At 32.2% G+C, this 72,089-nt stretch overlaps 4 protein-coding genes and 1 long non-coding RNA gene across 6 annotated transcripts; 1 reads left to right on the forward strand and 4 right to left on the reverse strand.

Annotated features, from left to right (window-relative positions):
- Positions 1-1,792: 1,792 nt before the first annotated feature.
- LOC105629465 (tyrosine-protein phosphatase RLPH2) lies at positions 1,793-4,613 on the reverse strand. Its single transcript, XM_089717418.1, has 4 exons — positions 3,977-4,613; positions 3,410-3,477; positions 2,546-2,725; positions 1,793-2,158 (listed from the first exon to the last, which is right to left on the reverse strand). Exons 1-4 carry the CDS (start codon positions 4,518-4,520, stop codon positions 1,988-1,990), a joined length of 963 nt encoding a protein of 320 aa, XP_089573544.1. The 5' UTR covers positions 4,521-4,613; the 3' UTR covers positions 1,793-1,987.
- Positions 4,614-5,200: 587 nt separating this feature from the next.
- Positions 5,201-13,260, reverse strand: LOC105629466 (ABC transporter G family member 34). The gene is made up of 20 exons (XM_012211063.4): positions 12,688-13,260; positions 12,461-12,581; positions 12,209-12,297; positions 11,912-11,996; positions 11,547-11,837; positions 11,371-11,461; positions 10,363-11,263; positions 10,015-10,175; positions 9,743-9,846; positions 9,450-9,615; positions 9,266-9,343; positions 8,724-8,851; positions 8,185-8,517; positions 7,790-8,080; positions 7,621-7,704; positions 7,270-7,403; positions 6,940-7,167; positions 6,593-6,764; positions 6,179-6,433; positions 5,201-5,664 (listed from the first exon to the last, which is right to left on the reverse strand). The coding sequence occupies exons 1-20, from the start codon at positions 13,032-13,034 to the stop codon at positions 5,395-5,397; spliced, it is 4,329 nt and encodes a 1,442-aa protein (XP_012066453.1). The 5' UTR covers positions 13,035-13,260; the 3' UTR covers positions 5,201-5,394.
- On the forward strand, positions 5,553-6,574 carry LOC149498180 (uncharacterized). Its single transcript, XR_016319415.1, has 2 exons — positions 5,553-5,683; positions 6,101-6,574. It is a non-coding gene; the product is annotated as an uncharacterized LOC149498180 (long non-coding RNA).
- A 29,540-nt stretch (positions 13,261-42,800) lies between the features above and the next one.
- LOC105629467 (protein BUD31 homolog 2) lies at positions 42,801-47,720 on the reverse strand. Its single transcript, XM_012211065.4, has 4 exons — positions 47,465-47,720; positions 45,848-45,962; positions 43,392-43,579; positions 42,801-43,158 (listed from the first exon to the last, which is right to left on the reverse strand). Exons 2-4 carry the CDS (start codon positions 45,939-45,941, stop codon positions 43,003-43,005), a joined length of 438 nt encoding a protein of 145 aa, XP_012066455.1. The 5' UTR covers positions 45,942-45,962; positions 47,465-47,720; the 3' UTR covers positions 42,801-43,002.
- Positions 47,721-50,314: 2,594 nt separating this feature from the next.
- On the reverse strand, positions 50,315-63,244 carry LOC105629468 (ubiquitin-protein ligase). 2 transcript variants are annotated; one of them, XM_020677523.3, is made up of 20 exons: positions 62,934-63,244; positions 62,792-62,842; positions 62,133-62,253; positions 61,351-61,492; positions 61,172-61,221; positions 60,562-60,650; positions 60,373-60,478; positions 57,838-57,874; positions 57,602-57,753; positions 56,433-56,994; positions 55,706-55,981; positions 55,186-55,331; positions 54,187-54,534; positions 53,335-53,578; positions 53,069-53,124; positions 52,164-52,244; positions 51,605-51,649; positions 51,445-51,513; positions 50,803-51,055; positions 50,315-50,703 (listed from the first exon to the last, which is right to left on the reverse strand). In XM_020677523.3, the coding sequence occupies exons 1-19, from the start codon at positions 63,116-63,118 to the stop codon at positions 50,882-50,884; spliced, it is 2,934 nt and encodes a 977-aa protein (XP_020533182.1). In that variant the 5' UTR covers positions 63,119-63,244; the 3' UTR covers positions 50,315-50,703; positions 50,803-50,881. The 2 variants fall into 2 exon arrangements, with proteins under 2 accessions (XP_020533182.1, XP_089574177.1); XM_089718051.1 differs by lacking the exons at positions 61,172-61,221; positions 62,133-62,253 and having other exon boundaries at positions 62,934-63,242.
- Positions 63,245-72,089: the final 8,845 nt, after the last annotated feature.

Raw genomic sequence — 72,089 nt, forward strand, 5'->3', positions numbered from 1 at the left:
TTTATTTTAAATTATTATGCATCTTTTTATTGATTTTTAAGCATTTTAAAAAAATTTTACTATTTTAAATTATTTGTATAAGTCTGTAGGTAACTTTATACATTTGCATGTGATTCTAATTATTATAGGGGAACAAATTGGGTAAAAATAAAAGAAAAAAAATTAAAAGGCCAAAAAAGTCAAAATCCGAGTTTAACTGGTTCAATTCAATTTTTTAATTTTTTCAGTTCAAACCGGTTTTATTCAGTTTTTACACCCTATGGGCTCTACATATCAAATTAGATCAGACCGACTTTCAGTTCACGTTGAACCGGTTCAACCGGTAGGTCCAGTGTTAAAAACACTGACTTTTCCATTGACGGATTTAGGGGCCACGGAGGGCCTCCCCCTTAACTAATTTTTTTTGAAAAAAATTATCTCATAAAATTTTGAAATTTTTTATTTTACTCGTTAAAATAGTAAATTTTTCCAATTTACCCTCTTGACTCTTTGAAATTTTTTTTTTTATCTTCACTGAACTTTAATTTCTGGCTCTATCGGTAGGCTTATTTATCAATGGGAGGTTATTGCAAGTAGATTTCTCTATAATTGAAGATAGTTATTGGAAATGTGAATACCTGACCGGGAATGTTGCCGCCGAATTGGTTCATGCTCAAGTGCACATACTCTAGTCGGTTCAGTAACCGATCCACGAGTTTACTGTATCTTTATGAAAGAGAAAAGTATTGAGTCGGAGGGAGAGAAGATGGTGCAAGCAAATTGGAGAGAGCTTTGTGTTGCAAATCGAGTCGAGTTGGTAGTTGGTTGTTGGAAATTTCTTCTCCTCGATCTGTAGTGGCTTAGTGGAGGAGGGCAGAGATAAAATGGTGGTGATGTGAAGGCGAGAGAGAAAGAGGAGACAACTAATCCTCACCTTACCAAAACAAAACAAAAACAATCCAGTCCATAATAAAAGTAAAAAGGGCAAAAGGATATACTCGATTGTAAAGAAAAGAAAAACCTCAAATATCCACTGTTAGGGTCTATTTCTCTGTGAAATAACTTATAAAAAAATATTTTTTATAATTTTCCGTTATTTTAAAATGTTCAGAAAAATAAGTCAACCGAAAATATTTTTTTATTTAAAAGAAAATTAAATCACTTTTTAAGAAAAGTAACTTTTTATTTTTGAGAGAGTAAAATATTTTTCTGACATTAGCAAATCTTATAAATCTATATTTTTTAATTTACTAATCATCACAGTCGCTATCACCGGTTACCATTTACCACCGACTACTACCACCAACCACCATTGACTTTCATAATTTATATATTTGTTTTTTTCATTCTTTTCATATTTAACAATAAAATTTTTATTTTTATTATTAATATTTTTTATAGTATTATGATATAAATACTTTAATATTTTTAACTAATTTTTAATATTACGGCTAAACAATAAAAAATAAGTCATTTAAAAAATATTTTTCAGCAAGTTATTTTCTTGTAAGCTATTTTACGGAAGCAAGTTATTTTCTTTTAAGCTATTTTACGAAAACAAACGGATGCTTAGTTTATAGTTATAGGAGACATGAAATAAATGTTTATCCCACTCAATAGCAGTGAAAGAAAGAAAAAGGGTTTCATAAAACTCAGTTTCCCAATTTCTAAAACAAAAGAAAAAAAATTTAAAAAAAATATAAAAAACTAGAGAAAAAGAAAAATTACTCCATCTTATCTTATTATTTTCTCAGGAACCAAACATAGGCTAAAAAGCAAATCCATCGTGGAAAACACAAGAATGAAGAGAATGTAAGAAAGAACCAGTGACATATCTCATAGAGAAGAACAATGAGTCATACACAGAATTCCAACATATCTTATCTTATTTTATGCAACAAAGCTCGTATGGATCAAATTCTATGAATGGGTAGATAACTACGTACGCTTAGATAAATTTTCTAAAACTACAAGACAGTTATTATATAATATACCACAATTTTTTAAGTTAATTTGTCAAATTGTCAGTATTACGAACAATCTTCATTGATGGAAGCACAATTGCAGCCACCGGATTATTCTCTAGCCCGCCGCTTTCATCAATAATCAATCTAAGATCTTCAATATGCAGTTTCCCATGATGACCACTAACAACAATGGTTGGCTTCTCAGTTAATTCCTGTGAGGCATCAGGAATCAAAGATCTATATTTCAGTTGAATTTCTTTCCATACCAGAAAGACTGCTATAGTATGTAAAAGACATGTAATCCATCACTAGATCTGTTTGAGAAAACATCATTGTTGAAAATGTTGACAAAAGGGCAGTAAAAATTGTTTTGAAGATGAATTGGAATGTTTTAGTCATAAAGGCTCCAAAAAAACTATTTCTTTTCCCAAGAAATATAAAATGGAATGTTTTCAAAAAGCAAGTTTCAAACTCAATACCGAACAGGTTCTGAGTCATTTTCTAGGCAACTAAAGTAAGTATTCAAGCCACAATTCTCAAAAAAAGAACATTGTTTCACCAAGTAGAAGATAATTTAACAGGAAGTAACAGTGCATCACCTTCGGGATATCCCAGACGTTTTTCCTCCCACTAAGAGGCTCTATCTTGGGCACCCTGGTGTCCTTGGCTTTCAAAGATTTTAGCTGTTCCTCAACGTTTTTCCCTTTCTCCAAACCGGCATGAACAGCAATCAATTTACAGTGCTTCATTCCTTCTTCGTTCTCTATACAAACATCTTCCTGTAAAAAAATTGCAAATTATGAACAGCCACTAACCTGAAGCATTTCATCTTAAAAAGAAAAATCTATCTTCATCAACACCATAGCAGACAAGACAATTTTTTTGACAGGATTCTTGAAAAGTAACCATCATTCATCAACAATTAGTATCTTTAGTTCATGTACATGTACAACAGAACATTCAAGGCCCTAAAATTTATCAGTTGTCACTTTGTAGGAACCTCTGACCACAAATACTATTCAGGAGAATGTATTTGAAATTTTTAATTGTTTAGTTTGGTGCATATGTTCAAAACAGAAAGAGTATCTTTAGTTCATTACAGTGTTGACTTAGGTAATGTAAGTCTTGCATTTGATCAGCAGAAACATGATGAAAGAAGTACATGGAGGACGCAACAATTATTAGAAAAGTTGATGCAAAACTGAAATGCACGCTTCCATGTATTTTTTTTAATTACATGATTGCCACCTAACTGTTACAGTAATATCTTGAAATTGAAGAGAGCAAGTGGACATTGCTATGGTTCAAATGCAAAATAAAGTCACAGAAAAAAACTTAACAGGGGAAAAAAGAACAGCGACAAAATCTATTTTACTTTTCCATCTTATTTCTGCAGCTGATATGATATCATACTCAATTAACCAGAGTTCTAAAATGACAACATCAAAGAAAACAAGCCTTGCCTCTTCATGGACCCAAACCATATCAGCCAGAAACTTCTTGTGTTCATTTGGAACCGCCTTCATCAAGTCTGTATGGAACAATTACTCAATTCAACAAAATATTTAAACAATAAAATCACAGTACTAAATATTAAACAATGCCATCTCAATTTCAGGAAGGCAAGTGAAAAAGAAAAATCCAACTTTAGAAACGCAATTTAATTGATCATCAAAATAATTAAGAAAGGTAAATTGCAAACACAATTTACTAGCATCAAAATTGATAAACTCATCTCTAAATCAATACCTTCAACACCCCAAATGAGATAATAAAAGCACTAAAAAGTGGAAACTACAACTCCAAATACAAGAACCCAATTCACATAAAAAGCAAATACAATTACTAAGTAATTGTGGAAGTCGCATTTGACATTAAGCAACAGAAATGATAACACAATGTAATCATCATTACAATCTTAGTAATTTCTTTTCTTTTCCGGAAAAGAATAACCAAGAACGAAATGCGGATATAATAACTAAAGGACTTAATGTACCATAATATATCAACAAAGAAAAGCAGTCACATACCAGCAGATCCATGAGGGACTCCATAGGACTCAAAAGTGGGTGCAGCATCATAAATAGAGCCCTTGTATTCAATCCCTTTAGCATCAAATCGAACCTTAACAGACCCAGCCCATCTCCTCCCTTGCAAATACATGTTTTCATACCCATCTCCTTTATACCATCCTTCTCTTTCCTCATTCGATTCGTACTCCTTCCATCCCTCCTTAAACGACACGCCGTTTGCGGGTTCTGGCAAAACCCCAACAAAAGCAGCAAAAGCAAGGTCGTGATTACCAGAGAGAAACACATGCTTTTGATTTGGATAAGCTGAGGGTAAATTTATCAAGAAATCTATGACTTTCTTGGTATCTGGACCACGGTCGCAGTAATCGCCTAAAAAAATTATAGTGGCAGAGCTAAATTCTTGTGGGCTGATTACGGATTGAAGATTGGACCAGAGATTTTGGAGCTTCACAAAGTAGCCATGTATATCGCCTACGCAAATGACCACTCTTGGTTTGACGGTGTCGCCCGTGGTGGTGGTGGGGTAGTTCGGACTGGCCATTTTTTAAGCTTTTTTAATTTTTAGTTTTCTGCTGAAAAAGATGACCGGCTGATAACTCAAAAATTTTATTTTGTTGTTGTTAGACATGGGCTAACCAGCTAATTTCTTTTTTATGTTCATCTGGGCTTAATTTTACACTGCAGTTAAAATGCCTTTTATTTAAAAAACCATTTTAAATATTACTGAAAAATGATTTTAGAATGTTGTTTTATTAATTTATAATTTTTATAAAATTATTTATAAAAAATAGTTTCTTATGATCTTTAATAATATTTTCAATAAAATTTTTTTAATAGCAGCTTACATTAAAAATGCCAATTACAATTGAAAAGTGTTACTTGATTTCAACGATAATTTAAAACTTTACGGACGATTTATTTTATTAAATGTTAAAATTTTTGATATATTATCTTTACGGACGATTTATTTTATTAAATGTTAAAATTTTTGATATAAGTTTATTGAGTTAAATGGTTTATAAGTGATATTTTTTTAATGACAGCTCATACAAACACTTTAATAGTGTTATTTAATTTGAACAATCATTTGTCAAGTGATTAAGATACCTTTACATGCTATTAATTTTATCTGAATGCTGATCTTCACGAGAAAATAATCCGAATTTACATAATTTTTCTCAGTAAAAAATCGATGAATACAATTAAAACATGGAATGATCATATCAATAAAGATAATTACGTCAACTAATGTAATATTACAATTATAACTTTACAAGTGGATAATGTACATTTGACTGATAGTGGAGAATGAACAAACGACAGCTATTGTTGAGTAGAGGTAAGATGCAAAAATAAAATATAAATAAATAAAAAAAAAAAAAAAGAAAAAGAAAGAGGAAGAATGGTTCAACTGGTTATCTCCTCTGGAAGTTCAGGAACCTGATGCCATATGCAAAGACAAAGAAGAAGATGAAAACCCAGGCAAGATGGGCGACAGCAACAACTGGAAGGAAATTATGATCAAATCCCATGTTTTCTTTAAGAAACATCTTCAATGGTACTTTACCAACTCCAGGTACCTGAAGATCAACATTCTTGTCACCTACTTGAGATGCCACAAGGCCATAGATTGTCCATGCCACAGGTGAAAGCCAGTAGTACCACCTCCACCATATTGGAATTTGCTGCAAGAAATTTCCAAATGTGAGTTTCATGTCTTTACTGGACTAAGATTAGAAAAAACAAACATGTTGTGGAATAAGAACTTGAAAAAAATATAGAGGAAAAATAAAACATCCTTGGAGTTCTGCAACTTGTTATGTTCTATTTTTTATTGCTTCACACTATGACAGTAAGCTCACAAAACTTGTATTTTTTTTCTCACATTGGAGAGATTTTCACAGCAAAATATGTGAAATTTGTGACCGGTAGTTTAAAATTATTGTTAAAAAATTATTCTAGTTTTTCACAAGAGAAATTATGAAACTCCATAAAAGGAAAAAACTTTTTTGTGTGGATAACCTTTGAAGTTCTCCGTATGAAGCAAAACTTTTAGTAACTATTGAACTACTGCAACAAATTTCTCATGAATTTTCCATCCAAAATATCCTCAATGTACAGAAATAAAAGTGAAAAAGATGAGTTTAGAGACTGCAAAAGGCAATGATTAAATGTGCTATTGAGCTTAAGCTTACTTACAGATCTGGGAACGAGGAAACCAGAGAACAAGTTCCAAAAGGATAGGAAGAAGGACATGACAATGGCTGCAATTTGGTGGCCAGGAGTCAATGCAACAAGCATCATCCCATATAATGTGAAGTATATGAAGCTCGTAATTATGAAGTACAAGAACCATAAGAACTTTCCAGTGTCCCACTCGAAGCCAATCATGCTGTAAAGGACAAGAGTGTAGCAAATAGATTGAACTGTAACATAAATTGCCTCTATTGCCACCTGCAGAAATAGGAGTTTTTTAATTATTCAAATGTTCAATAGTTAATTATTTTGTATGTTTCAATTATGGCATGCTTGTTTATACAATTATGTGAACAAGCCAGCAAAAACATTTTCAATATGAACTCTTTTTATGAACTATATTTCTGACAATTTTACCTGAGCAAATGCGTAAGGCAGTGGGGAATACATTCCAGCTGCTTTTTCACGATAGAAAACTGTTCTTTCAATCGCAACAATGGGTTGCACAGAAGAAGTATTTGTTGCACCAAGGAAAAATATTGCAGAATACATGGCTCCAAGAAGATTCAGTAGATCTTGCTGTTTACCTCTGTTAACAGAAAATATTTAAACCACTCAGTGCAAATGCAGAATTATCTAGCAGGAAAAGAATTATATATAGCTCCAAAATATGTGCAGCTTTCATGACATTCTTGTACGGGGAAATCATTTTCAAAATATGTAGGGAATGAATATTCTGAAATTAGAGAGAATTTGAGGCTTACGTCTTTTGCCCTGTGTTCCAAAAGATAAGACCGAACAGAACTCCAATGATTAATGTCAGGAAGAAACGAATGGCATTATACTGAGGATTTCTCCAGTAAGACCGTTGTTGTTTCCAAAAGCATGCCTTGCATTGAACAAGGAAAGATTGTGAGTATTTGGATGGGAAGTAGAGATCCTTAGTGCCTGCAGCTGGAGTGCTAAGCTCTTTGATAAGTTCTTGATTCCTCCTGGAAGTATTTCAGGAATAGAGAATAAGTAAATGGAACTCAACTAAACTTAACTTTTTTGGGCATTTACTCTCAAAAGCATGGTGTTATATTCAGACTTACTGATAGAGTGAAGAGTTCATATAAATTTGTGCAAAATCAACATTTAGTTGTGCCTCCATTGAAGAAGTACTGATATCAAGCATCCATGTAGCAGGGTTGTATCCATCCTTGATTTTGGGAACCCCGGGGACAGCCTGTTTTAAGTTATAAATACCAGCCAACAGTGAAAATCTTTGACAGATAACTACTAGTCTTATGAGCATCGGTTTCAAATTCAGGAATTCATCAAGAATCCACAAATGAGGAGGTGATGATTACTCATAGAGAAATGATTCATCACAATTAATAATTCCATTCCTTGATGCTAACCAAAAACTAAAGGTGAAAGCACAAGAAGTAAAAAGTTCTAACCTCAAAATATTCTATAAGCTTGTGAGAATGGTGACCAAGGGGTCCAGCATAAATGACCTGACCACCTATTTTCATCAAAAATAGCTGCAAGAAACAAAACATAAATATACACGAAAACATAAAAATATGAAAATAAAGAAAATCTCAGAAGTTTGATTTTATAATATACCTCATCAAAAGCCTCAAATATATCTATGCTTGGCTGGTGAATTGTGCATACAACAGTTCTACCTGTATCCACGGTATTTCTCACAGTACGCATAACAATAGCAGCAGCTCTGGCATCAAGGCCAGAAGTTGGCTCATCCATGAAAATGATGGAGGGATTAGCAACTAACTCTACAGCTATTGTCAACCTTTTTCTTTGTTCTGTCGATAGACCATCTAGTCCTGGAAGTCCAACTAGGGCATATCTTATTGGATTTAGCTCAACCAATTCCATAACTTCTTCAACGAACATCTATATAAATCATATTGGAACCAGTAAATATCAATAAGGGAGAAAAAGAGAGTTTTTTTTCCCTGAAGAAAACCTTTAAGATTTTAGAATTGTTGAGTACATGCCTGCCTTGTTTTTGAATCTACATCTTTAGAAAGACGGAGCCAAGCAGAATAGAGGAGAGATTCGTGAACAGTAACATGTGGTGAGTGAATGTCATTCTGTTCACAATAACCACTGACACGAGCAAATGTTGCTTGGTTCTTTGGGAAACCAGAGACGCTAATATTTCCTTCTATGTATCCACTGGTCTTTCTTCCAGCTAGGACATCCATCAATGTAGTCTTCCCAGCACCACTTACACCTACCAGTGCTGTTAATATCCCTGGTCTAAAAGAACCGCTAACATCTCGTAGCAGTTGAAGATGCTTTTCTTGAATTCCTTCACGCTTCATTTGCTGTCGTAGAAAACAAATCTTAAATCTCAATGTTTGCTCATAAGAATTCGAAACCTTTTAGCAGATAATGTAAAATAAACTTTGATTTGTTTTGCAATAAATATCTAAATCAAAAAAAAAAAAAAAAAACTATTCATTAAGAAAAAGAAAATATTTTGGATTAAAAAAATTATTATGTAAACGTCAGAGAAAAAGGAGCGACTCACAGCTGGCATATCCACATAGTAGTTCACATGGTTGAATGCAAGTGAGAGGGGTTGGAAGGGCAAAACCATTCCTTTTCTACTTGGTGCAGCAACAGTTTCTGAAGAATTTCTAACTACCTTATCTGTATCTGCAATTGTTCATAAAAAAAATTTCAGGCATATCCATAGATTACTTTCTAATTTTAACATGTGTGCTTGTTCATTGGAATCTGCTAATTAATAATTTTAAGATTTACTTCACATATACACCAACATGTTTATATCTTTTCCTTCTTTCATTATGTTCTAAAGAAAGTTTATAAGTAGGATGTCTGCTTGTTTGCTTATTCATTTTGCATAGTCTTATTCAAGCCAAAGATAATGGACATATGGCTAGAAAAATTTGATTATAACTCATCGATGCCTACACTCTGTTATAACTTATACCAAGTACCCATATATTAAGCCTTATTGAATCATGCAGCAAAGTGTGGATAAACTCAATTAGAAAAGCTAGCTGGAGCTTTCCACAAAATAAAAGAAGTTTAGGTACAGACTGGAACCTTTTTTTTTCAATTTTCCAGAGTGTGACTTTTCCTTCTCATCTTCATCCGCGATGACAGCTTTTGAATCACCCAAAGCTGAAATCAGATTGAATTTTCAATTAAAAGCTTTCTCAACCTTTAACCATTCCCACACACACACACACAATGTTGAATAGAGTAGGCATGAAATGAGGTGACTTACGATTCAAGTAAGTCAATGCGAGAATAAAACAAATGTTGAATAGAAGAGAAAATGCAATTAGTGCTCCAATACAAATCCAAAACCAATACTCCTTGACAAAAAAGCCTCTGGATTTCAAAAGGACTTCTCCGACTGTACGTGCATCTATCCTGGGGTCTGGATTAGGCTGTGCATTAGCCAATGGTTAGCAGGATATAATAATAGGAATAACTTATTAGTCACCTAATTAGAATTTATATAGAATAATAGAATGAGAATCTATATCGAAGACAGCAAGTATAAAGTAGTCTTACTGCGCTCCATCTTTGATCTAGGAATTCGTTCATGACAACAGCATTCTGTCCATACATCATAGGAGAAGCATAGTAGCCCCAAAGCATCCAGGGGGCAATGTCATCTGTAGTAATAATGAAAAGAGTGATACTAAGCAATGTATTTATAAAGAATCTGAAGGATCCTTATCCAATACTAGGTATTTGATTTCAGATTTTTAAGCTAGTGCCTTGTTTAACTACAAAATTGAATAGCGAGGAACAGAAGCAATGTGCCTTGTTTAACTACTTACTTTTGGCAACAATGAATCCTCCAAGCACGAAAACCAGAAGCAATGTGAAGGTACCAAGTGTGTTTGCAACAACTTGAGTTCTTCCAAGAGCAGCAATAAAACGAAAGAGGGACAGAGCCATCTGATGTATACAAAAAAATGCCAGAAACTGTCTGAAAAACCTGAAAAGAAATGAAGCTAAATGTTTTGTGCCAGAAGTTACACTGATAGTCATAGACTCATCAACTTTCAGTTATCTTTTAATCAAGAATACTAAAATATAACTCAAGATTCCAACATCTAATCAAGTTGCCTATATTGTAACCGCAAATTTTTTTTTTTTTTTTTTAAAAAATTAAGACCATTTACCTGCTAGCAGAAGGAGCAAATCCAATTGTGTAGTATGTCAGAAGAATCCATATCCCTGACTCCAGGAATGATATCGGAATCCTAAGAACCCATATAGGTAAGCTAAAAGCCCACGCAGGGAAGAACAACATATCTCTCTGTTTGAAGAAGACAGGAAGCCTAAAAACTGTCATTGCAAGTTCTGCCATTCCATTAAACATCACATTAATTAGACTGAAAAACAATGCTCCAAAGAATTTTTGTCCATCTACAACCGTCCCCGCTTTCATTTGTGACCTCCAGAACACCGTGAAAGCAATTACAGACATGATTGTTATCTGTGTTGTCTTGAATATATATATAAAGGAGTTTCGCTTCATTAGCAACACCTCTCTTGAGAAGCATGCCTTGAAAAGTTCCCAATTTGAAATGCCATACCTGTCTCTCACCAATGCAGCAGGGTGCATTTTTGATTTATCATAAGGAACACTAAGATCTGATGCAAGCTGTTGCCCAATGTGAAAAGAGCTAAAGCCTTGCACAAATTCAGGAACTGAGGTATATTTGTAGGCTTCATCCTTGTTGTACCAATATTGTTCTTGGTCCTTCTTTGAAGTTACTTCTTGCAGAAAATCAGCAATTCCTTTTCTTTCTGGACATTTGAAACCCATATGTTCAAAGTACTCGAGGACTTTTTCTCGTGGACCTTGATACACAATCTGACCTTCTGAAAGTAGGATAATGTCATCAAATAGTTCAAATGTCTCCGGCGCTGGCTGAAGGAGAGAAATGATCATGGTTACATCCATAATATGAACCATTTGCCTCATGAACTGACATATCTGAAAAGTGGTGGAGCTGTCCAATCCTGTCGATATTTCATCCATTAAAAGAACCTTTGCGGGCCCCACTAGCATTTCTCCTGTATTCAGTATAGGTAGCAACTATTAGATTGGTTTTTCTAGCTGTCAAAACTTCTGAAACTGCTGGTAAGAAGAAATGTTATTTTCCATGTCTGATAAAACAAACCAGTGGTTACACGCTTCTTCTGTCCTCCAGAAATACCCCTACGCATATCATCACCAACCATAGTATCCGCGCAAATGTCCAATCCAAGTATCTATTGAAGATTGAAGAAAAATAAGTCCTTCAAGTTCAAATAAAGGGGATAAGATAAGAACAAGAGACAGATGCAGAAACCATACCTTTATAACATAATCTGTAACCAAACTAGTTTTTTGACCTGACATTGCTGTGGCTTTCATGAATGCATCAAGCATAGGATCTGGCTTAATTCCTGCTTCCTTCTCGCGTCTTGAAAGTTCTGCTAGCATTTCATATCTTGTGCCCACCCCTAAGCAGCGTCCAGAGAAATCAAATGTCTCTCTTACTGTCATCTCTCCATGATGAAGATCATGTTGACTGATATAAGCACAAGTTCTTTGAGGAATAAACTCATGTAGTTCATGACCACAGTAAGTGATTTTTCCAGTTTTCTGTTAATAAATTATCTGAGATTAAATCATTTACCATGTAAATAAAAGGATCGAGTTACCAAATAGAGATATACCCTTAGATCCTGATCAAGTTTCCCTGCAAGTGCAAGCAAAAATGTCGTTTTCCCTGAAGCTGGTGGACCAAGTAGCAGTGTCATCCTGAAATTACCATATTGAGCAATAATTAATTCAAAGAATATGGTAAATTTAAAAAAAAAAATCCAAACAAACAAACAAACAAAATTAAGTGTCTGTTACATCAAATCAAAAAGAAAAATCAACTTTTTTTTTTCTATCAATTATTAGATAAACATGATAAACATTCAATAATGGTAATTTATTCAAATATAAACCGAAAATATCCAAGATACCTAGATGGTCTAAAAATTCCACTGATATTTTGAAGAATCTGGATTTTTCTTTTCTTTGATGGCGCAAGCCGAACCAACCCAAGAAGAATCTATTGATAAATAAACAGAATAAATTGCTGTCAGAACATATCAACATGCATCCAAACCAAAATCTTAATTTTTCTAACTTTTTTTTTTTTTGAAATTCCTCCAATTCTAATATTCTAATTACCAAACAAACGATTTAAGAGAAAACAAAAATGAATTAAGCACCTCTATTGAGTTTAAAGTAGCATTAATCAGAGTAGGAAGAGCTCTGCTTCCTACATGCACATATCCTTCCACCGATAAATTCTCGTACCTGACTTCAATCTTTGGAATCTCAATTCCCACTCTGAAACAACCATTAAAGAAAATTAAGAAAGAAAAAAAAATCAGAATTACTCAAATTCACAGTTCTAAAACTTTTTTTTTTTTAGAAAAAAAATATTAAAACGTACCTATCAGTTCTCTCTCTGAGTCTCTTAAGAAACTCCTCATTATCCTCTTGAACATCCTTGAGTATACTGTCCATCAACTTTTTCTTATCCTGCATTCCAAGCTTCCTTACATCGACTTCACCCTGCACACTTTTACCATCAACAATCTGATTCAGCATCCCCTTCCTCATCCTATCATACGTCGGTAACCGCTGGATTGCGGCCCACAGGAGATCCTCCTCATCCTGTTCCCGCCTTTCACTTCGGTCAAAAACCTCCGGCGGAGCAAAACTCAGTTGGCTTGCAGACGCAAAGCTCCGCCTACTTCCTGTCCTAGCCAAATCATCTCCGACTATAGCCGACGCCATTTCCGGTGGTTCAGCCGAAACTTTACGAAGGAATCTGGAAAGCCAAAGCTAATTACATATCCAGTGAGTATTGTAGTCGGTATAGGAGAGAAATTTGAGTTGTGAACGTGGAAAAGATTGCGCGACTGATAATTTAAAAGTTGTAATTTATAAGATTCATGGAGGAGAAAATGTAGCCAGATTAAGATTTCACAGTAAAAATGCGGTAGTTAACCGTGGTAACAAATATTGCACAGCTTTTAACAGTCAATAGCGGAACTATAAGTAACTGAATTCCTGGCGTCTAGTCACTTACGGAACTTTAGGGCCAATCGCTACTAGTTGAATACGGAGAGAGTACCGGAATCTAGACTAGAAAAGCAATTCTGTAAATTTATATTCTTGAAGTCTACCGAATAGCTCTTATCTAATATAAATTATCTAGAAATTAGGTGAATAAATTTATAAAAATATATTATGAATATTAATAAAATTAGTAAATAATAATATATTTTTAAATATTTAAATTTTTTGATATACTAAAATTAATTTATTAAAATAATTAATTCTACATAATCTTAATTACATAAATTCTTTCATAAATTCTTTTATCCAATGTCACATTGATTAGTATAGTTTCTATTAGAGGTCTCAAATTCAATTTTTTATATTATAACATCTAATTCTTTCTCTTTATAGTGGATTGTTTTGTCCGAAATGAATTTTATAATTGATTATATTGTCGTACCGCCCTGAATAGGCATTGTAAAGGATTATACTATCCTGCGTAAGAAGAAGAAAAAGAATACAATACGGAACCACTTATTGCACGGCCCCACTTTCTCTCTCCTTTCGGGCTTCTAGAATGTCAATCGAGATAAGCAATTATGCTAACTAACTTATGTCAGGTCTTTATAAGCCTAAAAAGAACACAATGTTACAATTACAATTCCACCATCCTTTTTTTTTTTTTTTTTTTTTGACAAATAAACCTTAAAATGAATTTGTGGATTAATTGCAACTTATAATTGAAATAGGATGTAACTGTAAAAAAAAAAAAATGTGAAGTTCGGGCTAATTTTTTCACCCTAAAAAGAAAAAAAAAAAATCAATTTATAGTTTTATTTTTTAAGGCAATTATTGGAAAGCTGTAAAAGCTTTAGAATTTGCCGATATAGCCCTCCTTTAAGTAAAAAAAAAAACTATAATATAGTAATTCTGCGGTGGCCTTTTAAAAGTTGTGTTCGGTAACAACTTTTCAGGTAGCTTTTAGCATTTTGAGTGGTTAAAATGCTAAACGCAATTTAAAAATTTATTTTGTAACATAATGTTTGAATTAGCTTTTAATTATTGTAGTAACGTTTTGTGAAAAGTTAACTCATATAATGCTATTTAAAAATATTATGGTAGTGTTTGAAAAGTTAATCTCTAAAAATTTATTCAAACGTTATGTTACCGAACACTATAAGAAATAACGTCAAAAAGCTAAAAATTATTTAAATCTATTGCCGAACACAACTTTTAGCGTTTTATGAAAAGCTACTCAAATAACAAACAACTAAATGCTATTAAAATAACTAGCAACTACCAAAATAGTTAATTTTATCAAACAGATTCAAAATTTTAATTTTTTAAATTGATTTAACTTTTGTAAAGGTCCATTTCCATTATCAAATAATGCGGTGGAGTTTATACCTGCGCAATTAGAAAATAAAGGATTAAGTAAATAAGATCGTTAGATATCTTCCATTTCCTTAGAGACTTGTTTTTTTTTTTTTTTTTTTTTCTTTTTTCCCCTCTCATCTATGATTGCTTCAATTAAGAATTCCATAGGGCTGAATACATAAATTCATCGTTAAACTTTATAAATTTAATTTTATAATATCTTAAATTTTGCGGATGACTTATTATGCACTTGAATTTATAAATTTTAATAATATTACACACCTTTTGACACTAATATCGATAATTTTTAGAATTTTAGCTTTTATCTGTAATATATTGACTTAACATATAGTTAGCCATACTCTTGGAACAATTATTTTCATAATTTTTAATTTTTTAATGAGTGTTTAATTGATCTAATTTTATAAGTTCAAGTGTTCAATAAAATAATTTTAAAAAATTGAAGTGTTTATAGGTATAGTAGTATAAGTTGAAATGTTTGATGAGTCAAAATGAAAGTTGAGGGTGCCACAAAATTAAAATAACAAATTTGAGGGGTGAATTTATGTATTCTGTCAATTGCAGCAGTTTCAACAAATTATAGGCAATTACTTGCTTCTTTCTGTAAATTCAGAATGGAGAAAGAATATTTTTTATATTTGATTAATGTTTTTTCCATGAAGTATCGTGGCTATTAAATAGCCAATTACAAAGGATTACAGCAGCTACAAATTAGGAGGATTATATTCAAAAACAAATCACAGGACTAGCAGAAATCAAGGAAATAACAAATTACAAAAATAGAAAATATTTACAGCATTTGAACAAGTGTATGGTGATCATTGAGAGCTGACTAGTTCTCAAATATCTTAACAGCCCCTCTCAAGCTGAAGACGGTACAGACATAAGTCGAAGCTTGTCTTGATGACGTAGGAACAAAGGAGAACTCAATGGTTTTGTCATAATGTCTGCAATTTGATCTTGATCAGAAATAAACTTGACTTGAACCCGTTTCTGTTGAACCAGATCTCTTACAAAGTGAAAATCGAGTTCAATGTGCTTGGTTCGAGCATGAAATACCGGATTAGAAGTCAAGTAGATTGCACCAATGTTATCGCACCATAGAGTTGCCGACGAAACATGATATCCAAGTTCAGAAAATAAGGATAAAAGCCACATAATTTCAGAAGTGGCATGCGCAATGGAACGGTACTCGCTTTCAGTTGAAGAGCGGGCAACAGTAGATTGCTTCTTCGAAGACCAGGAAATTAAATTAGTGCCCATGTAAATTGCATATTCAAAAGTGGATTTCCGGTCATCCGGGCAGCCAGCCCAATCACTATTGGTAAAACATTGTAGTGAAATTGGTGATGAGTGAGAAAAGAAAAGAACCATATTAGCAGTACCCTTGAGATAACGCAGCAAACGTTTAGTAGTAGCCCAATGAGTTTGAGTCGGCTGATGCATAAATTGAGCAAGCTTGTTGACTGTGAAGGAGATGTCGAGCCTAGTAAGTGTCACATATTGAAGGGAACCAACAAGTTGTCGAAACTTCTCTCCATCAACCATTAGTTCACCATCATGTTTCGATAATGATGAATTAGAAGGCATAAGGGCCGAGGTAGCTTTGCTGTCAAACATATTAAACCTCTGCAGTAGATCATTTATATATTTTTGTTGTGACAACAAAATACCCGAAGACTGGGAAAGTACGTCAATGCCTAAGAAGTAGTGCAACTGACCAAGATCACGCACCGGGAAAGCAGATTGTAAAGCTTGCAAAAAAACTTCCAGTTTGCTAGAATCTGAACATGTAATCAAGATATCATTGACATATATCAAGACGAAGCATTGAGTATTACCCTCTTTGTAAATGAATAAGGACGTGTCAGCTTTGGAAGCCTGAAAACCAAGTTGTAACAGAAATGTACTTAACCGATGAAACCATGCTCTTGGTGCTTGTCGAAGGCCATATAGAGACTTTTGCAGTTTACAAACATAATTTGGATGAGCCAAATCAACAAATCCGGGCGGCTGAGCCATGTATATGTCTTCGTCAAGATATCCATGCAAGAATGCATTGGATATATCAAGCTGTTTTATTGGCCATTTAGATACAGTAGCAAGAGAAAGAATAGTTCGTATTGTTGTGGCTTTGATAACCGGACTAAACGTCTCATTATAATCAATTCCAGGTTGCTGCGAAAACCCCTTCACAACCAACTGAGCTTTGTAACGTTCAATGTCTCCATTAGCTTTTCGTTTAATATGAAAGAGCCATTTATTGCCCACAACATTTATGTTTGGAGGGCGTGGTACCAACTGCCACGTCTTATTCTGCAAAAGGGCATTAATTTCACACTCCATTGCTTGTCTCCATTGAAGATGAGGTTGAGCTTGATTATAAGTTTGAGGTTCGGAAGATAAATAATCAGGCTTGCTCATAGAGATAAAGGCTTTTTGTTTCTAGTGAGTGGATTGCTGAAGCTGCATAGGGTGATTTCTTATAGGTTGTTGTGGTGGAGCGGGTTGGGAAAAATGAGATGATATATCAACTACTAAATCAAGAGCAGGCTGGTTTATAGGAGGCACATATGGTACGATTTGATTTGGTGGAGAGTGAGACGTAACTGAAGTTGCGTGATTATTATTTGTGTGAGTTAAAGCGACGTTAAAAAGAGGAGGGGTAGTGTTTGTGGTGGAATTGGACTGTGTAGAAGAAGATTGGTGAGATAAGGATGTACTTGAAAATTCGCCTGCAGCATCCAAGTGTGGTGGTATCTGATTTGAGTTAGATAACCAAGGTGTTTCATGTGGAGATGGACTGTTACCTGAATTAAATCCAAGAAATTTTGTAGGGTCAAATTTAACACGACAAGCAAGGTAGACACGTTTTGACTTAGGATCCAAACAACGATGAGCATAATGAGAGGGACGTAATTGTTCCTAAGTAGATACACGGAATGGACCTAAAAGCAAACTTATGGGTGGAGTATGGTCGAAGGAAAGGATAAACAGTACAACCAAAGGGTTGTTGAATAAGGTAATTTGGTGGTGAATTGTATAAACACACATAAGGACATTTATTTTGTAAAGTTGGAGAAGGCAGAATATTAATTGACTGGACACTATTTTCAGCACAATAATTCCAAAATTTTAATGGTAATTTAACATGAGACAATAAGGTAAGGGTAGTTTCGATAACATGACGTATTTTCCTTTCAGCAGTGCCATTTTGTTCATGGGTGTAAGGGCATGCGATCTATGAATTATCTCATTTTGTTGAAAATATCTATTTAATTTTTGATACTCCCCTCCCCAATATGAATAAAAAGCTAAAATTTTGGAATTAAACTGACGTTCTATAAGGGACTGAAATTGCAAGAACATATTATATACATCACTCTTATTTTTCAGCAAATATAACCATGTAAATCGAGAGAAATCATCGATAAACAAAAGAACATACTTATGACCTAGGCTAGAAACAATAGGTGCAGGTCCCCAGACATCAGAGTGGATTATTTGAAAGGAGCCGTGCTTTTATGTTCAACAGAAGCTAAAGGCATTCTAGATAATTTTCCTAAATTACAAGCAGAACAAGGAGTAAAATCAAAACTAGAACAAGGTAATTTGAAGTCTTTTATTATTTTGGAGACAGTCCCACGATGAGGATGATCCAAGGTAGAATGCCAATCAGAAAACGAAGGGACAATGGCTGTGAGAGCAGATTTGAGAGGTGATTTGAGGAGTAGATAGCATCTTCACTTGGGCCCTGCAGAAGAATTCTCCTGGTAATCTGATCCTTAACAAAGAAACAGTGAGGCCAAAATTCAAAAAAACAACAATTATCAGCGGCGAATTTTTGTACAGATAAAAGATTTTTGACAATTTTGGGAACACATAAAGTATCTTTCAGAAGAAGTGGACCGTTAGGAGAAGGGAAGGTAACCGTACCAGTATGTGAGATTGGCAATCCAACACCATTTCCAACATGAAGATTATCAGAACCTTGATACTCTGCAGGGGTGCTTAATGATTGAATGTCCGGGGTGCCATGGTAATTAGCAGCAGTGTCAGGGTGCCAATTAATTTCTAACAAGGAGGTGTTGGAATAATTTGCTGAAGGTGGTGGTGGTTGTGGGTAGTAATTGATCATGGGGTAGTAGGGAGAAGGTGGTGGCGGATATGATGCAGGTGGTGGGCAGTTATATGAATAGTTGGCCATTGGTTGTTGACTGGTTCGATTTTGAATGGAGTTTTGATATTGCCGCTTATAACGGTGACAACATTTGTCTACAGTGTGGTTTCTTAAGCCACATATTTAACAAGGGCCTTTGGATTTGGAATTAGAATTTTTTTGCCAATTGGAATTCAAATTTGGCAATTGGAGCAGAGGTGGGAGGGAGTTGTTGTTGAATTGACGAGACACCATATTTGCTTGAGGTGGTTCATGACAGCTTTTTAGAAGGATTTCATGAGCAACAAGCTGTCCATGAAGCTCATGGAATGGAATACGGTCAGGACGAAGATTCAATGCAGTAATGATATTGTGATAGTCAAAGCCAATATTTCTATAGATGTTGGCATTGAATTCAGCCGTTGAAAGGGGTCGGCCGGCAGCATGTAACTCATCTTTTAGTGCCTTGGCACGTTGGAGATAGGCAGAAATAGATAGGTCATTTTTCTTGAGCTCTTGTAGCTCAATGTGAATTTGAAGTTGTCGGTTTTGAGAGACAGAACCAAAGGCTTATGCTAAAGCTTGTCAGACATCTTGAGAGGAACTTAACCCAACAATATATGGGAAGACTTCTTCAGAAAGAGAGGAGTGAAGCCAAGAGTGTAAGAGTTGATCTTGTTTGAACCAAGTTGTGTATTTCGGATTAGGAATATCAATAGCTGGGTTGGAAGGAGATTTAATTGTTTTTGAGGGTGGAGAAGAGCCATCAATAAGATGGTTGAGATTATGATAGTTGAGAAGAGGTTGAAACTGAGTTTTCCATGATAGGTAGTTTGATGATTTTAATTTGACTGAGAACGAATATTGTGCATTAGTGGGATTAGAAGAAATTTGATTTGATGAATCAACCATGGTGCTCTGATACCATGTAAATTCAGAATGGAGAAAGAATATTTTTTATATTTGATTAATGCTTTTTCCACGAAGTATCGTGGCTATTAAATAGCCAATTACAAAGGATTACAGCAGCTACAAATTAGGAGGATTATATTCAAAAACAAATCACAGGACTAGCAGCAATCAAGGAAATAATAAATTACAAAAACAGAAAATATTTACAGCATTTGAACAAATGTATGGTGATCATTGAGAGTTGACTAGTTCTCAAATATCTTAACACTTTCTTGCTAGCAAATTATATTGTTATGTTAATACAACACTGTAGATGGAAAACATTTTAATATTGATAGTTATAGATGGAATTGCATATTGTTCCTCCTAATAATTCTCATATTGTAATTGGCATGACCCGTTACCTAGGGCCAAACCGACACTAAGATCTGAGTAGGTTTAAAGCCACCAAAGCCCGTAGTAAGCCAATAATACACCAAACAAACTTCATGTTCAATAAAAATGGCTTCAGGCTCAATTTCATCAACTTTTAAATATTATAAATTAATATAAATAATAGTTCTCTAAGCCCATTACATGATAGAAAATTTAATAAGTAATACATCAATAATTTCTAAATTTTATTAGATATGACTATTGTAATTGCGAAACAATCTAAGAATTTAAAACTTTACTTCAATACACTAAACAAAACTAATTAAGGTTTCGTTTTTAACATTTCCTCTAGATGTCAGGTGGAAATAAATCACGAGATACTGGAAGACTTAACCTGAAAAAAAATATTAAGACAGGGATGAGTGCCTAAACTCAGATAGGAGGTTAGTTAACCCTCTCACCCGATACAATTACACAAATGCGTAAATAAATCAATCTAGTTATCCGACTAGTTATATGATCATGCAGTTGATCACACAAATGATATAACAACAATAATCACAAAAAAAATTAACACCTTCAACTAATCACATCACGTGGAAATTGGTCAATGGCATCACCAAAACCCTTGACAAGCCGTCCTCACGCATGGCCCGCCCTCTCATCACGTGTGCACTAGGAAGCCGATCCCCATACATAGCCGATTGGTAACCAATTCATCGTAGCCTTTACCTTAAATTTGAATGAATAGTTTATGAATAAATCAGACAAAAATAGTGTAACATAAAGATTAACCATAAAAATAAATAATTTCTACATTTCCTGTCTCTCTTTCCCCATCTGGAAGAGGAAGACACCAGAAACCAATAACAACACGGTACAGAAAAAATAATAGAAGCTTCTATCACAATCTACGATTGAAGTTTTTGAACACGCTATAGTATTTATAGTTGCACCAAATTTGTTGACCTTTTTGGTTTACAAAAGCTACTCAAGTAGTACTTTTTGGTTTAATGAAAGAACCGATGATAAGATCTCTTTTCTTTTTTTGTGTTATTAATTATTATAACATTTGAATTTGTTGATTTTTATTAATTTCTCTTAAACCTTATTCTTTTTACAAATAATGAAAGATCTTTCAAGATTATTGGTATAAAAATATGAAAGATCTTTCAAGATTATTGGTTTAATTTTTATTTGATTAGTTTGAGTATTTATCTATTTTATTTACTATGATTGTATATGAATTAAACCTTTGACATGGTTAAATTTGGGTTGTCAGCCTTTTTTCTTAAGCTTAATATATTGTTTCACGCTCAATTTTAGATTTTATTGCAATTTCACTCCGATTTGACTTTTATGTTAATTTCACCCTAAACTTTAACTTTTTTATTGTAATTTTATTTTAATTTGACTTTTATACTAATTTCACCATGAACTTTGATATTTTGTTGTAATAGCACTCTAAATTTAATTAGGACTTAAATTTAAATAAAAAATAGGTTCACGCTTAACATTGAACTTAGAATAACTTAATACATTTGTGTGAGTTGAGAAGTGTGGGTTAACAGTAAGGAGAACCTCTATTATTATTTTTAATATTTTTAAATTGTTTCTTTAATTGATAATAAATAATATTTAAAAATTAATTTTTTGATACATGAATGCTTTTTTTAATTAGAATATAATTATATCTTATATTCTATTTTAATAAAAAAAATTTTACAGTTTCTAATAGTTTATGATTCAAATAAATTGATAGTAACTTTGCTTTAGATTTTATAATTATTTTAAAATTTATATTAAAATCAAACTATAATAATAATTATATTCTAATTTTTTTTTAAAAAGCGTTCATGTATTAAATAATTAATTTTTAAAAATATTAGTAAAAGAAAAAATTTAAAAATATTAAAAATAATAATAATGATTGTTCTTACTATTAACTCAAACTTCATCATTCACGTAAATGTATTAAGTTAATTTAAACCCAAGGTCAATAGTGAACCTATGTTTTATTTATAATTCAAGTTCTAAAAATAATTTAGGGTGCTACTATAAAAAAAAGGTCAAAGTTCACAGTGAAATTGATATAAAGGTCAAATTGTAATGAAATTGCAAAAAAAAAAAAGTTAAAATTCAGGGCAAAATTGGCATAAGGTCAAATCAAAGTGAAATTGCAATAAAATTTAATGTTGAGCGTAGAACAATATATTAAGTCTTTTTTTTAATCTTTTTATTTATTTTTCTTTTAAAATTGAAATTTAGATTCCCAAAGCTTAGTGAAATAATGCAACAACTTTTGGTCATCATTTATCTCATTTAGTAAAATGGATGCCCTTGATATATTGATTCATATACGGTGCACCTAGATTTAGACTCAAAGGATAAATAATTAGCAAGTATTTCTTTTGTTTTATCACGAGGACCGTTAGATCTATGGTTACAGATAAATATGAATTTTTTTTTTTTTTTTGAATTGAAGATAAAACATAATGAAATTTAGACACTTTATTTCTCTCATTTTTTTTATTTTTTTAATGAAAATAAAAAAATAATGGAAAATAATAGAAATAATAATAAAAATATTATAATCTGCACATCACGCGGCTAGTTTAAATTAAATGCATTCTCCCACAATCTAAGGAAATTCGTCACCAATTGAATGACTATTTAAACAAGTAGGTTTGGCAAATGGCATATCTAACCTGTCCTATCATATTGGTGGAGATAAATGAGCATGGTTTACCAACCTATCTATATATCTATATAGGAAATGAAGAGGGAACATTGATATTATAAAAAAAATAACTCTATTAAATTTATAGATTAATGAAAATAATTTTAAAATTTTTAATTTTATTAATAAAAAATAAAAAATTTTAATTTAATTGGTTTTATTAATTTTTATTTAAATCTAAATAAGAAATCCTTAATAGTACACAAAATAATTATAAATTTAATAAAGTGAAAATTTTAATACAATCCCTAATTGAGAGGCTTGTAATACTTAAAAATTTTAAATTCTGCTATAATTGTGGAAGTTTTATCATGTCTTAATTATGAATTACAATTTTATCATAAAAGCTTTTTCATATCTTAAATTTGGAATTATATATGTATATTTACTTTCATTGTCAAAGATTTATTTACTTTTGTTACTATAGATTTTACTATGAAGGGTATGTGAAATACTTATCCCTCGTCTTACTATCATTTGTCATTGATGTATTAATTTTTATTTTTATTATTTTTAACTTAATATCAATATTATTCTATATGTTACTAATATTAACTTCAATTGTAATTGAATTTTTAAATTCTCTAAATTTTATTTTCTGTTTATGCATAAAATATTATGATATTACGGTTGTGTTCAACAACGACTTTTTAAATAGCTTTTAACATTTTGACTGGCGCTATATTTTATAGTGTTCGATAACATAGCGTTTGAACTAGCTTTTAGAGGTTAATGTGTCGTTTTATAAAAGGTTAATTCATGTGACGTTTAGCTTTTAACGTTTTATTAAAGGCTACTTAAACAACTAAAAATGATACTAAAATAGCTAATAGCTACCAAAGCAGTTAATTTGGCCGAACAGACCTTAAATCTAATTATCATTTCTTGTATTCAATCTTTAACTTGTGCCCACTCAAATAAATTGGTTTAACTTTATATTATTATCACTATTATTGTTTGTTTTTAATAGAAAACGATTAGCTTCTATAAGAAAAAATCATTATTATTTTTTTTTATTGTTGAGTGAAAGTTTTCTTATTCTATAATAAAATTAAATTTGAAAGATATCCTACTTCTCATATGAATAAAAAGACTAATCAGATCATCACCTGATTAACCATTATTTGATACATTTAAACTTTTTTTCATAAAATGATTATCATAATTTGAATTTTTAATATGACATAATACATTATGAGATATTTATTTATAATTCATATTATTGCCTAAAATTATATTAATATTAATTATTACTACTTACATACCCCATGGAATTGAATTTAGAAAGCCGTTTAAAAAAATAATAATAATATGGAAGCCATCAGGTATCCCATAGAGAAATTTTTGACAGCAACCCAATTTTAAGAGGAGCATTCTTAAAAATTAATTAATTTGGAAGTTTAGCATTTTCAAGTTTGGGTCATATCAAATAAAAATAAATCCATTTAAAAATTGAGAGTCAATATATTAATAAATAATTATGTGGAGAAGCTAAACACTTATTGAGTTAATAATAGTATTTTAATTTGTGTTAATTTGTAATCTAATATCAAAACATTGCCGCACTAAGGAATAGTCTAATAATATATGCATTTATGACCTGATAAAGATCCATGTTTGAATATCCTTTCTCCAATACTCTGAAAAAATATTGGACCATTAAAATTAAAATAAATTACTATTTAATCATACAAAATCAAATATATTATTCAAAGTTTTATTTATAGAATTTAAGTACATTGCTTCTCTTTTTTCTCTCGCTCTTACACTATTCAATCATTTTATTTATTTCCTATCAATTACTAGGCGAAATATCATTATCATCCCTTATAAAAATGCTAGGTATGTGATATATAAAATCATCTAAAAATTGCTATTCAATCTATTAATTATACTCAAATATACTAATTTGAATTTTTTTATTTGTAAAATTTAATTATATATTCCATCGATTTTATTCTTATTGCGCTACTTAAATCTTTTAACTAATAGTGAATTTAATAAAAGGGTTAAATAGTGTAAAATTTAAAATTAGAGATCCGAATATATTTGGGGTAATGAAAAAATAAAATAATAATTTGCTAATATTAATCTTCCGGACGCTTGTAGTTTGACCTTCTGTTTTCTGTCTATGCCATTTGTAGTACTAATTAAAAGAGTTGTAGTCCCGACAGCAGCATTTGAAGCAGTATTTAGTTCTGATAAAATTAAAATACTATTTTAATTAATTATAGCGGTAATACAATATCTACCTTAGGATTCAGAGTTTGAGACAGTATTGCATAAAACGTTATATATTTAGCATTTTATATTTTTTTTATGACACTTATACCCATCACTTGTCTTTACCCTGTTCTTCGTTGTCATACTCTTTTTTGTCGTTTTTATATTAAACAGCTAATCAAACAATTATTTGTACTAAATATTTTTATTTTAAACCGCTATATAATCAGTTAACCACTAAAAAACTAATGTTTAATAACTAGCCACTAGTAAAACAGTTACAGTTACTAGAACAGTTAAAATTGTCGAATAGATTCCTAGACAAACAGACTGATAAGTATTTAAATGATATTAAGTTATTGAATATGACAAAGCATGTAATTAATTCAGTGAATTCACCACCATCATCCTATCTGGGATCGCAATTTAACTCCAACCGATCGATATCCGCTCTAATCTAATTTTTTTTAAGGAATAAAGCTTGATTCACTCCCTGAACTTAGGAGAAATATTGAGTTTGTCCAAAAGTATGCTTTTTATACAACTTATCTCCTAAACTTGCACCAAACAAATAAAAAACCCAATTGGTTACTCAAGAATTTAATTTAAATCAAAATATAATTAAAAAATAACAAAATTTTTCATTTAGATTAAATGAAATTAAGAAATAATTAAATAAAAATATAATAAAATTATTTAAACCAAATATTCATATAATCAAATATTTTCTAATTTTATATTTTTTTTTTCAAATCAAACATTTTGTTTAGTTATTTTTTAAATTAAATATAAGACAATATAATTTTTTATAATTATTGTTATGTTTTTAAATAGTTTTTCTTTCTTAATTTTGAACTTTATGAATAAATTTCGTTAGTTAAAAATATTAAAAAATATTTTTTTTATGAAAAATCTGGTGTTTTGTTATTTTGGTGCAAGTTCATGGGTAAATTGTAAAAAAAGTTAATTTTTGGACAAACTGAATATTGCTTTCAAGTTCAGGAAGCAAATTAAACTTTATTCCTTTTTTATTCATACCATAAGTGGTCCAATTTAATTCAAATTAAGTTTAGTCATGCTCGCATTAGGCTCGTACCAAGAAAGCTATCTAGTGAAGATTTTCTCCATTTCTAATGATCGAACACTCGACCTCTTATTTAATAGACGTGAGTCATTTATATTTGGATCAATCCCCGTCTATCTGCTCTAATCCGATTTTAATGGGTGGACTTTATCCAATCCGTTTAATAAATAAGATGTGATAGGTATTAAAAATTATAACCGTTGTAGATTGCGGTTGACACTGCATGTTATGTAACTCACCTAACTCACCTAAAATTCGATCTGATAAAATTTTTATTTGATTAAATTTTTATTTAACCACGCTTTTTTTTTTTAATTTCTATATAAATCAAAAAGACAAAAACTTAACATAATTTAGTAATTTAATAATTTAAACATGATCAAAGTTAAAACGGCGTAACTAACAAAACAAATCATCATCCGTCCAATTTATGTTTTTTATTTCTTTTCATTTTTATACTTTTCTATTTATTTGGTTCTTTTTCAATATTTATTTTTCTTGTTTAATTATTTGGTTTAATATTGGTATGTTCAAATTTTAATTTTTAATTTTTTAATTTTTTCTTTTATTTGTTATGTTGAGGTGAAATTATAAACTTGTTTTATTTTCATTATGGTTATTATGTATATTCAATTATATATGTTTGTTTTCATTTTATTGATTTTCACTATTTTATGATATTTATATATACCATTTTTTATTGAAATCAATATATAATATTAATAACATTTATTACAAATACAACAAAAAATTATATATATGCAAATTAAATGGATATAATAATAAAAACTTGAAAATAAAATTTAGATTTTTTTTTTTAAAAAGATGAATTTACCCGACTTGACCCGATCCGTATATCTTGCATGACCTGAAGTGGGGCGAGTTATATATATTGTTTCATGGGGGCAGAGGGTAATGTAATACCCGATCCATACCCAACCTATTTCTATTCCAAATCTCTTGTAATTATGAGGGAAAAAAAAAAAAAAAAGATGAATATATACATTTGCCTTTCAACTTTATTGCTTCAGTTTTATGGTAATTTGAAATTTTAGTTTGATCTATTAAATACTTTAATTTATAAAATTACAAAAATTAAACAGTTCAATGTATAAAATTATTTTATTAAACAATTCAATTTAGAAAAGTTGATAAACACTTATTAAATACTTAAAAAATGTAAAAAAAATTGTTATTTCAAAAGGTATATGCTAATTATACATCAAATTAATATTATATACTATCTATGTTGCATAATACTTATCACATTTGAGAAAATAGTTTGTTCCAAAATATTCGTCACATTTGTGGTTTCAAAGAGTAATAAATATTTTTTTTCCATGTTTATCCTTTGTATATGACCAATAATTATTATTTCAATTCAATAGTTTTCTCAGAGAATTAATATTAAATTAAGGATAATACAGTAAATTTACTTAATAATTTATTATAATTTAGATAAATGCAATGATTTTTTTAAAGGACGTGAAATTTCAAATGCGATAAATATTATAAAACAGAGATAATATATAAAAATTAATGTAAAAAATGTACGGTGTTAAGTGAAAGTGCATCAAAAGTGATGAGTAAAATTCAAGAGTCTGTGTCAAATTGGGTAACAGCTTCAGCTAACATGGTTTTATCTTTTATGTCAATCTATCTAATTAATGAATATCATTAATGAGAAGAAAATTGAAGGTACAGTTGGCTGGACTTTTAAATGTGATATCGACATAACCTTACAAAGTCTGACTGTTGGACACATATATTTTTGGCTAAAGATATATAATGAAGCTCACAGACCCAACAGTTCTGCAGGGGAACTGATCATGCAACGTTTGTTTTTTTTTTTTTTTTTTTTTTTTTTTTTTTTTTTATCTTAAAAATAAACAAAATTTATTTGTTTAAAATTATTTAAATTTTTATTTTTAACTTTTTGAAGAAGCGTTTTAAAAATAAAAAATAAGTTTTATGAAACTCTAAATTATATATATAGTGTGTGTGTTTATGTGTTTATGATATTATACAATATTTATATATATGGTATGATTATTTAGAGTAATTTTTAATATTATGAATGAAAGGAAAAGTAAAACAGTTTTGATTTAGATAAAGCAAATAATTTTAAAACATACAATAAAAAAAAATCGTTTCTTGTTTCTAGAAAATCAAAAACTAGACACAAACAAACTATAACAAACGTGACTGTAATTTCTTTATCATTGGTTTCTTTCAAATTTATTTATTTTTTTTCATTCCATTTGGTTGTTACTAAACCTAGTATTTAATTACTTTACCACTATTTTCCTCCAACTCTCACTCGTAAGAAATTGAATGACAGAAACAGAGAAATCGTTATATTTGTTGTTCTTATCCTTAGAAGAAGAGATTTAATAACTGTTAGCTGGTGGTGGTTTTTCTATTTATTTTATGAATATTTATGTATAATTTTTTCTATTTGTTGTATGTATATTTGGGTTGCAAGATCGATGCGTTTTGCATTTGACTGAGCGTAGGTTAAGTTAATCTAAGATTAGTTGCTGGGCCATTTTATATTATTTTAATCAAAATTTTAACTTTAAATTTTTCTTTTAAGATCAAAATTTAATCCATAAATATTAAGGAGTAACTAAAGGAGTAATTAATGAATTTTTCAATTTTGGTCTCATTTATATTTAAAAGTAAATAAAGGAATGAAATGAAATAACTGATAGTTTAGTCAAATTAATATACATCTTCTTAATTAAAACATTATTGCGTTAAAGTCGACTATTTAGTATAACAAATAAGAAGTGGAATTAGGGTTTCTCTCTCGATGAGTGATGATTCCTTGGACTCTATCTTCATGGCTCCATCGTCAAAGGCAGAGCGGGCCACACAGAAAGTTAAATAGTAGGGCGCTACCTCTTTTAGGGAGGCTTTAACTCGACAGGATAATCATGAGATGGATGTGGAAAGTCATGCCTTAATAACTTGGAAGTCAAGTTTGATGATATCTTTATTAACTCAACTGGACCTATCCCTTCAGTGTGTATTTCTAATAGTTTGCAAGCTTCTTAGCTCAACGATGGACGAACACTGTTGTGGTGCGGCTTCTTGGTGTTAGCCGCCTTTGTTGAAAACAAAAGAAAAAAAAAAATAAAAAAATTAGTTGTGCTCAATCCCACATTGGAGAGATTGAGTTTTGAGGGTATTTGAATTGGCTATAAAAGGAAGCCAATGTTTAGGTTTCTAAACACACCAAAAATACTTAAATGTGTTTTATATTAGGGATTTAGAGCAAGTCTCTTGGAGTCTCTTGGAGTATAAAATATTTGGGGTGTTTTGAGGGTGTCGGGTAGAAAAATATTTTGTAATTGTGGTTGTAACAATTTGCCGCATAGTGAATATTTTTCTTGGTTGTCGTTTGGCAACGACCGTGGTTTTTTCTCCACTTGGGGAGTTTTCCACGTTAAATTATTGTGTTATTTATTCTCTTTAATTTTTTAGTCATTATTTTATTTTCTCATTTGTTCCTGCTTGAAGCCGGTCCGAAGGGCAGGAAAATAGCGATTTTCCCAACAAGTAGTATCAGAGCCTAGTTGTTAGGTGGAGCTTTTAGTGTTAAAATAATTTCTTGTAATTTAAATTATAAGTATGCACTGTGGTTGCGGCTTAGTCTGATCTTCCACATCAGAAATATTGTTGTTAGAAATTATTTTATTTTAAAAGCAGGTGGAGTTTTGGAAGTCTTGAAGCGGGTGGAGCTTTGCTTTGGTGTGCTTGAGTACCGATGGTGAAGGTCCTGACGATAATTATTGAAATTATTCTGATACGAAAGTTCTAATAATATACCGTGCACGTAACTTCTGTCTAGAAGGCCGGATTTTAAGTGGGACCACTTGTGACCCCTCCGCCCAACTGGGATTTTTACGTGGTATGGTAATACTGTCTAGGAGATCATTGTGGTCTTTCCTGAGTATTGCCGAATCGGTTTACTTCACTAATTATTGGGTTCACTGTTATAAGCACAAGTAATCATGTCGGCTATGAGATGTGAGATTGAGAAATTTGACGAGAGAATGAATTTTGCACTGTGGCAAGTGCAAGTCAAAGACATGTTGATTCAGTCTGGACTGCATAAGGTTTTACAGGGTAAACCAGTCAGCGGAAAGAATTCAGAAAAAGACAGTGGCAGTAGAGACTCAGAAAAATCCAAGATTAGCGATGAAGAATGGGAGGAGCTGGATATCAAAGTGGCAAGTCAAATTCGCATGTGTCTAGCCAAAAATGTTCTTGCTAATGTGCTTGGATTGTCCACGACAAAGGAGTTGTGGGAGAAATTGGAAGAATTGTACCAGGGAAAAAATATATCCAACAGGTTATATTTGAAGGAGCAATTTCATATGTTGAAAATGGCGGAAGGTACAAAGCTGTCAGATCACCTGAGTGTTCTTAACAGCATCGTCTCTGAATTGGAAACTCTTGGAGTGCAAACCGAAGATGAAGATAAAGCTCTCTGACTCATCCTGTCACTTCCTTCGACATATGAGCACATGAAAACTGTTCTGAAATATGGTAGTAAGGAAGTGGTGTATGCGGATGTGGTTAGTAAGCTCATTACTGAGGAGAGAAGATTGAATGAAATGAAAAATAAATCATATGAGGATTCAGATTTATCTGTCAGTACCAGGAAAAAGAATAAAAGCTCCAGAAAGAGGAAGGTTGTCTGCTGGGGTTGTGGTCAAACTGGACACGTGAGGAAGGATTGCCCGAACGGTGGAGCTGATTCGGCTAGAAGCTCTAATGTTGTTGCTGCCAATGTGATCTCCTATGGCGAAGGAGATGATGTGATCTCTCTGTAATTGAGAGATGTGTGTCCTCATGGCATGATTGCTACCCGTTGAGATGCCATGAAAGAGGACGGATTATTGGTAGCTGGTCCACGGAAATGCGCACGGCATTGGTTGACAGTTGATGCAAAGTGTGTGGTGGAAAAAAATATGTCGATGGCTAATGAACTCTCGGAAAAGTCAACAGGAGGGTTGCACCATAAACTATTAGCGGGATCCGACATGGCCGATGGAAAATTCTTGGAGTCGGTAAAGTGGTTCCAAGTGGCGATACTCTTTTATGGTGGAGTATGATAATTCTTGACGATAAGAATTATGATTGTCGGTAGCAGACAATGTTGTGTTTTATTTATTTTATTTTCAAGGTGGAGATTGTTAGCCGCCTTTGTTTAAAACAAAAGAAAAAAAAATATAAAAAAATTGGTTGTGCTCAATCCCACATCAGGGAGATTGAGTTTTGAGGGTATTTGAATTGGCTATAAAAGGAAGCCAATGTTTAGGCTTTTAAACACACCAAAACACACCAAAAATACTTGAATGTGTTTTATATTAGGGATTTAGAGCAAGTCTCTTGGAGTATAAAATATTTGGGGTGTTTTGAGGTGTTGGGTAGAAAAATATTTTGTAATTGTGGTTGTAACAATTTGCCGCATAGTGAAATATTTTTCTTGGTTGTCGTTTGGCAACGACCGTGGTTTTTTCTCCACTTGGGGAGTTTTCCACGTTAAATTATTGTGTTATTTATTCTCTTTAATTTTTCAGTCATTATTTTATTTTCTCATTTGTTCCTGCTTGAAGCTGGTCTGAAGGGCGAAAAAATAACGATTTTCCCAACACTTGGCTGTAGGATTGGGTACACGGCCCTACAACTCAAGTTACAAACCTTATGGAACCCTAAAGGCACTAATATGTTGGACTTAGGGAACAATTTCTTTCTCATCAAGTTTGAGAGAGAGCTTGATTATGAGAATGCATTACTAGGCAAACGATGGACTATGTTGGATAGTTACCCCCAAATTCAGCCATGGTCACCGAATTTTGATATTAATAACTCGAAGACAGAGACATGATAGTCTCGATTCATTTGCCTGGCCTTCCGCTTCACTTCTACAACAAATCTGATAGAGCTTTAGTATAGGTTGTGGGAAAAGTTATAAGAGTCGACTACAATACAAAAGATGCCCTGAGAGGATGTTTTGCTCGTCTAACTGTATCCATTAATCTAAAAATTCCCTTTGTTTTTCTAAATTTTTACTAAATGGTAGGGTGCAACAGATTGAGTATGAGAACTTGTCCGATATTTACTTCTTGTGTGACATCCATGGCCATAGGGAGTCTCTTTGCCCATCTAAGAACCCCTTGCCAAATAATCAGATTGAGTTTGATATCATCCCCATGGAACGTCCTTCGAGTGTGAATAACAATGTGGTAATGGATTATGGACTGTGGATGGTTCTTACGAGGAGGGGTAGACGCCCTCAAACTGAGGAGAGATATAACCGTACAAAGGAAAGCTATCAAGACGTAATGGGTACAAGATTCAACGTTTTAAATAAAGTGGTTGGATCTCTGGATGATGAGTACCGTAAGGAAGGGCCAGAGGGAAGAGAGGGTAATATTCCTGAGGTTCAAGTGGAGGGAGTAGGAGGTAGGTCCTGATATGGGCAGTCGCAATCCATGCAAACACGTATAGCTCATAATGAAGGGAGAACCATGCCTTCTTTGCTTCCTAGCATACGTCAGAACCCATTCAAGCCCTCTAATGCAGGTAAATTTTAAAAAGGTGTCTTTTCTTCCTCTAAAAAGGAGTATATTCCTCCTAAGGTAACAACTTTAGGTGAATTTTTTTATTTCCAAACTAGAATTAGCTCACTTCTCACAATTATTCCTACGAACATTACTTTGGACCCCTCTAAACATTCTGCGATTTAGGTTACTCAAAAGGACAAGCCGAGTACGATAACTCCTTTTAATTTGAATATGGATTTGTTTCACCCTAATCTGCATCAGAGTGAGTTCTCTTCCTGCTAACATGAAGACTCTGACCCCTCAGATCCAGGACTGGTGGATCATGACGTTAACTTTTAAGACCAATATTCTTCGGATGAGTCTCAGGCTCAACGGGATGACTTGTTAGAGATGTCAGATTTTGAGGTGGATACAGAATAAGGATGGAGGGAGATTTTAGATTTGGATACTCAGAGTTAAGAGTATATGTTTTCGTCTTATGGTTTTTTTTTATGATGTCGATCCTTTCTTGAAATTGCAAGGGTACTGGAAGCGCTGAATTCTTGAATATTTTGAAGATGTTTTGCAAGTGCATAGGTCTCATTTGGTGGCTTTGCTTGAAACTCGTATTATTGGAATTAAGCATGATAGGGTAATCAAGCGTATCAGGTATAGTAATTCTCACAGGGTTAAAGCTACGGGCTTCTCTGGTGGGATTTGGTTATTGTGTGATGATGCTTAAGAGGTTGACATTCGTTTAAAAGTAACCAGTTCATTCACGTTAGCATTCGAGAGAAAGGGAAGTTTCTTATGGAGGTCACTTTGCTTAAACCCCGTTTACGCTTGCCCTCAGGCTTTTGGTAATCGCATTTTATGGGAGGACCTCTTCTGCATAATGCTGCTATGACCAACCCATGGGTGATTTTCGAAAACTTTAATGCTATTCTCCATTCTCATGAGCGAATGGGAGGGGCTACAAACAAAGTGGGAGTTAGTTAAGCTTTTGGGTCTTAGTTTTAGAGGTCAGGATTAATCGATTTAGGCTTTAGAAGGTCCTGGTTCACATGGAAGTGTGGTAAGTTATCAGAAAGGCTGAACCGAGCAATTTGTAACTCAGATTGTAAATATAAATTTTCAAAAGCTACGATGCTTTATTTACCACGAATCGAGTCCGATAAAAAATCTGTCCTTCTCCAGTTAAACAGTAGCTATGATCCCATAAGTACAGTAAAACCATTCAGGCTTTTAGCTGCTTGGATCACTCACGAGCAATTTGCGAATACAGTGCAGCGATTTCGGGATTCAGATGGTAATCTAATGAGTAACATTGATAACTTTGTTGACCAGATGAAAGATGGAATCAAAATGTTTTTGGGAATGTTTTTCAGCAGAAATTATCGTCGATGGATAGAATTAATGGTATTCAGAGAAAACTTAAACAGGATGGCCATCCTCATTTAATTCGGCTTAAGAATAAATTGTTAAATAATCTTTGATATAGCTGAGATCTATTGTTCATGGAATTTGTTTGATAAGAATATATAATAATCGGAAGCGTATCTTGATCCATAACAGCAGATCTATGTTATGGGTTACCTCGTTGCGGCAATTCGATTCTTTCCGTAACAGCAGATCTACGTTTCTTCCTCTGGCCTTTTATCCGTAAGTTTTCTCTCAATGGTCAGAGAATAATCAATAGCTACGGGAGTTTCTTTTATGAGTTCTCTCAAACAAGCTATCACCGTATATGTTTGAGGTAGCCGTCACACTCTCTATTTTGTTTTCTTTTCTGTGTTCACCCTAAGTTGTTGATTCCTTTTTCTTTTATAAGGCAGAGGAAGGGTATTAAAACCCTAACTGGCTCTTATTTGTTAAGCCCAATAACCATCATCTTGGGCCACCTTAATTAGAACCAGCCCTTTAATCACATGGGCCACATATAGATTATTAAATAATCTAACAATCTCCCACTTGGCCCATGTGCATTTCTTGAATCTATCATGTTTACCTTAATTACAATTAAGATGATCGGATTATGGCGATCACAAGTCATTAATCGACATGATTCCTTCCATATATCACAGACTACTTCAATTCATAAAACTTTAATGGAGAAACTATTCAACAAACAATACATTGTTACAATCAACTGTTATTGTTATCTCACTCAAACCATTATTGTATACATCTATAATGTGGATAACACATAAATAAGCAAAAACACATCTTCAATTGAATTCCCAAGTGTCACAATAATATGAGCAAAACAACCATATGTATATATATATATATATATACACAAGTTTAAACATCATGCTAACAAGGACTTATCTATAATGTCCATCCTATCAACATGGCCAGTGAAGATTTTGGGCGGTAAGCCTTTAGTTAGTGGATCCGCTATCATCAGATTAGTACCGATATGCTGAATTGACACTTAGTGTTTTTGCACTTTTTGTTTCACAGATAGGTACTTTAAATCCATATGCTTTGCACCCTTAGAGTGCCTATCATTCTTAGGGAAGAAGACAGCTGCAGAATTATCACAGTAAATTCTCAACGATCTGGCTATACTGTCGAAAATGCCTAGACCTGAAAAAGTTTCGCAACCACAATGCATGAATAGTGGCTGCAAAGCATGCCACAAATTTAGCCTCCATAGTGGAAGTAGCAATGACAGACTGCTTTCCACTTTTCCATGATACTGCTCCTCCAGCTAGAAGAAACAAGTAGCCAAATATAGACTTTCTCGAATCTACACAACCGGCATAGTCTGAATCCGAGTATCCCACCACTTCTAGATGGCTGGACTTTCTATAAGTGAGTATATGATCCTTAGTGCCTTGTAAATACCTATGTACTTTCTTTGCAGCTTTCCAATTGTTCATTCCGGGATTACTTTGATATCGCCCTAACATTCCTACGGCGAAACTAATATCCGGTCGAGTACATGTCTGAACATACATTAAGCTCCCAACCACTGATGCATATGGAATAGACTCCATCTCTTTATGTTCCAAATCATTTTTAGGACATTGCATTTCGATGAACCTATCTCCTTGTTGAATTAGAACTATTCCTGCGGAGCATTTTTCCATTCTGAATCTCTCTAATACCTTATCAATGTAAGCTCTTTGAGACAATCCTAACAGTCCTTGTGATCTATCACGGAATATTTCTATTCCAATAACAAAGGATGCCTCTCCCATATCTTTCATTTAAAAGTTCTTAGAGAGAAAATCCTTTACATCATGCAACAACCCAACATCATTCGCAGCAAGAAGAATGTCATCAACATATAGGACTAACATAATGAGCTTGCTCCCACTGACCTTCATATAAATACACCGATCAACAGTGTTTTCTATAAAACCATATGAAGTGATGGTATTATTGAACTTAAGATACCATTGACGGGAAGCTTGCTTCAGTCCATATATTGACTTCTTTAACTTACACACTAAGTTTTCCTTTCCTGTGACCACAAACCCCTCTGGTTGGTCCATATATACTTCCTCCTCTAAGTCACCATTAAGAAAGGATGTCTTTACATCCATTTGGTGAAGCTCTAGATCATAATGAGCCACCAAAGCCAAAATAATTCTTAAAGAGTCCTTTTTGGAAACTGGAGAAAAGGTCTCTTTATAATCAATGCTATCCTTCTGAGTGTAACCTTTACCAACAAGTTTGGCCTTATATCTTTCAATGTTGCCCTTAGAGTCCCGTTTGGTCTTAAAAACCCATTTACAACCAACTTGTTTTGATCCCTCAGGCAACTTGACTAAATCCCAGACTTGATTGTCACTTATTGATTGCATTTCTCCCTTCATGGCATTAAACCACTTTTCAGAATTATCACATTCCATGGCTTTCTGGAAAGAGACTGGATCCTTATCAATGCTCAATTCACATTCATGCTCAAGTGAGTAAACCACATAATCACTAGAAATAGCTGGCCTTCTTTGCCTTTGTGACCTCCGTAATGCTATTTCTTGTGAAACCACTTGATCATTCGTGAATTGTTCATTATTTGCTGGTTCATCATTTATATGGTCATTTTATGGGTTTGGAATGTTTTTCTGTTGTTCAACCATATTGTTAAACCGTGATATAACAAGTGGAACAACAACCGAAGAAGAGACATTAGGAAAATCCATTTAAGTCGGATTTTCATTCTGAATCTCTTGCACATTCACCTTATGTGGTTCACTGCTCCCACTAATTTGGCCATTTTCAATAAACTGAGCATTACCAGACTCAACAATTCTCGTACTATGGTTAGGATAATAAAATCTTTACCCTTTTGATTTTTCAGGATATCCTATGAAAAATCCACTAACCGTTCTAGCATCAAACTTCTTTTCATATGGATTATATATCCTTACTTCCGTTGGGCAACCCCAAACATGAAGATGCCTCAGACTAGGTTTCCTTCCCGTCCACAGTTGATAAGGGGTCTTAAGAACTACCTTACTAGGAACCCCATTAAGTAAATATGCAGCAGTCTTTAATGCATGCATCCATAATGATAAAGGTACAGTAAAATTATTTAGCATACTCCTAACCATTTCCATAAGAATACGATTCCGCCTTTCAGCTACATCATTCTGTTGAGGTGTACCTGGCATTGTGTATTGCGCACAAATGCCACAACTTTCAAGGAACTTTGCAAATGGACCTGGACATTGTCCATTTTCATTAAATTTACCATAATATTCACCACCTCTATCAGATCTCACCACTTTAACTTTTCTATTTAACTACCTTTCTAGCTCTTTAATGAATATCTCAAGGATATCCACTGATTGAGTCTTTTCATGCAGTAAATATACATAACCGTACCTTGAGAAATCATCGATAAAGGTAATAAAATATTTTTCACCACCCCAAGAGGGAACATCAAAAGGGCCACATATATCAGTGTGTATAAGTTCAAGCAATTCACTGCTTCTTGTGGCTGGATTCTTTAATGTGTGCTTAGTTTTGCTTACCTTTAATGCAATCTATACACACGTTTCAGTCAGTGAAATCCAATTGAGGTAAGATTCCACCTTTCACTAACCTCAAAATCCTTTCTTTGGATATGTGACCTAACCTTTGATGCCACAAGAAAGCAGAACATTTATTATGTGCACTAAGTTTAATACCTATATTGTGTTCAACATTAAACAGGGATTCAATAAATTCAACATCAAGATTAAAACGATACAAACCATCAATCAAAGTACCAGAACCATAATAGTACTTAAGTTTGTATAATGAAAAAACACCATTACAAATCTTAAAACTGAAACCAACATTATCCAACCTCCCTACAGAAACTAGATTTCTAGCACATTCAGGAATATAGAGATACTTTTCAAGATCCAGATAACAACCAGTGTCAGGATCAATCTATAAGTCGCAATTCCTTCTATTCGTGCCTTCATTCTGTTTCCCATGAATAGGAACTTTTCAGTTTCGTTTATGGGTTGGATTGAAAAAAATCCCTGTATAATATGAGATACATGATTAGTTGCACCAGAATCTAACCACCAGGTATTATTAGGCACTTCAATAAGATTTGATTCAAAACATAGTGAAACATAAAGTATACCTTTCTATTCAAACCAAATCTTCCTTTTAGGATAGTCCTTCTTGAAGTGACCATTCTTCCTACAGAAGTAGCACTTTAATTCCTTACGGATTTGGCCCTCATTAACCTACATTAGGGCACTGTCCCTTTTCTTGCCTTTCTTCCCTGATTTGTTGTTGCTGCTACTAGCTCCAATATAAAATGTGAGATTGATGGAGTGTTCCTTCAATTTCTTTAATCTCCCTTCCTCTTGTATCAACATGGCCTTGATTTCCTGAATGTTCCATTTTTCCTTAAGGGTGTTTTAATTCACCTGGAACTGACCAAACTCAAAAGAAAGTGAGTTAATAATAAATTAAAGTAAAAAGGATTCACTCACATCCATTCCCATTGATTTCAGTTTGGCTGCCAAATTCTGCATGCCAGTCACATGATCATGAATGGATTGTGACCAATCAAACTTCTTGGTCGTTAGCTCACTCATCAAGGATCCTACGATGGACTTGTTAGATATGTCCGATTGGGAGTATTCCTTAATTTTCAGCATGTACTCTCTCACATTGTTTGTTCTGGGCATTGATGGCTTAACATTTTCAGCCATTGTCATCCTCATTAAGTTCAAGCTTAGCCTGTTAAACCGTGAGACTTGCCAGCTTCAGTGCTGGTCTCTGTAATGGCTGCTGGCTTTTTAGAGACTAATGCTAGATCCAAGTCCAGAACTCCTAACTAATAATGGATTTGTTCGGACCAATCAACATAGTTCAATCCATTGAACTTAATCAACCCAGTGCCCATAGCAAACATGTTAAAGGAAGCTGCAACATTACACATATACTCATACGTTAATGCTTTGGGTAAGCAAAAAATGGATTCAAACAAATAACAACTTTAATTATGCATCTAGATTCACCTTTGGGTAATATTTAAATGCATAGCTTTAATCAATAATGATGCCAAGAAGAAAAATACTTTAATAGATTTTCATTGTGGAGCAACTTGCGAGCCTTTATGCAAGTCATAGAGAAGCATGCCCATGCTCATTGCAGCACGCCCGTGCTCCTTTCTAGAATCCTGTTATGTTTTATTATTATTATTATTATTATTATTATTATTATTATTATTATTATATTCCATTCAACTATTCAATAGTGCTCCATACAATATGCATGTTATCTTTGGATATACATTCATATTAATTAGCACAATGATAAGTCTCTTTACTGCCATTGATTATAATTAATGGTCTACCTTTGGGTAACCTAACAAATTATAATCAACGAACTCAATTATTCAATTTTAACTTTCGTGTCATATAACAGCATCACACAAATATGAACAATTGAAAACTGCATAATCAATGTCTAAAACAATCCAAACAAGGCCACTTTGGTGACTAACAAGTTTTCCATTCATTAAAAATTGATTTATGCAAAACTTTAACGACATAACCCAATAATATGTCATAACCATTCTCTATAAATAGCAATAAAATAATTTATAAAGCATAAAGAAAACAAACAGTTTTCAATTTCTATAATTTTTGGCTTCACTTATACCAGAAAATCAACTTCATAATACAAAATTAATTTTCATTAATTAAGCCAAACAAAACACTATCAAACAAATCTAGAACAAGTACAGGCTCTGATACCACATGTTAAATAATCTTTGATATAGCCCAGATCTATTGTTCATAGAATTTGTTTGATAAGAATATACAATAATCGGAAGCGTATCTTGATCCATAACAGCAGATCTATGTTATGGGTTACCTCGTTGCGGCAATTCGATTCTTTTCGTAACAACAGATCTACGTTTCTTCCTCTGGGCTTTTATCCGTAAGTTTTCTCTCAATGGTCAAAGAATAATCAACAGCTACGGGAGTTTCTTTTATGAGCTCTCTCAAACAAGCTATCACCGTATGTGTTTGAGGTAGCCGTCACACTCTCTATTTTGTTTTCTTTTCTGTGTTCACCCTAAGCTGTCGATTCCTTTTTCTTTTATAAGGTAGAGGAAGGGTATTAAAACTCTAACTAGCTCTTATCCATTAAGCCCAATAACCATTATCTTGGACTACTTTAATTAGAACTAACCCTTTAATCACATGGGCCACATATAGATTATTAAATAATCTAACATAAATTACAGCAGGAATTGTGCCTCATTCTTAAAAGGGAAGAATTAATTTGGTATGAGAAATCTAGAGCTCAGTGGATTCTTTTTAGGGACCGCAATACCTCTTTCTTCCATTTATAAACCATTAGCGTAGAAGGAGAAATATAATTGAAGGATTGTTTAATGAGCATCAGGTTTGGGTGGAGGATCAAGTCGTGTTTAAAGAAATGGCCATTAACTTTTACTCTAAGAATAGTGATTATGTTCCAATTTATCCTATAAGGGGCCAGTTTCCTTTAATTCCTGTAGATATGCAACTTTCTCTCTCAAAGTCGCTGGAGATATAGAGGAAGTTCAGTCTGCTCTTTTTCAGATGAAACCTTGGAAAGCACCTAGTCTTGACGGACTTCACGCTGATTTTTATTAACACTACTGGAAGGAGGTGGATAAATCTATTTTTTGAGCAGTCGAGAAAGTTTTTGCTGGGGATAATTTACCTCCTCTGAATGAAACTCAAATTGTGTTTATTCCAAAGGTAGTTAACCCCACTTTCATGTCTCATTTTCGGCCCATTAGTTTGTATAATGTGTCCTAAAAGATTATCACAAAAGTCCTAGCTGAGGCTTAAGGAAGTCCTAGCTGAGGCTTAAGGAGATCCTACCTTCCGTTGTGAGCGCCGATTAGACCAGTTTCGTTTTAGGGAGACACATCATGAATAATATTATTATTGCACATGAGGTTATTTATAAAATGAGAAGCAAGACCGGGAAGACTGGTTTTATGGTGATTAAGGTGCATTTGGAGAAGGCTTATTATAGAGTTCGGTGGGATTTTTTAAAGGATACATTGACTGATTTAGGTCTTCCGAACCCTTTTGTGCAGTTGGTAATGAACTGTGTTAGCACAAGCTCTATGAAGATTTTATGCAATGGTATCTCTTCTGGCTCTTTTAAACCTTCTCCGGTCTTGCGGCAAGGGAACCCCTTTAGCCCATATCTTTTCATTCTTTGCATGGAATGCCTTTCTCAAGCTATTAAGCTGTGATTGCTAACAATTGGAAGCATATTTCTGTTTCGAGAGGCGAGCCTCTGCTTTCACATCTCTTTTTTACAGATGATTTGGTGCGTCTTGCAAAGGCTTCGGTGGAGCAAGTGCATGTCATTCGATTCGTGTTAGGGGAATTCTACCTTATCTCAGGGCAGAAGGTGAATGAAGCTAAAACGCAAGTTTATTTCACTGAGAATATGACACTAGCGAGACGTTTTTAGTTGAGTACTAGCTTGGGTTTCAATGAAACAAGAAAGGTAGAATTAATTTGTGTACATTCTAAATTTATGAAATATTTTTTTATTTTAGATTCGTTTGAAATATGATTATGTGAATTTTAGAATTTTAAATAATACTTTTAAAGCAATGCAAATTACAAAACATGGATCCTATATTTGATATCTTATAATTTAAATTAAATTAAATAATTAAAACAAACATGATATAAAAAAACTATAATGAAAGTAAATATAGAGCAGAAAGTTCCAAATAATGATTCTTAATAATAAAACCTTTAATATTGAAAAGGAAAACCTGTAGAAATTTCTTATGGGTAGGTTGCCTTTTCAATCATTCAACTATTGATTTTGATGCTATTAATATAATCACTCAAGATTTTGATGCATTAAAATTATAAATAAAAAAAATATTAATTGTTTAAAAATTATTAAGAAGAATAATGTCTAGTCAAATGGCAAATCAACACATTAAATCTCTAATCTTGTGTTATGTCAACTTCCGACGTTCTATTTTTATAGATAGAGACATGATAACTAGAGAAACTTATTATCCGAACCAATTATTATATTGCATTTTCTTAAAAGAGCAACACCACCATTGAGGCCTAAGCTGTCTATTGCATAACATCTTTTTCGTTTTACTCCTTCAATACGGGCTCTATTTATTTTATTTTAGTTTCTATCAAAAATATAAAAAAGGCCGATACATATAAGCTAGGTCCTATAAGACTCGAACTGTACAGGTCCAAGATAAACAACTTAGAATGATCGGTGGGCCTAGACCCCAGGATTGGGAGAATGTCACTTATAACAAAACTAGTTTGATCATTAGCTAAACCTTATTCAACTTTGCTTTAAAGGCTCCCCTCAAATCTCCTCCTCCTTGCATCCATATAATAAAATTATCTTACAATGATCCCAGTCCAATGTAATTGCTAGCAATCTCCAGCAAATTTCTGTTTTTTCGCTTTATCCAAACATGAGTTACAGTGAAAGTTGTATTTTCCAAATCATTTTAAGCTGCCTATTGATAGTCCTGCAATAATTTGCAGCAAGAACAAAAAGCATCACATAATTTATAAGTCGACTAATTCTTTAGAGAGTTAAAATTATACCACAAAATGTCCGTTGGGCCAGTTGAACATGTAGCAATTAGTAAACCCCAGGCTTTAGCAGCATCCAATTCATTTTTTAGTTTTACACCAAAAGTTCAGCAACATAGCCAAGAACAAAGCAGTTGGGCCTATCTTGTTCTAGGCAGAAAAGACTATTAATCAATCTCCGCTTGCACAGCCCCTGCAACCGCAATGGACACACTCTATCACCTTCTCTTCCCTCAGGTTCTTAGGCACTCGGCATACACATGTCGTTGCAAAGTTGTGATCACGTGGCTGCATGCATCTTAAGCAGCATAGACGCTCATAACCTGGCTGTATTTCAAACCCCAACACAAAAATTCAGGTAATAATCATATGATATCAGATCTCACAATTTTTATTAAACCACTAAGAAAAAATGGGTCTGGTTTTTTTTGTTAAAGATATTGTTTTCATTCAACAAGAGATAACTAAAAATCGCCCAATATGAATTCCCATGCACAAGGAAAACGAAGTACTACATATTCTAGAATTGCAGCTTCAAATGACAAAGTTGTAAGACTAACCTTCTTCCACTTCGCAATAAGATTGCGGTCCGCATAGCCTTGATCCAAACAGAATTCATACAATTCTTTAGATATTTCCTTTCTTCGATGATAAAGGTCAAATATGTAGCGGCTCTTTTGATGTGCTATCTTAAAAATGGGCCACAAAGCCTCACATTTTCTCTTACCATCATGTGGGTCATTCTCAGCTGCCCAAACAATTCAGAATGTACCATTGTCAGGTTTACAAAGCACAGCAAATATCAAGGATAACATGTTTACCTAGGAGAATACTAGCCACGGTTGCTTTTACCACTCTTTCAACACTCCATTTAATTGGTCCACCTTATCTCACAGTTTAATAGACAACCTATAACCTATTATAACTAATTACCAACTCTTTTAGATAAAAACAAATACCTAGGCTAATTAACGCAGGGGAAGAATATAGGGCAATTAACTCTCAACAATTAGGGCTAGAATGGGATGACTGTGGTTGGAACAAGATTAGTTTTAAAGAAAACCTTAGAATTAAAATTCTGAATTGAAATAAAATATCATAGAATAGGATGAGGCAAATTAACTCTCAACAATTAGGCTAGAATGGGATGATTTTGGTTGGAACAAAATAACATATTGGTTTCAAAGAAACCCTTAGAATTAAAATTCTGAATTCATAGATAAAAAACAATCCCTAAAACTAATTGTTGCTGTCCTATTTATATTAGTTAGGACAAATCCTAATTCTATAGTGAAAAGTATTCCTAATTAGCTAATACTCCTAGATTGAATAGTATTCCTATTTAGCTAAATCCTAAATAAGGAAGGAAACTGAAAATTATTGCCCGATTAATTAACATTCTTTAATTTCATTAAGAATCCTAAATAAAGAAGGAAACTAAAAGAAAACTTCTTAATTAGTCTTGGATGCTCTTGCATCAATCTTCCTTTGTTTTTCCACCTTCAATGGTCCAATCTTTTTGTTCTTCTATTTTAGGGGTAATAAGAACCTGCTGAATGACGGTATTTCCTCCTTGGGTAGAAACAAGGTCAATTTCTCGCTCTTCTTCATCATCATACTCATCATAGATTGGTTCCACAAGGTCCTTGTTGCTACCTTCACTGTTTTGATCATCAAAATACGAAACTTCTTTCTCCTTTTCACTCTCCTTAGGGTCATCAACATCCAACAATGTTGTTATTCCCAAATTTAAATAATCTGCTGCATGTAACTTGCCATGAAGATCAGCTACTTCAATCTTCATCCCTTCAACATTCAAATCAAGGGCATGTAGTGACAACTCTTCCAATCCACTTAGTGCTGCTCGATTTGCGGGTCCAACTTCATGAAAAGGGTTTACGTCCTTGATTTCATCAATTTCAAGATCCTCTTGAACCTTGAGTTGTTTGTGGTTGCCTTCCAGAATCTCCATTCGGGCTTCCACAGGTTCCTGACAGGTTCCTGACGCTGCAGGGCTTGTATAGCCCGGGTCAAATCCTCAATCATTCGTCATATCTCAGCCATCTCTGTTTGTTGGGACTGATTTCCTCTACTTCGATCTCTCCCTCTACCAAACATGGTTTAGAACAGAACCGGAAAAAAAAAATCCTGCAGCTGTTTAGGATCCTTTTGAGCTCTGATACCACTTAACGCAGGGGCAAATTAACTCTCAACAAATAGGCTAGAATAGGATGATTTTGGTTGGAACAAGATAACATATTGGTTTCAAAGAAACCATTAGAATTAAAACTCTAATTCATAGATAAAAAACAATCCCTAAAACTAATTGTTGCTGACCTATTTATATTAGTTAGGACAAATCCTAATTCTATACTGAAAAGTATTCCTAATTAGCTAATACTCCTAGATTGAATAGTATTCCTATTTAGCTAAATCCTAAATAAAGAAGGGAACTGAAAATTATTTCCCGATTAATTAACATTCTTTAATTTAATTAAGAATCCTAAATAACGAAGGAAACTAAAAGAAAACTTCTTAATTAGTCTTGGGTGCTCCTGCATCACTAATATTCCGTTACAATTGAACAACAATTAATTCTAAAAAAAAATTTAACACCGCATCACTAGCACAATTTCCTAAACAACATTAATTGAACAAAGAGCTGACAATGTAGATTAATCTCTTTTTTTTTTCTGACCTTAAATCTTTATAATAAAGATTAGAACTTGATCACAATATGGAATTGCCTTAAAATTCATCATTTGGATTCAATCTGTTCTTTTATCCTTCTCATGAAATAAGATTTGCATGTCACTCTTTTATTAGTTCTTTTTTTTCTTTTTTCTTTTCTTTTTTGTTTTTCCAGTTTCAGATATAATATATTACAATAAGTTACCAGTTGTCCATTAAAACTGTGAGATGAAATGACCAAACAAATGGTGAGTGTTAAAAATGAGTATTAAAAGCGACTATGGCTAGCATTTCCCTTTGAAGTACTATTTTGAAAAACACTAACCTTCTCGCATTTTGGACTGTAGTTCACGTAGAGTAGGCTCAATCAATTCCCAGCCCTCAGGGTACTTGACACGATTTGTCTTTACCTTAGGCATTCTTTGTTTTTTTTTTTTTATCTGCCATCCAAGTGGCAGCATCAGTTAAAAGAGAAGCTCATTCCATTCAAACAAATTAGAAGAAAAGTTCCAATTACAAAATAAAACCACATACAACATCTCCCATATATTTTCCTTGCTTTAAAAATGTTAAAATAAAGAACATCAATGGAGAATCAGCATTCTGGCTCACACTTTCATCCTTTATCCTCGATCCAAGTCTCATCCAAACCCAGTTTTTGAATACTTCAATGACTCATCACTATAATTTAATACACTTGTCAAATAGTTAAAATTAATTAGTCAATGTTTTGGCACTTGTTTTATGATTAAACTTTCTATTGGGGATTGATTCCCCTGTTATAACCCCACTGTCACAAAAAGAAAAGGAAAGAAGTGATAACAAATAGTTAGGAAAATCTAAAACAAACAACATCTACATGAATAACAATCAGTTCAGCCAAAAACAAACCAAAACAGTCCAAGCTAAATAAACCTAAGGTAATACATTCAATCTGCAACTGGACTTGGATTTGATTTCTAACTGATGTTAGCAATGTATAAATTGACAGCACTTAACCCACTAGATGGATTACTATCAACTAAAAATTGCAGTGGTAACAAATAGCGATTCTCCTGTTTGCAAAACTTAATCAAAATTGGAAGGATCGATCGAGGGGATTATTAGTCACTATGAGTAAGATTTGAAATTTACCACTATATGTACTACTCATATATACGAAACAGTGATCATAACCTAAAAATCCTACTAACATGATGTCCTTACAATTCACAATGTCTATCTACCACAGCCTTTCTGTGTGTGGCGTAGAATCATATCTATCTAAAAACAATATACAACAATAGCCAACCAGCCTAACTTAAATCAAACTACAAAATTACACAGTGCTAAGAAATTTATATTAGACCCAAATTTTTTTCTTAAAAAAGGTCAGCTGTATGAAGAAATCCACACTAATCAAACTGATTTAATTAAATTAAGCTAAAAAGAGACGCACAAAAAGAAGTAAAAAAGAAAGAAAACTCGCTTAAATACTACAGTGGTTTTAACAGTATACCTAATCGAGCAAGAGCTGCCTAATCAAATGAACCCAAAGAGACAGAGACGCTAAAGAGACGAAAGCCCTAATTCGACACCCTCAGGCCCCAGACAGGAAGAAATTCGACACGGAGAAAGCTTGAAGAACAACCTAATATAATAACAAAAAGTACCTTAAACTGTTGGCAGGAGGATGTAGCAGACAATAAGGTAGAACACTCTTTTTCCAAAATCATATTTTAAAAAAGGAAGTCGTGTTACAGGAGAACAACAAATTAGATTGCATAGAGAACAAAATTCCAAATTTGGGCATTCCAGGTGAAGAAAATCAAACAAACAAAACAACAATTAAAGATGTAATGGTATTTGATTCACACCAAGAAATTATAAAAGCATAAGATACAGTGAACTGAAGAGGAAGAAAAGAATAGCCAATAAGAAGCATCAGAACTAAAATTTGCACCTTATTCCAACGGTAAGCTTTTGGCTTGTTGATTTGAGATTTTCTGTTGAAATGGACGCAACTCCGTCAGGTACTGTCGGCGATGGCTCGCTTAGGTGAATAGAGAAGCGATTGAAAAGGCAGTGGAAAAAGATGGAAATAATGATTATGGAACGCTTTAGGGTTATAGAGTAAGAGGGAGGGTTAACACAAACCGTAGAGGAGAAGATGCATACAGGAAGGCATAAGGCGTCTTAAAGTACTTGAATTTAACCAATTTTGCTTTTTAGTTTGAATTTTTATTTATCACTACTGATTTTTATAGAAAAATTATGATTTTATCATTGAATTTTATATAAAATATTATGATTTCGCCTCTGTATTTTCAGTATTTTCAGAAAGACGTAATTTTGTCTCTATCTTTTGCTTCTTTTATATCTTTCTATCAATTTTTCTATTTTTCCCATTAAATATAAGAATAGATTAGAATTCTAATAAAACATAAGAACAAATTAATTAAAATTTTGACAAAATAGTAATTTATCAATAAAAATATAAAAAAATTGACAGAAGAATATAACAATACAACGAAAATAAAATATAAGAAGAAGACTACACATTTCAAAAAATGCAGTGATAATGTTGTATATTACGGAAAAAATAGAGATAAAAATCAAAATTTTTTCTTTTTTTTTATAAAAAGGTAAACCCCGTGTATTCATACATAATAAAGAGGTAAAATCAAGAAAATAAAATTTGGGCTTCAATTCAAATGTTGCATTTTGCATTTGTTAGTTTAACCCAAGCTCACTTACGGAGCTTAAAATCTTAACTTTAATTTCCTCTTAATGGTACAATTGTAATATTCTTTCTTTTTTTTAAAAAATTAATCCATACTCAATTATATATGGAGTTCAAAAATCCTAACCTTATGGCATAATTACAACAGGTTTTGTTAGTTTAATACAAGATTAATTGTGGAGTTTAAAGTTCTAATTTTAATTTGCTTTTATGATGTAATTATAATATATCGATAAATTCAAAGTGTTTTAATTTTTTTAGTACATCATGTTGCCCTAATTTAGGGTTAGAACACTAATTTTCTTTTAGTACATCAAGGTGGCCTAATTTACTGTTCGAATACTAATTTTTGGATGCCTTAAACAGATAGTTCAATTTAGTGATGCCACTTGAATGGTTAAATAATTATGAGAAATTTCAACAGCCATTTCAGACTATCAATCAACTCTAGGTATTTCTGTAGTTTAGGTAAAGATTGAATTACAAAATCGATAAAGACAACTACATGAAGTGAATGAATAGATAAAAAGTGAATTAATAAATATAGCAAACAGTGAGGAAAAAATCAAATATTCTGAAGAAGACCGTTTTAGGGTCAGATCTGTGTTAAACAACAATAACAATTACTACTATTTAATTCTAAATTAGTTGGAGTCAGCTATATTTATCGTTTATTTCTATTCCACTTTGATCATAATTAAACCTACATTAATGTTATTTAAAAAAAAAAAAAAAGTCGAGGAGTGTCAGGTAATAATAAATTTTTCTGTTTTGATGTCTGAACAATATTAATAATGTCTGAGCTTTTAAAAAGATGCAATTAGGTATTCGTTGCTTACATAGAATGCCGAAATTCTGATCATAATGAAATGGACTCCATTTTACACTGCTGATAGTTGACAAGCGCGTAGATAACATTAAAGTAGAAGAGGAAGTTTGTTTTTTCTTTCTTCCAATTTGATGGGTTTTGGAAGTAGCGGAGGAAGATGGAAGAGGAGGGAGGAGGAGATAGGCAGAGTATGATGTGGTGTATAATGTGTTTCTATCTCTCACGTGTTATTATATTTTTGCCAGGAAAAAGAATTTTGAGTTGCATTTGCTTCATTTGCCCGAGATAAGTACTTATTAAATAACAAAAAAATGTAAATAGAGGTATCTTATAGGACCCGACAAAATATAAAGAGCTACAATATTTTTTTAGCAAAGTATAGGATTCAAAATATGCATTTGATGAATTCTACATCAATCATTTGAAAGTTTCCAAGTCAGGGCTTTTGAAAGAATTTCCTTAATTTACAAGCATTAATATAGTAACAAGAGAGAAAACAAAAGAGAAGATAGAGAGAAAGCATTATGGCTCAAATGAATGGGAAAATATGAAATTTCCTTGGCAAATCTTTTATGGACTCAAGTGTGTTACTAATGTAGTATTATCTCTCTCCATATCAACTGCCAGTGGTGTAAAAATGGTGCCATTTTAGAATTTCGACGTGTAAAAGGAGCATCTAATTGCTTTTTTTTTTTTTTTTTTTTTTTAAGTTCTCACACTCAATTGATAGTATGTTTCATTTAAATACCAAAATAAAAAATTTATAAAGTTGAGACACTTTTTGTCATTTATTCTACTAATAATAATAATAATAATTATCATTCACTTTCAAAATAATAATAATAATAATAATAATAATAATAATAATAATAATAATAATTGTCATTCATGAAAAGGATGGGAAGTAGTCTTATTTAATAGTTTATACAACTCCTAATTCAAATAAAATCATTAACAACAAACCAAATACATGATTTAATCCTTAACTTTAAAAAAAAAAAAAAAAAATTGTGGCCATTTAAACTTAAATGACCTTGTAGCCTTCTCAACTTCACATTTTGATCTTATAACGCCCTTAAATTTCTTTTTTTTTTTATAACAATTCTACACCTCATATTGAAAATGAATCAGTTTTAGAAAGTTACAAGTATAGAAAAGTGAAATTTAAGAACTACAAGATCAAAAAAAGAAATTCAAGAAACTACAAGGTTATTTTCAAAGTTGCAGAGAGCCATAAAATATTGTTGTGAAACTTCAAGAGTTAAATTATATAATTAGCTACTAAAATGTAAAGCGAATTTTTCCATGCATACGGTTATGTACAGTGAAATTCACAATTCCCCTTGCGGGGATTATAGCAACCGGGCACGCCATGATAAGACAAAATTAGATGATCGAAGCCTCAAAGCTCATAAAGAAAGGTCTATTCGGCAAAGGGGCTGTTCACGGGACCGCCCCGGAACCGATTAGAATCGAAACCAGACCGCAACCAGCAGTTTAAGAGCCGGTTCAGGTGCTTCAATGAACCCGCCATGCCTAATCTTAATATTCAGAAAATAAGCACAACTTTGCATTGATTTACAAGCCCTGCAGCTTTGAACAATTCTTGCCTTCACGACCATGAAAATGCCTGATCATAGAAATACAGAACTGATTACTTCTCGTAATTAAATGAATAAGCTGTAATTTTTCATCTTGCCAAGAATTGTTTGACATTTACACTACTTACGAATTTACAATATTATTTCGGCCATCAGCTAACCAAGAAAATCCAAAAGAATGCTGAGCCTCCATTCTGCTGTTAAGGGCTAAAGTCGCTCTTTGACCACTGTTCTATCGAGATTTTGTGAGCTCCAAACCAGCACTAACGTGTCCTTATGCACTGGCCTTCTGTGAGCCTCTTGGAAGTAAACATTTGACGAGGATCTTTGAAACTTACATCTCGCTATCTTCACATTACTCAGGAAGTATCTATCAGCAAACTGATACAAATTCAAGAGTCAAAAAATTAAGGGAATTGGAAGACTAAGGGATCCAAATCAGAGGGGAAAAAAAAAGAAAGCCTGTAACAGATATCATTGCCATTGTTGTGATTACTTTGTATGACATCTTCTGGTTCTTCTCCTAATCCTAGTAAAGAGAACCCTTCAGTTTTTTTTTTTTTTTTCTTTTTTATGTCAAACATAAGGCCAAAAGATTGTCCTGATCTCATTGTAATTATTTACTATTTGAACAAAGGAAATATGTAAAGTTAGAGGACTAGTGTGCAAAAGTAAAAAGTTTGTCCATGGATTGGGATAACTATTCTTAAATCTTTAAGTAGCTGTAACTGAAAATTATTTTACAAAGTACACCCAGAATGCCCACTTACATTTGGAATGTCGAAATCACCTTCACTTGCATCACATAAATCTAAAGATATTTGTCGAAGCATTGGCATCTGAAGTCATTTTAAAGAGAGGATGAGTCGACAGTTATTTGCGAGCTAATTATGATTGGAAGAATAGCATAAGAAAGCAGTGGTCTATTACCTTTGAAGCAGCATCAAGAATGAAGCTGCGATGTATACCTTGGCCCTGTACAGTGTTGGTAAGAAATCTCATTCAGCTATGTAAATACAGTCAGTATTTAGCATAGTGTAACAGTGATATATTGATAGTGGAGGGTGCTAAATAAGGAAGAGGTAGACCTAAAACCGCATTGAGGTTGAGATGTCTCAAAAGATCTACTATTTCTTGACATTAGTGTATACTTTTTTTTCTCAAAATAATATTATTGTATGCTTAGTTGTGAACAAAGCAGAATAGAAACAAAAAATTTATATAGCCAACCCTAACTAGTTTGGAATTAAGTCTTAGTTGTTGTTTAACATAGATCTGACCCTAAAACATTCATTGCTTCTTCAAATTCTGATCCAACAGTACAGCACCTATCTATGACAGACCACAATTTCTGTAAGCAAGTGATCATTGTGTAGAAATGACAATGTAATTGGAACAGAACAAGCAGCTGTATGATAATCTGATATTAGTTAAATTAGATTTCAATGTTGGAGACAGGGACAAAGAAACTTGCTAATAGATGGCTTACATTATGACGCAGCAAGATATGTTCGAGCGCTCTACAGTTGAATAAAGAAGAAACCCCAGTTGCTGTTACGTCTCCACAGTCCTAAATAGGAAAAGAAAAGAATAAAGAACAGAACTAGAAACATTAATGACCTCCTAAAAGGTCAAATATTTGTTCAGGTCATTATGAGTCGTTGAAACCAAAATACCACATAAGCTATAATCACCAAAAAAATTTGGAACAGAAAGTCAAATTATATACCTGGCTAGAAAATTACACATCTACTAAATCATTATCGTGTAAAAAAGAGGTGAGCAGAAATTGAGAAAAGAAAATTATGACAAACTCAGAGGACTGAATTTGGACAAGAGCACATGATTGCTGATCTTAGGTTCTCTCAAGCCCCTCAAAAGAAACTGATGTTTTCTTTCAACCTTTTCCATTTTCATTGTTAGTTACATGTTCCTATTAGGGGATTTCTTTTACATAGACTCTGAAGAAAAAAAAATAAGTTGGTCAAAAGAAGCCCAACCCACCATTTGCTTAATAACAATTAAGTAGAGAACTTTTTGAGTGCATGTTTTGTAGTAGGAAAAAAATGCTTGGGCCTACACGCCAACTGCAATTCAAACTCCTCGCTATCCAATAACATGTAACATTGACATAATTAAGTTATAAGCTGAGGCACAAAAAGCATGCCTGTTGAGACAAACATTACAAATGAAAGCAAGTGAAAAGCCGAAGTAACAATTCTCGCAGTTTCCATAGCATTGCTATCAAGTAGATGCACTCTTTCAGCTTGTAGTGGCATTCTATTTGTTATATTGAAAAAAATTCTCAAAAAAAAAAAAAAAAAAAAAAAAGAAAAAAAAAAGAAAAAGGAAAAAAAGGAGAAAATGGATCTGAAACCAAGAACAAAGACAAACCTCAAGCTGGAAGAAAGTCAAGCCTGGCCATCCATGTGAGATGATGCGCAGAGAATCTACAGACACACAAACATGCTAATTACCTCTTAAGTACACTAAGAGATTCATAAAGTTTTCTTAGGGGAACTAAAGAATACCAAACAGTTTGAATTATACCATGATTTGAATCACAGCTCAAAATAAAGTAAGGGAATCATAATATAATAGTTAATACATTTGATGAATAACAGAGTGTGAACATCATTTCACATTAATGACAGGCTAACCTGGACTGAGAAGCCTGCATCCTACCAATGAAAATTCAACCAAGTTTGTGCAGTTTTGAGTAAGAACCACCAAATCATTATCAGTCATCCATGGAGTTACCCTCTCCAGCCTCAATTTCCTTAGGTTTTCCATAGAGTTTTTGAAGCTTGATATAGATATATCACCAAGACAGTAGCACAGGGCCAGCACTTTCAGGTGCCTCAAGGAGACTGTAATTTTTACGATGGTGGTATCAGAGATTACCTATCAAAACCAAAATCAGTAAAGGTAATCATTTTTTTTTTTTTTTTGAAGCTAGCTTTAAATGGCATGAGGAATGAGAAATATGAATGATAACGAATTAACCTAGTATAGACAAGCAGTATCACAACAAAACATTATGGGCAATAGAGCAACATATCCTGAGAATAGATCATTATTTATAAGAAGATATGCCTCCATCCTATAAGAAATCCTTAAATTGAATTTTCTCAAATGCTTGAGATTTTTTTTTCATTGTGTACTCATTCCAGAGGAAGTATGAAAACGCTAAACGAACAACAAATAACCACAACATCAGAAATGATAACAATATACATGAAAAGGCATCCAACAAACATCTAGTGATCATTATTTCTATCAGGAAGAGAGAGAGAGAGAGAGAGAGAGAGAGAGAGAGAAAATCAATAGGATAAGCATCAACAAGGACATAATTCAAGTTGCCACACTGATTCAATAATTTGACACATTGCTGGATAAAATTATAACTTCTTGGCAGTGAACTTTATGTATAAATGGCAAGCAGATCTACAACAGGTGACACCCACATATTCCCCAACCATAATTAGCAACTAAACTTCTATTGGTTATACCTGAAAATAAAAAATTATTGACTCCAGCAGGGGACAAGTTGTAGGAAGTAATCTAACTGCACCTTCATCCAATGACCCACCCAGACCAACACTTATTGCCTTCAATGACATAATTGCAGGTCTCATAGCTTCTAAAGACAACCAAGAAAATCCCCAAGCCAGTGCAATCTCTTCCAATATGCATTTCTTGCCTAATTCAGTATAGAGTTCTGCACATAAATGTGAGGATGAAAGTTCTACCCCATGGGTGTTACTTTCTTGTTGAATCAGATTTTTACAGCCCCTTGCATTCAAACACTTCAAAGTTGGATTTCTATGGACAATGTGAGCTAAGGCAGCTCCAGAAATCTGCAAGCATACAAGTGCAATAAACATTCTGATAAGCACAAATTCACAACTTAATTTTCATTCAATAGCACAAGCCAGCAGTTGTAATTAAAAGAAGAACAAGGACACTTCACTTTAGATCTGTTTCAGCTTGTTAACTATGTCAAATACTAAGACTGTCTTTGCCAACAATTAAGCCACCTGATGAATCTGGAGGTCATCATACCAAATTCCTCAAATAGATGGCCTAATCAGTCACACCAGAAATATGCAAAGAGACAGCCACAGAATTCAGGCAAGATGAAGTTGACAACAGGAGGAGCAGAGGAACAGAAAAAGAAAAGCCGAAAAGTTATTTCCATTTTGCTATTCACAAGATAACCCATAAGCAGTTGAGATCTAAAATTGGCATTTGAAAGACTGCTACTTGTAAAGCTTATTACCACAAAGAAGAAAACCTTTAAATTGAATTTCCATATCAATGCGACTTATGAATTGACTTGGGAAAGAACATGCATTCCATGATTGAAATCATTTACACAGGAATGTTTACCGCAGGGAGGCTCCAAGCAATTTATCTGACTGGAAACAATCAGTTAGCAAATAATTTGTTGTGATTATATGAAGATTTAGGGAGAGAAGGCACCAGATTTCACAATTTCGATGACTAACCATTGTATTAGAAACATCAAGTGTCTCCAAGGAAGAACCTGAGAAACTATATAGAGCATCATCAACAAGGAGAGTGCCCCTCAAGCAAAGGCTAATCAATGTTTCGGTTTGAGAAATAAGATCAAGCAGAGATCTTTCATCAACACCTGTCAATAAATTTAATAAACACATAAAATAGCTTCTAGAGAATTTCCAGCTGTCATGGCTCCAAAATGAAAAAGAAATAACAATAATAATAAAAAAAAGGATCCCTTTCATTAAATAATAATGAGCATTATCAGCCCGAGTATTAAATCTTAAAGCGCCTTAATACTTGTATCTATGCACTTTAGTGATCAACTCATTTGATAGTAAATGTCAAATGTTCGCTCTGCCCAAGGTAAAACTTTCAAGGATTAAAAAAAAAACAACCTCCAATTCCCCAAAATTTTCTAATTCTAGCCAAGGCTTAAATATTTTTGTAGAATAATCTTGAAAAATCTGTCCAAATAGAGGTTGGGAGGGAGGATGTACTACTTACCCTTGCAGCCACCCATATGAAGTGTTTGAAGTTTAAATGCCAAGGTATCTGAACATCTCTTTTCCAAGTAAGCAGCAGGACCAAAATTTGTAATTGTAGAGCAGAGAGCTTTAATTGAATTTACCCCAAAAGAAGTATCACAAACTAAAATCGAGTGTAGTTTAATGCATCTGCATATGAGATATGATATGCCCATATCTGTTACTGAAGTGCATCCTTTAAGATTTAGGTACTGTAGAGAAACACATAACTTTGTGATATTCTGGAGATCCAAATCTGACACAGAAAATGCAGTTAAAACTTAATAAGGTGGTCAAGAAGGGGAAAAGGCAAAAAAAAAAAAAAAAAAAGACTGCATAGTCCTTCATCTGAAAGCAAAATAATTTTCCAGCAATCACATCTAATATGATGCGTATGATAGACTAGTCTAGGCATGCATTTGCCTACCCTTCTATGAAATGCCAAGCTTTCTAAATATGAAATCTATGTTCAATGAGCTCTTAGGACATCATTCATAACAGTTGACTGGCCAATCATGACTTTCGGATTGCAGAATTATCCTTTTACACCATCACAGGAAGGAACCATTTACATAGCGTCTAATTCTAACAATGAGTTATCTTAATGGTATCTGAACACCACATTTTGGCTGTGCCCTACATTTCTCACCGGAATTTTTCCATTTCTTTGTTTCAGAACTATTTAAAATAACAGATAAATATCTCACCAGAAATATCACTTCGACCCTCCAATACAAGTCTTGTGATATTTGAAAGAGATGTCCCTGAATGATAAGGTGTCATGTCCAAGACATTATTTCCAACAGTGGAGGATTTGTTTGATACTTGTGGCTTTATATCAGGACTAGTAGACACCAGTGACACTTGTGCAGGTATGAGCGGAGTAATATCAACTGTTATGTCAACTTCACTAATGAGTGGACACTTCAACATCAATTTTTGCAAAGTGGTTGTCTTAAAGTTCAACAGATATGCTGCTTTTAGTTTTCTTAAAGATGGAAATGACTTGGAGAAAAGTTCAATAGTAGATTCAAGATTTAGCCTTGGACACTTTGAAATATCCACCTCCACAACTCCTTCAAAAGAGAGAATTATCGGCAACCCATGCAAGATTCCACCAACACTTTGATCTCTGCTCAGATGCCCAAGATTGATCAAAGACTGTTTAATGCTTTTCCTCAACACAAGATCCACACAGTATGAAGATGGAAGCAAAGAGAGGAGAAGAATAACCGATGTTATTTGTGGACAACCTGAAAGGTTTACTGACTGCACAATAAGCAAATATCGATAGTCTCACTAAATCATGCCAAAGACATGATAATTAAGGAGTTGTAAAGAAATTAAGGAATCTGAAATTGCCTATAATACAGACTTGCTGATATACTGTTGAAACTAACACAGAAAATTGTTGGTCAATTTCTTCTTGCATGTCATGATGCAATGACTTTTTAACTTAAACAAGCAATAGCAGGAAAACCAAAAGAAGCCGGTGAACTAGTGGGCTACTAAACCAATGGTCAAGTCCCTGCTTCACAGTATAGGAGATCAGGATTCAAACTGGATTACCACTTCCTCTCTAAATTTTTGGGTGTACAAAAAGGAAATTTAAGCGTCCTTCCATAGAAATGCAGCAAATTACAGTGGACAAGACATATAAAAAAATATAAATAAATAAATAAATAGAGGACATTCTTAAGATTAATTTTGCTGAATAGGTCAGAATTGCAAAGTGTACGGCAGTGGAGCACTACATGAATAATTGCAATTTTGTCCTACCAGCTCATATTATCTGAGTTGTCTTTATTGAATGCTCAAGAAGAAAGCCGATACATTGAATGATGTCAGGGGCATTTAGAGATAGATAAAGGAAAACCTTAGAACATTCTGTCAACCGAACCCTGAGATGGTCCAAGTCACTATCTGCAAAGATGCCAATTGAATCCAAAGGAGGAATCTTCAACAGTCTAAAAATTGTCTCAATGCTTTCCTCAGCAAGCTCTGAAAAATAGCAGGACCTTCTTTTTCCTAAATATTACCAGGTCAATGAATATCTGAGGTTGCAGTCAATGGGGAAAATTTTAAAAATTAATGCATAACATTTCTTCATACCTGCAGCATACCATAATGGCAAAAGACTGATCCGTATCTGTTTAAAACCAAAAGTGAAAGATTTTACCAAATTAAAATTTTAAGCAACTGAAAATTTGGCAAATATATTTGTATGAAAATATAAAATGCAATTTAGTATCGCTCACTCCATCACATTTTTTGAGTCCATGTGATTAAGAGAGGCATAGACCATAAAAATGGCACACAAGGAACAAAATTTAACCTCATAAAATTCAGTAATCATTTGTTAGTATGCTAGACGAACTGTTTGTATGAGATATTATTGAAAATAAAATGACCACCAAAAGCCCAAGTCTTACCAAATTGTAAATTAGTAACCATTACTTTTTCCAATTTAATGGCTTTACTTAATCTTTTTCCCCTGTTAATGCTTTCCAAATTGTTTTACGTTTTTGTAAATTTTCGCATCAAATTAACAGAAAAACTTGTTTGAACAATATAAAATCCATGACCAGTATGGGCTCCACAAAAATTTCATAATCATTTGGCATGAAAAAGGGTGGCTCAACAGGAAAGAGTATATAGCAACCACTTAGGGGTTGTCTGTTTAAGCCAAATTATGATCGCTAAACCTATATAAAAAACTATTGAACTGAATGATTAAGAAGTGGTAAATAAAGTTGAGTGCTGAATGATTTAGATTATTTGGTAAATAAGAAATCTGATTAATCTGAATGAGTGTATCTTTATGTATTTGACATTCTAAATACTTAAGAATAATTACATTACATAAAATAAAACGAAATGCATAAATTTATTTATTATTCAATTATCAACGTTAAATAATAATATTATATTTATAACATAGTATAATTTTAAATAAACATTATTTATTTATGTATACGAATGCATGAAAAGTTCATGAAAAAGTCGTTCGGCTTACAAACAATACATCAAATTTATACTTTAAGAGGGAAATTTTGTCTTTTTATGTTAGGGGAGAGTGGTATATGGTGTCATTTCTTTAATTGTAAGAAGCAATTTTGTCTTTTCATGTTAGGAAGTATGTTGTATGGTGTCATTTTATAATTGTAGGGAGCAACTTTATCTTTCTCCTAAGTTATACAGCTTATTGAATCAGCTCTAAACATAAGTTTTTTCATTCAAACAAAATTTGGCTTACAAGTTTGGATAACAGCTTATTGGTTACAACTTAGACAAACAAGCTTATTTGATGTTGTCTAAATGAATAAGCTATCAATAAGACAAAACAAACACCCCTTTAATTATACAGTACAACATTATAAATTATCAATTACTATTTCTAGATTCCTACATACATATAAATCGTGGAATCCTTTTTGAATTAACAAAATCTCGTGCACACTTTAATAAATTACTTTTCAATTGCTTAAGAGGGTGCATAGAAATAGTCATAGTCTTTCTTAATTGCTTTCACTTCCACTAAATAGACCAAGATTGATTACATTAAAATAAATGTTTTACCCTGCTTTCAACAAATGCAAGGATATAGTAAATAACTGATTTTGCTTTTCAATTGATATAACAATGCAGCAGACACTTAGAGGTTATTTGTTTGGCTGAATACTGAATCTGAATTAACAGCTTATTGAATTGAATGATTAAGAAGTGATATTAAGAACTTAGCTGAATAATTAAGATTGTTTGGTAAATAATATATCTGAATAGTTTGAATGAGCGTATTTTTTATATATTTAACCTTTTATATTTTTACATATTATGTATTTTTTACATGATAATAAAATTGACATTATATTATATAAAATAATGTCAAACATACAAATTTAACTTACTATTCAACTATTAACATAATAAGATTGTAAATGATAAATGTTTATTATCCATATACAATATAAATTTAATTGATGAATGTTATATATTAGTTACGTAAAAGTTAAGATAGTTCATAATAACTTAAAAAACTCACTATAAAATATAAAATTAAAATACGTCATCTATAATTCACTATATAATAAAATATAAATTTAAGTTATATTCACTTTTCTTGAAGCATATGGCTCAATATAATAAAATATAAAGTTAAATTATAAATATAAAGTCCTTTTTACATATTATGATATAATTTATGATTTTAAATATTAAGTGGGGATATTTTTATCTGCTAGTCAAATAAGCTATACAGCTTACCGAATAAGCTAAGAAAAATTAGTCTTTTGAATCAACTAATTTTTTGGCTTCATATTTAGATAAGTTGCTTATTTGAAAAGAAAAAACAAACAAACTTATTTTCTTTTTATCCGAATCAATAAGTAAGCTACAATAAGCTGAAACAAACATACCCTTAGTGTGTGTCAAATTCACGGTCCAATAAAAAACCTTCTTTATTAGGCTTATTTGTTTCTCGGTCTTTGTTGAATGTGCTCCATAATAACCCAACCAAAACAAGACATATGATGTTAATAAGCATTTTCTTTTACCCTCGTGACCACCCAAAACACGGGCATTATCTCCAATAATCTTTAGTTTTAGGTCCCTGTATAAATGTTAAAAGTTTAAAACACTAATTGATACCTGTTTTAGGATGTCGTTGTAATCATCTCCGGCATTGCTCAAAGGTTCCAACTGTTTTCTGTTAGCATTGAGCCATACTAAAAGTGCATCAGAAAGATGCATCTCGCTGTAAAACACAACTAAAAGTAAGAATCCTGAAAGATATTAAGTCAAAATTTAATCGAGTAATAGAAGTGACAATCTACTCACCTGTATATTGTCAAATAAGGATGCTTTACGCAACGAAACAATAAATTATAAGGAACGTCTACAAAGAACTTACTAGACACGGCCCACATCTGCAAATTAGCCAACCCACTCTTATCAACATAGTGGCAAGATTGAGATTTGACATCATTAAAGCAAAATAGTTTCAAACATGACAAAGTGAATATAGTTCATATATTATTGAATATTGATAATCCAACTGGAGGAATTTATTCAACTCCAGCATAAGCTTGAAAGTAAAAAAAAACACACAATTAGAAATTCATTCAATTTTTCTCACTATTTTATTCAGCTACTAGTAACACAAATCTAATCTGTACATCTAGCACATTCACGGCTCATATCTTCAATTTGATCATTAAATAAACCATGCATTTCTCTTTCATTGCTGTAGACATTACATGTGTCTGTGTGTGATTTTGTTGACCTCCTTACAGGTTCTAAACCCCCCCCCCCCCCCCGGGGCGTGTTGCAAAAGAAAAAGTGAAATAATATAAGCGCCAGATGTTGATTATAGAACTAACAATTTGATTATTATAAAGTAGTAAAACATGCACAAGTACTCAGAAATATATGAAAGTTAAGCACATACAAAATTTCTTGCTAGATAGCTCGTACACAATTCTGGAACAAAATCATTTGCTGCAACATATTATCAATTCATCAATAAGAGTAGATAACATAATTACATCAAACATGAAACGCACAAGTAGCTTGAGATTGCATATGTAATCATTTCTAACAATCTGTAAATATCAGATATACTCTCACCATGCTCTAAGCCAAAGTTCCAAATATGAATCAAATCATCCAATTGTATCTCGAGCAGTCCCACTGCCTTGGATGAAGTTACGTCAGAAAACCAAGTTTTACACTTGAATAAAAGTGATTCTACTCCAAAATAAAGTGCTGCCTGGAAGTAAACTTTGAAGTCTTAGAAGAATAAAAATTATGTAAAACATTTCCAAGTTATTTGTAAAAAAATTCTCCAAAAATTAGAAAAACTAAAAGAGATAGAGAAAGAGAGAGAGAAGCAGCATTATGTAGTTCATGCAAAGGCAAATAAAACCCAATATATTCCCTTTATTGCTAAAATTTGAAAAAAAAAAAAGAAACAAAAAACTATGAATTATTTAGCACAACTAAATATTGACTGCAAACTAATTTGAGTTTATTATGAACCATTTCCCCCATTCCACCATTCTTTTTTTTTTTTTTTTTTTTTCCTTTGTACATAAAAAAAAATTAAAAAACAAACATTTGCAAGAGGTTAAACATGAAATAATAGACATATTATTATGCAGATAATAAAATCAAACTTATATAGTTGCTCAAAATATCTAAGCAAAAAGAAAAACCAAAAAGCAGAAAGCCAATTATGCAACATGTCTGCATGTTAAGCCTATCATTATTTGAAGAAAATTCCTTTCCCAAGAGTTACAAAGTAACCACCATGGCAAAATAGGTCATAACAGCAAAACAATCTTCTATCTTTGCTGTACATGGTAGTATATCACACGAAATAGAAGCACTGTCATACTGTGCAAGCTTACCTCAAATAGAGAGAGGAAACTTTTGGACGTGACATCCACTGGGCAACCATAAACACATTTCAAGACGTTTATTAAAATTTCGATGTCCCACTGGATTGAAACGGAACTCAAGTTTGATTCACTGCCAGAGTTATAAGCAATTCAAAGAACCACCACATGCAAAGTATCTTGAACTCAAAAGGCATAAATATTAAACAAACACTATACTGTTACAAGCTATCAACAAATACTTATTCAAAGCCAGGACAGAAACAAATAAATAAAAGTGAACATATCAAAACTGCCAATTATTTTATTGTCATTCACATTAAATCCCAATGTACCTAGTTTTATCTAGTTGCCGAGAAATGTAAGAAAAAGATATCCTCACTTTTCTTCAATTCTTTCATTAGTTAGAGCTTAAATCAATAAATCCTGATTATGAATTTGGCTCACAGAGTTTAGGTTTCCCATTTCTCATTCTGCCTTTCAATCTGACATTTCCTTCACTAACAATATTATCTAACCAAAAATGCAAAGTTTCATTTAAGAATTTGCTAATTTTCTAGTTCTTATAAAACTAAAACCTCCACAGAAAATGAAAACAAAGAGAAGCAATAGTTAACGAATTCCACGATAAAACTTAAAAACAACTGCTTTTAGTATCGCTTGGAGGTTACCTAAAGCTTCCACTAAGAAGGCCATGAAAATAAGAAGATTGCTCAACAAGCCTGCAAATATAAAATAAACAAAGATGATAAACTGAAATAATCAAAAACGAATATTAATTCCATTTATTTAATGATTATAATAATCGCTCGCCTGCGTCGATGAGCTTGAATTTTGACTGTTTGGCAACAGAGGATCGTGGACAAATCCCAGCCATGGATATCCGTAGTTGAAATGAAAATTTCTCTGTATTCTACTGGATTAGGGCTTGTACATAAAAGAGTAACGAATTCCTCGTCGGAGCTTGACGCCATGAGATAGAATTGGCCGGAACACATATACTGGCCAGGAAGAAGAGGAGGCTGGGTGAAGGTCCGTCCGGCCGGAGAGAAAATGCCTATAAAAAAAAGCGACGACAAAATCTCTAGAGTCAAAACGCAGCGTTTTTCCTTACGCCCTTTCCTAGAGTGCCCCAAGTTCAACGGTCGTGTTTTTCCCGGTTAATCTAAAGGGTAATTATTAGGTTTTATTTTAGTGAAAGGGGATAATTATTAAGTTAAAAGTATTACTACCTAATTTACATAATACATTTAAAAAAATAGCTTGTTTCAAAATACATGCCATATTTATGGTTTTAAGAAGTAATAAATATTTTTTCTATATTTACCTTTTGTATATTATAATTATTGCTTCAATTTAATGGTTTTTTTTAAAAAAAAATTAGTATTAAATTAAGGATAATATGGTCAATTTATTTAATAATTTATTGTAACTTAGACAAATTTGATGTCTTTTTAAGAAACATGAAATTATAAATGTGATAAGTATTATAAAATAGAAGTAGTATTTAGTGAGTTAATTTCCGTGGCAGTGGTAAATGTACAAATTTAAGCTCCCTTTGTTTCTAGAAAATAACTTAGACTCCTTGAAAAATATTTTTTAAATAAATTATTTTCTATTGTTTGGTTGTAATATTGAAAACTAGTTAAAAATATTAAAATCTTTAACTTTTAAGATTGTAAAAACATTTATAATAATAGAAATTTCATATTTTAAAAATTTTATTGTTAAATATGAGAAAAGAATATAAAAAATGGTAAATTATAATAGTCGCCATTGACCGGTGGTGGTGGCCGACAGTAGTCGGTGACCGGTGTTGATGAGTGATGGTAAATGGTTACTGGTGATAGTAGCTATTAATGATTAATAAATTAAAAAATACGAATTTATAAAATTATAATAAGTTTGTAAATCGAAAACATTTTACTCTTTTGAAAATGAGAAGTCATTTTCCTTAAAAATGACTTAGTTTTCTTTTGACAAGGAAAATATTCTCCGTTGATTTATTTTTTTGAACGTCCCAAATAACGAAAAATTATAAAATATATTTTTCTGCAAGTTATTTTATGAAAATAATCGAAGCTTTAATTGTATTTATATTTCAATTCATAACTTAAAAATTTTCCAATTTCGATTTGTATAACAGTAAAAGACTTTTGCCTGTATTTTGTGAATTCTGTTCATTGAAATTCTATATAAGTCACATAAACTAATTTTAGTATTCTTGTTTCATAATTTTTATCCTACTTTTCTTTTTCGTCAATCCCAAATTATTGTTCTGTTGTCTTTTTAGAAGTGAGCTAGTTCTTGTATGACGCGTGTTGCCCGTAGATTTTATTTGTTATATACTCATTTTGACCCGTTTAATTTTGTATTTATATAATATTAAATTACAAATTCTTATTTAGATTAAAATAAATATAATGATTAATTTATATTGCACTTTATTATTTTGTGACATACCTTACACTCTAACATCTAATTGAAAAGAAAATGATATTGCTACTTCTCCCTTTAAAATAATATTTTTTTTTTAACTTAAAAAATAGCATCTTCCATTTATATTTTTTTAAAGTATTGGTCCGCTATAACGTGAAAAAAAAATTATAATAATAATTATTATATAAATTTGGTGTATGTTGTTTTTTAAGTTATATATCTTGAGTTAATGAAATAAAAATGCTTAGGAGATTTAAATTTTAAATTTGTTTTTGAGTTTGATTTTATTTCAAATATGTACTTTAAATATAATAACTAACATATAATATTCTACTATTAATTTTGCATATTAGGTGTTGACATAAATACATTGTTTCAATAAATTTTATTATTAAAATTACATTACTATTTAGTTTGATTAAAAATAATAAAAATTAATATGTATTTTTACTCATTTAAAATTAATGAAAAAATTATATTTCTCTCTTTTAATTAATATACTATATAAAATAAAAAAAATAAAAGGACTACTATTTCAAGAGTGATAAAAATCAAACTCGTTAAAAAAATAGACTATTATTACTCATTAAATTAATATATGTTGAAAGTTAACTAAAAATTTTAAGATTTTTTCTTTGCTAAAAAATGTTCTAAAATGACATAAATAAATGTTAACACATGTAACTTAAAAGTTAATGTGCAAATAATAATATTGGTAATGGTAGACCCTCTATCAAGTTTATAATAGATATATATGAGATTAAATTTAAAAATTTTAAAGACCTATATGTTTATTTTAAAAAATAAAATTTCAAAGGTCTAATTATCTTTGTATCTATTTTAAAAATTATTTTTAAAAATAAAAAATTCTATAAATTCAGAAAAATTGAATAAAATATTGAATAAAAAGATAGCTCTCGTATTTTTCCATTATTTCATCCTTAATATACAAAAACTGAAAATGAAAATGATAGCAAATATGTCCAAATAGCTATTTTTTATATAATATTAGTTAAATATAATAATGTGTAAATAGTCCAAATAAGTATACACCATCATCTCCAAAAAAAAAATCAAAGATAAAGAATATATTTTAAAATTTTTATATTAATTTTATTATATTTAACTAATAGACTTTAATAGTAAAGTGTTTATCAATATTTTAAAAATTCAGAAGTAATTAATTTAAAATTTAAAATTTCATTTTCAATAGTTAAATTAAGGTTTTCGATTTACATTTTAGAAAGAAATATCACATGAGAATCTATAATTAAGAACATCAAAATCTATTAATTATAAAATTATTGGACAATAATAAGCAAAATCAAATAGAGAAAGTACATATACATATTTTTTTCAATTAAAATGCATGAAAAATCTAACTAAAAGTGTATTCAAAAGGATAAATGGAATCTATTTTCTCTAATTGAAAGACAATAAAAATACAACGAAAAGGGTAAATGGTTTCCTCCGATTAACATGCATAAAAATCTAGTTAAATGGATGTATTGGAAATTTCAAATTAATCCAAGGTATTATAGAAAATCTCATTTTTGTCCCCCTATTCCCACATTTATATATAGTATAGATAATTTTTGAATTTTAATTATTCTACCCTTATGTGTTTTTTGTCAGTAAATATAACAGTAAAACTACTAAATTATTATTAATTAAATCTCGATATAAATAAAATTAAAATATCAACCTTTAATCTTCTAATATTTCATATATAATTTGAATAATTCCAAGAACAATTTAACATCAATCATTTAATTTTAATGGACATTAAAATAAGGGTGTATTAAGAAAAAAACAAAAATTATAATTTAACTACATTATTAAATATTTTTAATCAGTATGTAAGTCAAACTAGAAAAAAAAATATGGGATGGAGGAGTATTTTTTAATTAATTAAATCACATTTAAATCAATTAAAAAAAAAATATGTAAGTCCTAAAATTGCACATTTAAATCAACCATCGTGATTAAGGATGGATGCAGGGTAGATACTTGCGAATTTTGAGCTACTCATACCTATATCCGCTTTGAATTTTATTATCCATACTATCCCAAAATTCGTTTAAATATCTATAGTACTTATGTTCGAACTTGTTTAAAAATTTATTATTTATATCCGTCCTAAAATCGTTTAAAGTATTCTTTAAATGGATATGATATCCGTAAATTTTAAACTATTCAAATCCGAACTTATTTAAAATGCATCTTTTATTAATAAATGGATTGGGTACTCTAATCAAACTCATTTAATATAGCGGGTAATAGTAGCGAGTACCAATAGATCTATACTCGCATCATATGCTTATTCATTGCGAATAGTAATTTCACTATCCGTACCCACCTCAAATCCTTTTATAACTACTCGTACCCTCATTAAAGATATTAGAGCGGGCGAGTACCTTAAAATACATGTCCCGCTTCCGCCGCTAACTGCAATCTCTACCACAGATCATCTTGAATGACCTTTTAAAAGGAATCTAACACACATTATCTCCTTCTTATCCACCAAATCTTCGTTTAGGCCTCCTTACTTTGCTACAAATGAAGAAATTTATGGTGCCAACTCTCTTCCTTTCATATTTATCTTTCTCGACCACGACGTGTTGGATCAGTTACTCTCTCACGTACACAAATACAAATCCGCTTGCCCTCCATTTCTCCTTATGTGTTTATTATGCAATTATGCATGATATGCAAGAACTTAATTTTTCTCAATCAAGTCAGTTTAAGTGATGAAATGGTGTCTAATTCGATTGATGATGTTTGGATTTTTTAGGCCTTGAGTATTTTTATAGGTTGAAGAATCCGAAACTTCATTCTTTGAAGATTACGGCTTTGTTTCAATCTTTTATAGCTATGTCTTTAAAACCAAAAGATTAACCTAAGGTTATTGTATGGTAAGGAATTCAAGCAATCCCCTTTCTTGTAGAATTTCTTATAAATATACTTCATTTAAGCTCCATTTTCAACGTATTCAAGCTTCAATTTCTTTATCATTATTTGGATTTTTGTGAAAGTGAAAATGCATTATAGGCTTTATGGACTTGTGGTAGAGGCTTGATGAGTACAATTATTGGCATCTAGTAGTAGGGAGAAAGGAGAGGAAGATATGATTTTTTTTTCAAGAGATTTAGATTTAAGTAAACTGGTAATTTAGTAGAAAGAGAAAGAGAAATAGAAAAGGAAGATGAAAAGAGTTTGAGATGAGACTGAGAGGAATGGAGAATGGTTCTTGCAGTGGCATCCATTGTACTTGGCGTTACTTGCATTCTTTTTTGTGTTGGTGTGTTTTTTATTAGGCTTTTGGATTTTTCTTGAAGTAAGGTCTTGGGTTTTGCAAAAAGGGGAAGTTAAGGCATTCCCTCAAAAAGTCCTAGTCAACCTTAACTCCTCTAAGGGTCAGCACAAATACTATATCATAAGAAACTAGATTAATTTTCTCTACCTTTTCTAGATTTTTGTTCCATAGATACATATCATGTGCAAAGCCAATTCATTTTCATATGCCAAATGGAAAGCAAAAAATAACAAGAAGCAAAATTAAAAAATTGAAAAACCTAGCACTTCTATTAGTGTTTGTTTTGGCCGCATGCAAAACGAGGTTTGAGTCAAAAATTTGCTAAAAAGGGTTACATAAAAAAATTTAAGTTGGCCGCTAACCACCTGGCGATTAGTTGCCTAGGGCCAGTGGTCATTAGCTCAGACCCAAGTGTGATCCTTTTTTTCCTATTTTTAGCCCTCTTGTTATTTTGACTTTTTACTTTGACCCTCTTTTGGATCTAATTGAATAGCTTCCATTTTGTTTTCTCAAAAATCACGCATTCATAATTAAGCAATCATGAATTCATACATATGCATTTATGCATGAATTGCAAAAACTTTTGGAAAATTGCATTTATGAAATTTACACATTTGCATAAATTGTTAGGATTTCATTCATATCGTTAAAATAGAAGTCGTACACCACCCAGTTCATGTATACATAACACGCATCTATATTGAATATTGTTACTGCTAATGATAATACAAGTGCAATATAAAAAGTTAGAAAATAAAATAAAAACAATAAGCAAGTTATCTGCTATGTGATGGCGGGACTCTCCTCTGACGAATCCTTTACTCTTAAGATGGTGGCATCATTGCAGTTGGCATCCCTGTAATAGTTTGATTTTCTGTTAGTGTCGGTAATAGTGATTTACCGGTCTGTGAATAGTACCATCGGTCTGGGACTTGGTATTATTTTAGTCCGAAAAAATTACTATGCATATTTAATATTTTATTTACTATTTACTATTTTCTTACCACTTCTAATTTGTGATCTAGCTTTAATAAGTGACATAAGACGGTGCTCCGGCATCGATTGTGGCATCCGCCGTCTGGTTCTCCGGGATTGGCCGGTGGGTGTTACATGAGTAGTTGCACCAGAATCTAACCACCAGGTATTATTAGGCACTTCAATAAGATTTGATTCAAAACATACTGAAACATAAAGTATACCTTTCTTTTCAAACCAAATCTTACTTTTAGGACAGTCCTTCTTGAGGTGACCATTCTTCCTACAGAAGTAGCACTTCAACTCCTTACGGATTTGGCCCTCATTAACTTTCATTGGGGCACTGTCCCTTTTCTTGCCTCTCTTCCTTGATTTGTTGTTGCTGTTACTAGCTCCATTATGAAATGTGAGATTGATAGAGTGTTCCTTCAATTTCTTTAATCTCCCTTCCTCTTGTATCAACATGGCCTTGATTTCTTGAATGTTCCATTTTTCCTTGAGGGTGTTGTAATTCACTTGGAACTGACCAAACTCAAGAGGAAGTGAGTTAATAATAAATTGAACTAAAAAGGATTCACTCACATCCATTCCCTTTGATTTTAGTTTGGCTGCCAAATTCTGCATACCAGTCACATGATCATAAATGGATTGTGACCAATCAAACTTCTTGGTCGTTAGCTCACTCATCAAGGATCCTACGATGGACTTGTTAGCTATGTCCGATTGGGAGTATTCCTTAATTTTCAGCATGAACTCTCTAGCATTGTCTATTCTGGGCATTGATGGCTAAACATTTTCAGCCATTGTCATCCTCATTAAGTTCAAGCTCAACATGTTAGACCGCTCCCAAGCCTTATAATGGGATTTGTCAGCTTCAGTGCTGGTCTCTATAATGGCTGCTGGCTTTTCAGAGACTAATGCCAAATCCAAGTCCAGAACTTCTAACTGATAATGGATTTGTTCGGACCAATCAACATAGTTCAATCCATTGAATTTAATCAACCCAGTGCCCATAGTAAACATGTTAAAAGAAGTTGCAACATTACACATATACTCATACGTTAATGCTTTGAGTAAACATAAATGGATTCAAACAAATAACAACCTTAATTATGCATCTAGATTCACCTTTGGGTAATATTTAAATGCATAGCTTTAATCAATAATGATGCCAAGAAGAAAATACTTTACAGACTTTCATTGATGTGGAGCAACTTGCGAACCTTTATGCAAGTCAGAGAGAAGCACGCCCGTGCTTATTGCAGTATGCCCATGCTCCTTTTTGGAATCCAGTTACGATTTTTTTTTTATTATTCCATTCAACTATTCAATAATGTTCCATACAATATGCATGTTACCTTTGGATATACATTCATATTAATTAGTACAATGATAAGTCTCTTTAATGTCATTGATTATAATTAATGGCCTACCTTTGGGTAACCTAACAAATTATAATCAATGATCTCAATTGTTCAGTTTTAACTTTCATGTCATTTGACGGCATCACACAAACATGAACAATTGAAAACTGCAAAATCAATGTCTAAAATAATTCAAACAAGGCCACTTTGGTGACTAACAAGTTTTTCATTCATTAAAATGCAAAACTTTTATGAGATTGAATTAAGATCTCATTACTTTAATGACATAATGCAATAATATGTCATAACTATTCTCTATAAATAACAGCATAATAATTTATAGAGCATAAAGAAAACAAACAGTTTTCAATTTCTATAATTTTTTTTTGGCTTCACTTATACCAGATAAATCAAATTCACAATACGAAATTAATTTTCATTAATGAAGTCCAACAAAACACTATCAAATAAATCTAGAACAGGTACAAGCTATGATACCACATGTTGAATAATCTTTAATATAGCCTACATATATTATTCATAGAATTTGTTTGACAGAAATATACAATAATCGGAAGCGTGCCTTGATCCATAACAACAGATCTACGTTATGGATTACCTCGTTGCAGCAATTCGATTCTCACCATAACAGCAGATCTATGTTTCTTCCTCTAGCCTTTTGTCCGTAAGTTTTCTCTCAATGGTCAGAGAATTATCAACAGCTACGGGAGTTTCTTTTCATACTCTCTCAAACAAGCTATCACTGTATGTGTTTGAGGCAGCCGTCACACTCTCTATTTTGTTTTGTTTTCTGTGTCAACCATAAACTGATGATTCCTTTATCTTTTATAAGGCAGAGGAATGATATTAAAACCCTAACTGGCCCTTATCGATTAAGCCCAGTAACCATCATCTTGGGACACCTTAATTAGAACCAGCCCTTTAATCACATGGGCCAAATATAGATTATTAAATAATCTAACACCTGACCCTAAAATAAAAATCAATTATCAAATAAAATTGAAGATTTAGTTAAGAAGCATCTGTCAAAATATTTTAACTCAATTGATAGAAAATTATATAAATTTATTTTATATTAATTTAAATTAATAAAAAAACTAAAGTTCAAATAAAACTATTAATAAAATAATTAAATGATGAAATAATAAATGATAAATTGATATCTATGATTAACTTAGCTATGTTAGCTAATTCTTATAATATACAATTCTAAAAAAAATTATAAAAATAATTAGATTAAAAGAATTAAAAAATTCGTACTTATTATTTAAATTTATTATTGTACTTCCAATAGTTAAATATAAGATGTATAAATAATATCTTAATTATGAATAATTTATGAATTATAATATAACTGTAACGTCCCATTTTCTATTGAATCGAGTTGATGCTTAGAGTCGAGTCGGGCTGATCTAAAACCCGGTTCGATCCATTAGAGTCTAGAGTGGGGTAGAATGGGAGGTAATTGAAATAAGGAAAAGAAGTGGACTTACTTGAAGGAAACAAAAAGATCAAAGTATAAGAATTAGGACTTGCTTGCACTAAAGTATAAAGTTGAGGTATTGAGTTGTACCATTTTGACACTTGAGGTACCATTTGGTAATTTTCACATAAAAATCATTGATATTCTAGAGACTACCCGTGAGTTCCATTTCATTTTTCATTTCTTCATCCTTATCTTCATCTTCTTCCTCTACTTTCCTCTTCCACTTTCCTTTCTCCATCACTTTTAATGGTAGTGAAGATTTTAATGGGATTCAAGCATTAATTCAACTTCTATTCTATCCAAGTAAGTAAACCTTCTTGAATTTCATACTTGAATCATTTGTTGATATTGTAGAGTATTCATAAGAA

Source organism: Jatropha curcas, chromosome 2, assembly GCF_041381405.1.
Source record: "Jatropha curcas cultivar XTBG-Jc1 chromosome 2, XTBG_Jcur_1.0, whole genome shotgun sequence".
Classification (NCBI taxonomy): Eukaryota; Viridiplantae; Streptophyta; class Magnoliopsida; order Malpighiales; family Euphorbiaceae; genus Jatropha; species Jatropha curcas.

Excerpts from the sequence above, each read along its gene's own strand:
- LOC105629468 (XM_020677523.3), bottom strand. The coding sequence starts at position 63,118 with ATGTGTTCCGGCCAATTCTATCTCATGGCGTCAAGCTCCGACGAGGAA. Across the intron at positions 57,754-57,837 it reads GCCATTATGGTATGCTGCAG|GAAAAAGAAGGTCCTGCTAT; the intron begins GTATGAAGAAAT and ends GGTAATATTTAG. Across the intron at positions 51,056-51,444 it reads GTGATTTCGACATTCCAAAT|TTTGCTGATAGATACTTCCT; the intron begins GTAAGTGGGCAT and ends AATTTGTATCAG.
- LOC105629467 (XM_012211065.4), bottom strand. The coding sequence starts at position 45,941 with ATGCCTAAGGTAAAGACAAATCGTGTCAAGTACCCTGAGGGCTGGGAA. Across the intron at positions 43,580-45,847 it reads ACAGTCCAAAATGCGAGAAG|CTGAGAATGACCCACATGAT; the intron begins GTTAGTGTTTTT and ends TTGTTTGGGCAG. Across the intron at positions 43,159-43,391 it reads TTATTGCGAAGTGGAAGAAG|CCAGGTTATGAGCGTCTATG; the intron begins GTTAGTCTTACA and ends TTTGAAATACAG.
- LOC105629466 (XM_012211063.4), bottom strand. The coding sequence starts at position 13,034 with ATGGCGTCGGCTATAGTCGGAGATGATTTGGCTAGGACAGGAAGTAGG. Across the intron at positions 11,838-11,911 it reads AACTTGATCAGGATCTAAGG|AAAACTGGAAAAATCACTTA; the intron begins GTATATCTCTAT and ends ATTTATTAACAG. Across the intron at positions 10,176-10,362 it reads TTTGCTCCTTCTGCTAGCAG|GTTTTTCAGACAGTTTCTGG; the intron begins GTAAATGGTCTT and ends ATTTCTTTTCAG.
- LOC105629465 (XM_089717418.1), bottom strand. The coding sequence starts at position 4,520 with ATGGCCAGTCCGAACTACCCCACCACCACCACGGGCGACACCGTCAAA. Across the intron at positions 2,726-3,409 it reads TGGTTTGGGTCCATGAAGAG|GAAGATGTTTGTATAGAGAA; the intron begins GCAAGGCTTGTT and ends ATTTTTTTACAG. Across the intron at positions 2,159-2,545 it reads ACGTCTGGGATATCCCGAAG|GAATTAACTGAGAAGCCAAC; the intron begins GTGATGCACTGT and ends GATGCCTCACAG.